The sequence below is a fragment of the Oncorhynchus kisutch genome, linkage group LG1, assembly GCF_002021735.2.
Source record: "Oncorhynchus kisutch isolate 150728-3 linkage group LG1, Okis_V2, whole genome shotgun sequence".
Lineage (NCBI taxonomy): Eukaryota > Metazoa > Chordata > Actinopteri > Salmoniformes > Salmonidae > Oncorhynchus > Oncorhynchus kisutch.
Genome location: NC_034174.2, coordinates 47,586,624 through 47,647,571, shown reverse-complemented (window position 1 = coordinate 47,647,571; position 60,948 = coordinate 47,586,624). Strand labels below are relative to the sequence as shown.

Below are 60,948 nucleotides of genomic sequence, written 5' to 3'. Positions count from 1 at the left end.
TGGTACTCATGGTCATCAGTTGAAGTCAGGTGTAATGAGTGTTGACAGTATGGTTCATAGTTATGTTATTAGTAGCTTTAAGTAAGCACTCTAATTAAGTGATAATGCCAGAGAAGCCGGTGTTTAGAGGATAAACTATATTGGCATGGGTGTTGTTAGACCCGAGATGAAGTGGATTAATTTATTCATACTATTTCATCCTTCCACAAGATATAGTCTAGGGTTGCTAGAGACGCGACCCAGTCGTTTAAGTCTTTTTGTTCTGTATCTATGGACGCGACCCAGTCGTTCATTCGAAATGTTCAATTGCCATACTGGCTAGCAATGTTCGTATCCCTTGCTTGCTATCTAGCCAACTACGGCTAACTTACAGTCAGGTAAAGAAGTGCAGCCAGAATAACAGCCAAATTAGCTGCATTTGCATTTGTTTAAGCTGTTTTCTAGTGACATTTATTTGGATACACCCATAACAATGTGCTAATGAGGCGCAATTTCGCCTGGCATAGAACATGTGCTCACTCATTAGGACACGGTTGTTCTGAGGAGCTAGCCAACACAGCTACAGTAACATAATCACTTCAAACTGAAGCTGGAAAGACGGCAAATTAGCTTTGTTTCTTTTTACCTTTTTTGAAATGACCGTTTTTTTGTATATGTCCATAAAAATGATGCCAGCTGATTCATGATTTAGACTAGCTGAGAAACACTGCCTGCCTGCCTGTCTCGTCCCGACTCCCAACACGTTCATTACTATGGGAGAGCAGAATATCAAATTTGAATAATGAAACAATGTTGAAAATGTCGGAGAGACAGACAGCAAGGTTTACACAAATCTCTGCTGTTGAAAATGAAATGTTAGTCTAAAATAAATGTGAGATAATGTCTAGATGCTTTTAATAATGGTTGGGCTGAGGACTGATATTCAATTTGAGGTCACCATTCCTCTCTCCCCAGCACATCTGGTGTTTGGGTCAAAGATAAGATGTGTCCTTAGTGTCATGAACTAAAACAGGCTGTAAGATACAGTGGAACATTTGGAACAGAGGTATAAATAATTGAACAACAGCAAAGGACCTTGTGAAGATGCTGGAGGAAACAGGTACAAAAGTATCTATATCCACAGTAAAATGAGTCCTATATCGACATAACCTGAAAGGCCGCTCAGCAAGGAAGAAGCCACTGCTCCAAAACCGCCATAAAAAAGCCAGACTACAGTTTGCAACTGAACACGGTGACAAGGATTGTATATTTTTTGAGAAATATCCTCTGGTCTGTGAAACAAAAATAGAACTGTTTGGCCATACTGACCATTATCTTTGGAGGAAAAAGGGGGAGGCTTGCAAGCCGAAGAACACTATCCCAACCGTGAAGCACGGGGGTGGCAGCATCATGTTGTGCTTTGGGTGCTTTACTGCAGGAGTGACTGGTGTACTTCACAAAATAGATGGCATCATGAGGCAAGACAATTATGTGGATATATTGAAGCAGCAACTCAAGACATCAGTCAGGAAGTTAAAGCTTGGTCACAAATGGGTCTTCCAAATGGACAATGACCCCAAGCATACTTCCAAAGTTGTGACAAAATGGCTTAAGGACAACAAAGTCAAGGTATTGGAGTAGCCATCACAAAGCCATGACCTCAATCCTATAGAACATTTGTGAGCAGAACTGAAAAAGCATGTGCGAGCAAGGAGGCCTACAAACCTGACTCGGTTACACCAGCTCTGTCAGGAGGAATGGGCCAAAATTCACCCAACGTATTGTGGGAAGCTTGTGGAAGGCTACCCAAAACATTTGACCCAAGTTAAAACATTTAAAGGCAATGCTACCAAATAGTGATTGAGTGTATGTAAACTTCTGACCCACTGAGAATGTGATGAAAGAAATAAAAGCTGAAATAAATAATTCTCTCTACTATTATTCTGACATTTCATATTCTTATAATAAAGTAGTGATCCTAACTGACCTAACACAGGGATTTTTTACTAGGATTACATTTTCCGGAATTGTGAAAAACTGAGTTTAAATGTATTTGGCTAAGGTGAATGTAACCTTCCGACTTCAACTGTACCTACACTCACAACCCACCCGTCTATACTTATGAATATGTGTCAGTGCTGTTAATACCGTGTCTGTTTTATTGTGTGTAGTTTTCTTATTTGGTTTTAGCAGGATCTTCACGGGTGAGAAAGGATTCACCTTAAAGGACAGGCAAATACAATTTTCTAAAGTATCTATTGTCTGAATTTTGGATTCACAGATTTAAGTTCTCCTGATGAGAAATGTACTGAAAAACATTGTAAATCTGGTACAGAGAATGTTTGAAATGTTTTTATGTAATGAGTCAGAAGTACAAGGAAAGAAAACAGAAAGAACAGACTCACTTAATCGTATTGAATGACCCTTGAACTGACTTTCTGGTGAGACCTGATCACCCTCAATAGAAGGGCCAGAGGCATTGGGTGAAGTTTGAATGTTATATGGAATGCTGACATTTTTGAAGGAGTGTATTGCTGTTGTTGTTTGTTTGTTTGTTTTTGTTTCAACACAAATCTCACCAGATTGGGCCTGCTGTATTGTCAAGACATTCCTCTGAGTTTTGGCCCTGTAACTCTGCGGTAAGATCGGCAAATAATATAGGGAAGTATAAGTCCATTTGCAAGATCCCACTGGGCATAAACTGGTTGAATCAATGTTGTTTCCACGTCATTTCAATGAAATAGACTAGTGGGGGTTGGGCGTGCAGGCGGCTGGGATGTCCTTGTCCCATCGTGCCCTAGCGACTCCTTGTGGCGGGCCGGGCGCATGCACGCTGACTTCGGTTGCCAGCTGTACGGTGTTTCCTCTGACACATTGGTGCAGCTGGCTTCTGGGTGAAGCGAACAGTGTGTCAACAATCAGTGCGGCTGACCGGCATCGTGTTTCGGAGGACGCATGGCTCTCGACCTTCGCTTCCATACGGGAGATAACCTGGCATCTAAAGCACATTTCCTGCATTTTTACACAATCCGATATGCCGTCTCTATTTAGAACAAAAATTAAGCAAAAATGCTCACAACCATCATTCTAGGTAAGAGATCATTACTAAATATGTTTAAGAGATTAATATGACTGAACTAGATCAAAGGTAATTCAATAATAAACATAAACAATAGCCTAACAAATGAACAACCCTTGAAAAATATGAAGACTTTTGATTGTCTTTAAGACATCCTCTGTATCAAATTTCAGCCAGACTGACCAGCCAGCCAGAGCCCAACCCCCACCAGTCTAGTCAATGACTCAACAAAGAGCTGCAGTTAGTTTCAGAGTGGGTGGCAAGGAATAAGTTAATTTTAAGCTATTAGCTAAATATTTCTAAAACTAAAAACATTATATTTGGAACAAAACACTTATTAAACCCTAAACCTCAACGAAGTTTTGTAATAAATCATGTGGAAATTGAGCAAGTTGAGATGACTAAACTTCTTGGAGTAACCCTAGATTGTAAACTGTCATGGTCAAAACATATTGATGCAATAGTAGCTAAGATAGGGAGAAGTCTGTCTATAATAAAGCGATGTTCTGCCTTCTTAACAACACTATCAACAAGGCAGGCCCTACAGGCCCTAGTTTTGTCGCACCTTGACTACTGTTCAGTCGTGTGTTCAGGTTCCACAAAAAAGGACTTAGGAAAATTGCAATAGGCTCAGAACAGGGCAGCACGGCTGGCCCTTGGATGTACACAATATTAATGATATTAATATTATGCATGTCAATCTCTCCTGGCTGAAAGTGGAGGAGAGATTGTCTTCATCGCTACTTTATTTATGAGAGGTTATTTATCACATGTTGAATGCCCGCACTGTCTGACTAAAGTACTGGCACACAGCTCGGGCCCCCATGCATACCCCACAAGATATGCCACAAGAGGTCTCTTCACAGTCCCCAAGTCCAGAACAGACCATGGGAGGCACACAGTACTACATAAAGACATGACTACATGGAACTCTATGACTACATGGAACTCCATGACTACATGGAACTCTATTCCACATCAAGTAACTCACGCCAGCAGTAAAATTTGACTTAAAAAAAACAGATTAAAAAACACCTTATGGAACAGCGGGGACTGTGAAGCATAACAAACATTGGCACAGACACATGCATACACACACACACACACACACACGCACTTTTCATACACATGGATTTAGTACTGAAGATATGTGGTAGGGGGAGAGGATGAGCCTGAGGGCAAAATATGTGTTATGAAATCTGTGAATTTATTGTAATGTTTTTAAAATTGTATAAACTGCCTTAATTTTGCTGGACCCCAGGAAGAGTAGTTGCTGCTTTGGCAGCATTTATGGGGATCCATAATAAATACAAATACAACTCTCTCCCAACACAATTTCCTCCCAGTTCACACCTTTAAATCGTTTAATTCCCAAGGGAACAATTTGGAAACAAAAATGGAAGTAATGTAGTAACCAAAAAAGTGTTAAACAAATCAAAATATATTTTAGATTTTAGATTCTTCAAAGTAGCCACTCGCAAAACATCCGTCTCAACGTCAACAGTGAAGAGGCGACTCCGGGATGCTGGCCTTCTAGGCAGAGTTGTAAAGAAAAAGCCATATCTCAGACTGGCCAATAAAAACAAAAGATTAAGATGGACAAAAGAACACAGACACTGGACAGAGGAACTCTGAAGGCCAGCATCCCGGAGTCGCCTCTTCACTGTTGACGTTGAGACTGATGTTTTGCGGGTACTATTAAATGAAGCTGCTTGTTAAGGACTTATGAGGCATCTGTTTCTCAAACTAGACACTCTAATGTACTTGTCCTCCTGCTCAATTGTGCACCGGGGCCTCCCACCCCTATTCTGGTTAGAGCAAGCTTGCGCTGTTCTGTGAAGGGAGTAGTACACAGCGTTGTACGAGATCTTTAGATTCTTGGCAATTTTTTTGCATGAATAGCCTTAATTTCTGACAACTGATGAGTTTCAAAATAAAGTTATTTGTTTCTGGCCATTTTGAGCCTGTAATCGAACCCACAAATGCTGATGCTCCAGATACTCAACTAGTCTAAAGAAGGCCAGTTTTATTGCTTCTTTAACCAGGACAACAGTTTTCAGCTGTGCTAACATCATTGCAAAAGGGTTTTCTAATGATCAACATTAACAATGTCTACACTGTATTTCTGATCAATTGTTTGTTATTTTAATGGACAGAAATGTGCTTTTCTTTCAAAAACAAGGACATTTCTAAGTGACCCCAGACTGAACGGTAGTGTATATAGAATGATTGATTATATTTAACTTCCTTGTTTGAAGCCGAACCTAAATCGTCCCTGCTTACTGTGTAGATTCTCATCCGACTTCCTGACCGGCACTGTCAACTGTGAGACGTTATATTGACAGGTGTGTGCCTTTCCAAATCATTTCAATCAATTGACATTACCACAGGTGGACTCCAATCAAGTTGTAGAAACATCTCAAGGATGATCAATGAAAACAGGATACACTTGAGCTCAATTTCGAGTCTCATAGCGAAGGGTCTGAATACTTATGTAAATAAGGTATTTCTGTTTAATATTTAATTGATTTGCAAAAAATTCAAATAAACTGTTTTCACTTTGTTATTATGGAGTATTGTGTATAAAGTGATGAAAAAACAATTTTTAATCAATTTTAGAATAAGGCTGTATCATAACAAAATGTTAAAGTGAAAGGGTTTGAACACTTTCCGAATGCAGTGTATTGTTTCTGCAATGAATTATAGATGCCAAATGAACGGCCACAGATAGAACAAAAAAAACGGTGTTGTTTAGAAGGAGTGCATGGGCGAATTTAATTATTGCACACGCGCATTTCACAGAGTAGGCGTTCCCTAACAGAAATATGCTAATAAATGCTAGAACGCGCCAATAGGAGCTTGTTTGCTTCCATTGGAAACGACATGCTAAGGTCTATCTTGGGTTCATCATAAAAACTCTTGGAACGGCTCTTTCACCGATTCGGTTCCCGACGTTCTCCAAAAGGATCTGTACAAAAATAACAGTTTTTTAATTACATCTTTATTTAACCAAGTAGGCCAGTTGAGAACAAGTTCTTTTTTCATTTACAACTGCATCCTGGCCAAGATAAAGCAAAGCAGTGCGACACAAACAACAACACAGAGTTACACATGGAATAAACAAACGTACAGTCAATAACACAATAGAAAGTCTATACACAGTGTGTGCAAATGAGGTAAGAATAGGGAGGTAAGGCAATAAATAGGCCATAGTTGCAAAATAATGACAATTTAGCAATTAAACAATGGAGTGATAGATGTGTAGAAGATGAATGTGCAAGTAGAGATACTGTGGTGCAAATAACAATACGGGGATGCGGTAGTTGGGTCATCTATTTACAGATAGGCTATGTACAGGTGCAATGATCTGTAAGCTGCTCTGACAGCTGATGCTTAAAGTTAGTGAGCGAGATATGAGTCTCCAGCTTCAGTGATTTTTGCAATTAGTTCCAGTCATTGGCAGCAGAGAACTGTAAGGAAAGGCGTCCAAAGGGGGAATTGGCTTTGGGTGTGACCAGTGAAATATACCTGCTGGAGCGCATGCTATGGTGACCATGGAGCTGAGATAAGGCGGGGCTTTACCTAGCAAAGACTTATAGATGACCTGTAGCCAGTGGGTTTGGCGATGAATATGAAGCGAGTGCCAGCCAACGAGAGTATACAGGTCGCAGTAGTGGGTAGTATATGGGGCTTTGTTGACAAAACGGATGGCACTGTGATAGACTGCATCCAATTTGCTGAGTAGAGTGTTGGAGGCTATTTTTAAATGACATCTCCGAAGTCAAGGATCAGTAGGATAGTCAGTTTTACGAGGGTATGTTTGGCAGCATGAGTAAAGGATGCTTTGTTGTGAAATAATTTTGGATTGGAGATGCTTAACGTGAGTCTGGAAGGAGAGTTTTCAGTCTAACCAGACACCTAGGTAGTTGTTCACATATTCTAAGTCAGAACCATCCAGAGTAGGGATGCTAGACGGGCGAGCAGGTGCGGGCAGTGATTGGTTGAAGAGCATGCATTTAGTTTTACTTGCATTGAAGAGCAGTTAGAGGTCACAGAAAGAGAGTTGTATGGCGTTGAAGGTTGTCTGGAGGTTAGTTAACACAGTATCCAAAGAAGGGCCAGAAGTATACAGAATGGTGTCGTCTGGTTAGAGGTGGATCAGAGAATCACCAGCAGCAAGAGCGACATCCTTGATTTATACAGAGAAAATAGTCGGCCCGAGAATTGAACCCTGTGGCACTCCCATAGAGACCGCCAGGGGTCCGGACAAGAGGCCCTCCGATTTGACACACTGAACTCTGTCTGAGAAGTAGTTGGTGAACCAGGCGAGGCAGTCATTTAAGAAACCAAGGCTGTTGAGTCTGCCAATAAGAATGAGGTGATTGACAGAGTCCAAAGCCTTGGCCAGGTCGATGAATACGGCTGCACAGTATTGTCTTTTATCGATGGCAGTTATGATATCGTTTAGGACCTTGAGCGTGGCTGAGGTGCACCCATTACCAGCTCGGAAACTTGATTGCATAGGGGAGAAGGTAGGGTGGAATTCGAAATGGTCGGTGATCTGTTTGTTAACTTGGCTTTCGAAGACCATAGAAAGGCAGGGTAGAATAGATATAGGTCTGTAAGAAGAGCCGGATGACCGCGTTAGCTTTCCAATCTTTGGGGATATCAGATGATATGAAAGAAAGGTTGAACAGGCTAGTAATAGGGGTTGCAACAATTGCGGCGGATCATTTTAGAAAGAGAGGGTCCAGATTGTCTAGCCCTACTGATTTTTATGGGTCCAGATTTTGCAGCTCTTTCAGAACATCAGCTATCTGGATTTGGGTGAAGGAGAAATGGGGGAGGCTTGGGAAAGTTGCTGTGGGGAGTGCAGAGCTGTTGACCGGGGTAGGGGTAGCCAGGTGGAAAGCATCGCCAGCTGTTGAAAAATGCTTATTGAAATTCTCAATTATCGTGGATTTATCAGTGGTGACAGTGTTTACTAGCCTCAGTGCAGTAGGCAGCTGGGAGGAGGTGCTCTTATTCTCCATGGACTTTACAATATCCCAGAACTTTTGGGAGTTTGTGCTACAGGATGCACATTTCTGTTTGAAAAAGCTAGCTTTTGCTTTTCGAACTGCCTGTGTATATTGAACTTCCCTGAAAAGTTGCATATCGCGGGGGCTATTCGATGCTAATGCAGTACGCCACAGGATGTTTTTGTGCTGGTCAAGAGCAGTCAGGTCTGGAGTGAACCAAGTTTGTTTGAGAACGACCCATCAACTAGTGGGGGATAGAAGAAGGATGCCAGATTGGCACACACTGAACAAATCTGATCCCCCAAAAAGTGGATATTTGTCAAATCCGTCATGTTTGATGTGTTGTAAAAGGCCCACAGTGTGAAAATGTATTGAGGTTGACATCCATACAAGCATTATACTCAGAATTTGTTACCTCAACATAGTGTGAAATACGCATATAAATATTTGCCTAAATGTAGGAACATTTTGCTAGGGTGCAATGAGGAGATTTGGGATCTTTCCCCCACACATTTCCTTGGCATTTTCATTTTTGGGCTCAAGTTCCATTGACCTCTTCACCCATCTATGACAATTTTAAGATTAGTTCATGCTTTTAAAACTACATTACATTTCAAATTTGTGGTAAAGAAGTCAATCAAACTGGAATGGAATTGCCATGGAAACGTGTGGGGGAAAGATGTGAGTATCCTCATTGCCCCCCAGAAAAATTTGCCTACATTTATTTAGGCTATTTTATATGCATTTCATATAAAATCAACCCCAACACATGTTCATGTCATCGTTACCAATCAACTGCATTACAGTTAAAAACTACTTTGACTACCACCGCCGATTTCGGGACGCTAACTATGCAAACCAGTTTAGAATTGGGTTAGAATTTAGCAGTCCCTTCTTCAAAACCTTAAAAAGGACAACTTCTACATGTTAAGTAACCACATTGTGGGCCTGTTACAATACATACATCATGACGGATTTGACGACTTTGTTAGATCAGATTTGTTGAATGTGCGGCAATCTGGTCAATGCCTTCTATTTACTCTTTTACCGCATCTATGATCACTGAGGGGAGCTACAATCAAGTTCTGTCTCGTGCAGTCCAACCCTCGCAGGCCCAAGAGCCTGTGTAGGGAGCTATGGCGTTTTTGAATGATAATGAATTAGATGTTTTTATGCTTTTTGTTGTTGTATGTGTGGATTCATGTTTTTCCCTTCTCCATAATGAATGTACTTTTTTTTCTTCACCCCGTCCAGTTGGGGGCGGCAATACATCAATAATTGTGGTGCACCATAACATCTCAGAGAAGAAGATCATCTGCGACTCCTCCAGAAAATGAACTGTTAGATGGATTATATTAATATTTCTCTGCTGTGATTTCTAATTATTGAAATGGAGGAGACAAAGGAAGGTTTAACATGTAAAGGGGTCGCTGAAAGGCTGACACTCGGCATCACCAGAGTACTTGGTAAGCATTCATTTTCGCTGGCTAGCTAGCGTTTGATTTAGCAAGCCTGTTGTGGTTGCTGCTAGGCTAGCTAGCTCGCTAGAAGCCTGTTTGGGACGTCCTGTTAGGATTTATTTATTCTTCATTGCATTACAGTTGTGGCTAACATTAATTGTCATTATGCTGTATAATATTTTGGTGTCACAGAGAGTATGCCCGGGGTGATGGACGTGCGTTTTGTGGAGAGGGAGCCTGCAGAGAAGCGATGCCTGCTGTCATGGGAACAGGTAAAAACACAGGCTGGCTGCATTTCAATACTAAAATTGCTCCTTCTCTCCATCACGTCAGTGTAGGACAGGTGAAGGAAAGGAGGGAGAGAGGTTCTTATCCCGGTTTGGGAGGGAATTCTGTGTCAACCCATTTGAATTCAATCATTTTTTGATAGCAACAGAACTTTCCATACATATTTGCCCATGGAAGAAGTGGTCAGAAAGTGACTTAATGGACCCAGCCCAAAGGCCGGCAGATGACGATATCGAGTTGTCATTTTACATTCAAATGCATTGTATGCAGCCTGCAAAACATTAGTATCCCTCGTGGACCGGTATGTACCTAAAACATTATCCATTCAGGCTGCATAGGCTTTGATTTCCTCAGATGGATACTTTGGAATTATACCAATGGGAAGTCTATGGCTAACTATAATGGTCGTTAGCATTTGCCAAACCACCTCTGACGAATGCCTTCATACTGGACATAGGCATATAAAGGTATCCACGATTTCATCTGACTCTGGGCAAGTAAATAAATTGCCTCATTGCCAAAATCCCTTTAACTCTGTAATGGTGAGAATGTGGGAAATAATTGGAAAATATGCATACTTTCCTTATGGAACACCATTTTCCACCACCATGCTATAGTGGCTAAATGCTCATCCCGGATGTGGTCTTTCATTTTCAGGCAATCAAGTTGCAGCAGCAGGCCTGCCAACCTTTGAACATACTGTAGCTTGGAGTGAGATTGTGAATGTCATTGGCTCCACCCCAAGTCCGTGTTCTGACCAAATCAATTAAACAGATAATACAATCCCCTGAACACAAGATTACATAGTTCAAATCTGCCCCTACACCCAACCCAAATGATCTTTCAATGTATCCCCCCTAGAATCAGTTACACAGTTGGGTTCACAATCTGTCTGGGCAAAGATATTGTTCATAATTAGACAAATCAGGTCACCCTACCAAAATTACATGCTAATAAGGCTGACCTAAGAGGCAGAACTCATGGTCTGATAGTTTCAACCTGATTGGCTAAACGTGATACACAACATCCGGGATTAGCATTTAGCTGAAAATGGTGTTTCATAAGGAAAGTACGCATTTTCGGTCTTCTCACCATTAAATAAAGTTGAGGAGGAAATCGAAGCCTATGCAGCCTGAATGGAGAATGTTGGTTCCAGTGGTTCGAATGAATGTTGGAACCGGTGGTTTGTCTGAGGTGAAGAAGCCGGATGTGTCGGTCCTGGGCTTGCATGGTTACACGTGGTCTGCGGTTGTGAGGCCTAATGGACATACTGCCAAATTCTCTAAAACAATGTTGGCGGTGGCTTATGGTAAAGGAATTAACATTAAATTCTATGGCAACAGCTCTGGTGGACATTCCTGCAGTTAGCATGCCAATTGCACGTTCCCTCAACTTGAGACATCTGTGGTATTGTACTGTGTGACAACTGCACATTTTAGAGTGGCCTTTTATTGTCCCCAGCACAAGGTGCACCTGTGTAATGATCATGCTGTTTAATCAGCTTCTTGATATGCCAAAATTGTCAGGTGGATGGATTATCTTGGCAAAGGAGAAATACTAACAGGGATGTAAACAATTTTGCGCTAAAAATGTTAGCACAATAATATTTTTGTTTATGTGGAATAATTCTGGGATCTTTTATTTCAGCTCATGAAACATGGGACAAACACTACATGTTGTGTATTATATTTTTGTTCAGTATATTTGGTCACCTCTTGAAGAGCATATCAATCAGAACAACAAAAAGTATTATTCCATGCAAATCAATTGCGCAAATGTAGCTCTATCATCGGAGTTACAGAAAGTAACTGCATGCTTTTCATGATCAGTAAACACCAATTGATTTTGTAATTTCTCAATATTGGTCACTATTATTTGGATATTTGAGTGATATAAAAGTGAACTATACCTGACAAGTATGGGTGGTTTAGGTTTAATTTTCCATCCATTGTGGGCTGTGCCTGTCAAGCAGCAGAAGGGGGCATTTGCCGATGAATTGTTAGCCGATAGCCTAATGTTTACTTTGCATGCTATCGGTAGAAACTTTGTACAGGTGGTTAAACATAGCGGTAAGCAGACCTAATGTACTTTTCTCCAACCAACGTAGGCCTACCTAGTGAAGTTATTGAACTATATGTAACAGTATAATTTTAGACCGTCCCCTCGCCCATACCCGGGCGCGAACCAGGGACCCTCTGCACACATCAACAACTGACACCCACGAAGCATCGTTACCCATCGCTCCACAAAAGCCGCGGCCCTTGCAGAGCAAGGGGAACTACTACTTCAAGGTCTCAGAGCAAGTGACGTCACCGATTGACACGCTATTTAGCGCGCACCACCGCTAACTAAGCTAGCCGTTTCACATCCGTTACATATATCCCCTATTCAACATTGCTTTTAAGAGTGTAGTGTTTTATCACAGTTGCTGCTGACAGACATGAAACAGTGATTTGATGGGCCACGTTTCGTATTATGTTACGAATTTCCAAATGCACTATATGTTATGACTTTGCCAAACGTATTATATGTTACAAATTCGAGCTAGGTGACTAACGATAGCTAGCTGGCTAACATTACCTAGGTTAGGGGTTATCATCAAGATTACGTTTAGGAGTTAGGTTAAAGGGTTAGGGGAAGGTTTAGAGCTAGGATAAGGGTTAGCTAACGTACAAAGTAGTTGCAAAGTAGATAAAAAGTAATACATTGTTGAAAAGTTGCTAAACTGCCAAAGACCAGACTGAAGCTACAACATATGCCGAATTTTTTTTTTTTGAGTTCACGCACTTTTTAAAAATGTAAGTGTTTTTTCTTACGAAATTCTAAAATAATTTTACAATGCTGTTTTGTAAGCCCTTAAATTATATAAATCTCAACCATTTATATTTTCCAGTGATGAGATGTCTCATGGTAGGGTATGCAAAATGGGTCAAATTTGAGCAGTTCCAAATAGTCACATTTTTGATCACTTCTACAATGGGCAAATATGTATGGAATGTTTTGTTCAAATCAACAGGGGTGCTGTGAAAAAGTGATTCAATTTAAATAGATTTACCCTTCTGTGTTAACATTTTTTGTGCGGTTTACAGAAAAATACCTGTGTTCTGCCCGAGGACCTCCGAGACTTTTATCTCACAACGGATGGTTTCACCCTTACCTGGAGTGCCAAACTCGAGAGTAGGTAACCCCGACAGTGACACATTCAGCCCCAAACATCCATAGAAGAACAGACAACTGAACACTATCTGTTCTTCTCTCTGTGACACTCTTTCCTATATTGTACCAGATGAATCTGTGCCTTTAGGATGCATGGTGCTCAACGGTGTGGCCAACCTGCGTCCTCTTTGCCAGTCATCGTCAGTGTTCTCCCTTCCCAACGCACCCTCACTGGCTGACCTGGACTGGGACGAAGAACAAGTTGAAGGTGACACCACCTCATTCAGCTACTTAGGGGATTCTTTAGTTTCAGCCTCCAATGTTATTGTATACTCAATCTTCTACCGATGGGTTCCTTGTCGAAATGTTGGACATATTGCAGAATACGGGGGCATTGAAGCAAATGTTCCATAAATTGCTACGTAATGTATAGATAGGCCTATCTAGTTAACATAGGACACACACAGACAATTCACACATTCTGTTTTCCTCAGAGTCAGAGTGTGGGCTGGTGGAGCCCCATTTTGATTCCAGGAGCCGTATCTTTGAGCTGGACCCCTGCAGTGGGAATGGCAAAGTCTGCCTGGTCTACAAAGACTGCACAGAAGGTACTTTCCCATTTACCCATGTGATATGCCACATGCAATGTGTGTGTAAAATATCATGAAAGAATAAGAGAGGAAGACAATTTCCGTTTGCCATATTTTACACCAGACTTTATGAAAGTTATAAAGTTAAATTTGATTTTGACTGGTTAATATTCATGGGAATGTGCCCATAATTATTTCATCCCCCTTGCTCTCTGTCCCATGGCTGTTTTGATTCCAGGTGTGGTGGCCCAGAAGTGTGAGGTGTGGTTCCTGGATCGCTCTCTGTACTGGCACTACCTAACACCCAGCTTCACCGCCTACTACCGCCTGATGATCACCAACTTAGGCCTGCCAGAGTGGCAGAACGCCTTCACCCCCTACGGCCCCAGTCCCCAGGCCAAGGTAATACACCGTTACCCCCTAGAAGGAGCGAGGCTGGGGTTATGGGATTTTGTTGGAATTGGGACAAAATTTAAGAGAATACATTGGGTGTCTAAGAGCACTTGAAAATAGTGACCATTGTTCTTATGTATTGCATGTAGATGTAATTGTAACACATCTACAATGATATGTATTAGAGGCCTACTACCATGTATGTAAGGAAAAACTAAATCAGCACAGCCAAAAAGGTGATCCATTACATACAAGGTAAACACAGATTGTATTGTTTCTTTCAATGTACAATATATAGTCATGTCAAACATAACAGACCCCAGTTAGGCTATGTATCATCACTTTCTGGCCACATCAGCTAAAACAAATAAGTCAGGGCCTAGAACTAAAGTGTTTTGACTGAGGTATGTTGTATGTTGACCCCCAAGCTCTGACCCAATGGAGGGGTCATTAAGTGCATTTGTTTCATTGCCCTGCCCTACCTTGACTAGGTCTCACAAAAAAATATTAGTATTTTAGTCATTTAAGTGTATCCTAAAATGAGTTATACTGTAGTAAGCAACTTATAAATGTGTAGCTATACTTTTTGATTATAAAACTTAACAATAAGGTTTGTTATATATGTTTAAAACAAGTCCGTCTCATGAAAGAGATTTCTCTGAGCACGCAAACCTAAATAAGTACAGTTTAACAGTAGGATATAATGCCATGAGTTTTTGTTCGGTTAGTTAGTTTACCCATTGTGTTTGTGTCATCTATATCTCCCCAACAGCAGTGGGCGTCTCTCTACCAGCCCCTGAGTTTCCACTGTGAGCCCAGTATGGCCGACCTCACCGGAGATCCGCCTGTCAACAAGCTGGACCCCAGCAAAGCCTTCCGGGGCAAAGCAAAGCTGCCCGCCCCGAAGAAGAAACAGTCGGCCCAGGGAGGGATGGGGGGCACTGCCAAGGGGCAGGGGAGTTCGGGGAGGCATAGTGGGGGCAGGCGATAAGGAAACTTCCCCTCCCCCACCCCCCAAAAAATACATATTCAATGGGCTATGGCAGTGTTTCCCCTGCATTTGTTTCTTGAGTGGGGTGAAAATGGCCCGGAAGCAACATATCTGGCTGCTACCATTCAGAATATTGAAGCTAACGATTATGTGGTAGCTAATGGGGCTACAGCGCTTGGCTTCTCAAGTAAGTAATGGCAGGGAAACGGTAGCTATGTATTATACCACTATAAATGCTTCTTCTCCTGTGTGTGTGTGTGTGTGTGAGACATGTTTTTTCTAGCAATGCTGCTATTCCCTGTGAAGCCTTGTAGGCCATCCTGTTGATCCTATTTATTTCCCTTTTGTGTCTATGGCTGTATGTATTTCCTATTAAAGGCAGATGAGAATCGTTTCGGTTAAACCTGTGTTATTGTCGATGGCCATTTTAATGAGTCCAGATTTCCTCCAGTGTCCTCAGATGTGCTGCATTGTGCTTTGAAACCGAAACGAGTAATGAGCACCAATTACATTCTTGACATAGTCTCTTGCATTTTGTCATCAGTTTCAAGGCTCCATAGTTCTATTGGTTGAGGGGTAAGCTGATCCTAGACTTGTACCTACAGGCAACTTCTATATGCAGCTTTGACTTCTGTTAGAGGTGGTCTCATTCATCCTTAGCCTGGGAGCCAAACTGAATTCATGCTCTGTTTCACAGTTGTTTCACTTTCACAATTCATTCTGTCACTTGGACTTGGACCGTCGAGAAAGTAACCAGTCCAGTCAGTGTCCTCTCAGAACAACATCCCCGATGTTTCTGTTCCATTGGATCCTCCTCCAGGTACTTTGGGTGTAGCAAGTGTGCGCACACATAGCTGGGGTGCCTCACACACACACCTCTGGGCTGAGGTTTTTCTGCATATCCAGAGGCGCAGCCTCCTCCTCTGCCTCGTCCTCTATCTCCCTCCTGTGTTCACAGGGGGAAGGGTGGTGCAATTCCACAAAGACCTTGTAGATGGAAGCCCCTGTGACTCCTCCCACCATGGGGGCAAGTACAGGTACCCACCACCAGCCGTTACCTGCCCTGCACAACAGAGAGAGAGAGACAACAGTCTGGAGATTGTTTTTGACTGACTTTGACCACTGTAACCAAACAAAAATAGCTTTGGAGTTTTGTCCTATTTAATTGTATGCTGTATTATTTGGCAGCCCTTGATCAGAATTCAATCTATTGTCATTTCAAGCAGGTGCTCCCGTAACAGGCCTATCAGAATTCCTGATTGACAAGTTTTCCTGATTATCACAGTGGGCTTGTTTGACATTTCAGCTGACATTGAAGGTGACTGTAGACTGACTGATCTACAGATTATCATAAATAAAACATTTTTATTTGTAGATCAGTCAGTCACTTTTTACCCAAAATGCGTCACGTCAGTTGCAATGTTGAACAATCCCAAAATCATTTGAACCATATGAGAGGGACTTATTTTTTGTTGCTACCAAAATTGGAACGTAACTGGCCAGTGAGATCCAATTAGATGCCATAAGAGGGTGAGATCAAATCAGATGCCAAACGGGCACAGCTCTTTTCCTGTTATCTTCGGAACAAGAGGACAGAACAGTACAAAGAAACATCAAAAATAAGTGACTGGCTAGGACAGAGGAAATAATGCAGATTGGCATGGGAAACCAGACTGTCCACTCCAAAATACCTCTACTGCCCTGTAATTGACCCCTGAACCACTGAACATTCTACCAACACCACCATCAACACCTGGCTAAACTCTGAACGCAAAATGTGTGAATGTTGCTAATCCAAAACACCAAGGCAATCTTAGTCCTGCCAGTTTGTTGATATACAGTACCTTAAGAAAGTATTCTCACACCCCTGCTTTTTCCACATTTTGTGTTACAAAGTGATATTAAAATTGATTTAATTGTCTTTTTTTTGGTCAAATGTCTACAGAGAATTCTAATATTTGTTAAATGTTTTATGACAAATAAAACATATATTGATTAGATAGCATTCAACCTATAAATGTTACAATCACCTTTGGCTGTGAGTCTTTGTGTTAAGTCTTTAAGAGCTTTGTACACCTGGATTGTACAATATTAGCCTATAATTATTTTCAAACTTCTTCAAGCTTTGTCAATTTGGTTGTTGTTCATTGCTAGAGAATAATTTTCAGGTCTTGCCATAGATTTTCAAGTAGATTTAAGTCAAAACTGTAACTCTGCCCCTCAGGAACATTCACCGTCTTCTTGGTAAGCAACTCCAGTGTAGATTTGGCCTTGTGTTTTAGGTTATTGTCTTGCTGATATGTGAATTCATCTCCTAGTGTCAGATGGAGAGCAGACTGAACCAGGTTTTCCTCTAGGATTTTGCCTGTGCTTACAGTGGCTCAATTCTGTTTCTTTTGTATCCTGTAAAACCTTCCAGTCTTTAACGATTACAAGCATACCCATAACATGATGCAACCACCACTATGCTTGAAAATATGGTACTCAGTAATATGTTGTATTGGATTTGAACCAAACATAATGCTTTGTATTCAGGCCAAAATGTGAATTGCTTTGCCAATTAATGAATTAGTATCACTATAGAATAATATATTTTTTTGCCCTTTCGTCAATTGTTTTTGCAGTATTACTTTAGTGCCTTTATGCAAACAGGATGCTAGTTTTGGAATATTTTATTCTGTAGAGGCTTCCTTTTCATGCTGTCAATCAGGTTAGTATTGTGGTATAACTACAATGTTGTTGTTCCATCCACAGTCTCCTCTTATCACGGCCATTAAACTCTGTAACAGTTTAAAGTCACCATTTAAAAAAAAAAATTTTTTAACCTTTATTTTACTAGGCAAGTCAGAGCGGTGACCCCTGAGCGGTGACCTTCCTCTCCGGCAACTGAGTTAGGAAGGACACCTGTATCTTTTTAGTGACTGGGTGTATTGATATACTTTGGATGGTGTAATTAATAACTCCACCATGCTCAAAGGGATATTCAATGTGTGCTTTTTTCTATGCATCTACCAATAGGTGCCCTTCTTTGCGGGGCATTGGAAAACCTGCTTTGTCTTTGTGGTTGAATATGTGTTAGAAATTCACTGCTCGACTGAGGGACCTTACAGAAAATTGTATGTGTGGGCTAAAGACACAAGGTAGTCATTCAAAAATAATGTTAAACACTATTATTGCACACAGAGTGAGTCCATGCAACGTATTCATGTTTGTGACTTGTTAAGCACATCTTTACTCCTGAACTTATTTAGGTGTGAATACTTTCTGAAGGCAGTGTAAGATAAAAAGCCCTTGCAAGACTAGCAGGCAAGGTTGGGGTCAATTCACTTTTCAATCCACTCAGTTCTGAAAATGGCCAATTCACATTTGAATTCATAAATTGAATATCAAATAACTAATTCACTGAACCAAAACTGAGAACTGAATTGACCACCACCAGGTCTTACTCCCCTCCAGTCTTACCGGAACACCTCTGGCCCCCAGCCTGCTATAGCGGTGAAGATTCGAGGTCCCAGGTCGCGGCTAGGGTTGATAGCGTATCCACTGTTGCTCCCCAGAGAGACTCCTATGAGCAGTACCAACAGGCCCACAGCGATGGGCTCACCCCCCGATGGAGCAGGCTGGTTCCTTTGGTCAGACAGGGCCATCAGGCACAGCAACAACATGGCCGTGCCGATCACCTGGAACACACACAGCGAGAAAGCGGACATTAGGTTAATATGTCTACTGTCTGCGAGAGTAAAACAACCATGATTGACACTATGGGACCAAATCAGACTTAGGAAATGTATGCCTTTTTTAAGCGTTCTGATTTAAGCACTTCTCAGTAGTTGGTATTCAGACTTACCATAATCATGAGCATAACATGGTTTGCGGGTGTGGCTCTCTTGCACACACTGAATACATTTGATTCGATCCAACAAAAAACACACCTACTGGGTTGGCCAATTTGATCAGAGTTTTTCTTCAATATGTTTTTCTGTTCATCTTAAGCAATCCATCTAAATAACGTGTACCTTTAATTTGAATATAATCGGCACAACATTACAATGCAGCCTATGAAAAATGCTTTCAGAATGGATATCAATGAAAGATAGCCATCAAAAAATGCATATTTATCTCTGTTCAGAACCCATGTGTAGATTTCAAAACACTGATATTTCACAGTATGTATGTTTAGGGGAGTTTTCAGGAACCCTAGGCTACTTCATAGAAAATTTTGGAGAACAGAACTGTTTTGATTAATAGTGAACATATAATTGTAATAGGGAGAATAGTGTACAATAGTATACCCTGGCTCATTGCCCGCACTGACCATGGAACTTAAGGTTACCTAATGCAGGGTTCTCAAAGTGGGGTACGCGGACGAGGTAGGCTACTGCAGGGGGTCCGTGACCAGATCTTAAAATACTGTTTTAAAACATAGTTAATTTTTCTAAAAACAACAGATTAAACACATTTTGTCCAAAGGATCAGTGGAACAAGTTAGATGGTGTAATACAATGTAATATTATTCAAAATACAATTTATGTTCTTAACTCTGGGAAACATAGGTCAAACATTATTATTATTGTTTTTACATTTTTTTTATTTTTTTACATGAAATGCATTGTAATTTAAACTTTATAACTGAACATTTTTATTTCTGCCTCATGGCAAAATGTGTAGAATTGCAGAAAATTTGCTTGAAAATGGCAGGCCTTTAAAATGTTCCTGTCGGACTTAGTTCATCCAGCCATGCACTGCCAAAGTCATAGTAACACTCCTTGTATGCTATTGTTATCTTACTGATGTTGTGTTCTCAAAACAAATCAAAATGTTTGTCACATGCGCTTTGTAGTAACGGGCGGTGCATTTGCCATACCAAGCGTGTAACGGTTCTCTTTTGGTGAAGGAGAGTCGGACCAAAATGCGGCGTGTAGATTGCGATCCATGTTTAATCAACAAACGTAAAACACGAATCAATACAAAAAACTACAAAAACAACAAACGTAACGAAAACCGAAACAGCCCTATCTGGTGAAAACACAGAGACAGGAACAATCACCCACAAACACACAGGCTACCTAAATATGGTTCCCAATCAGAGACAATGACTAACACCTGCCTCTGATTGAGAACCATATCAGGCCAGACATAGAAATAGACAAACTAGACATGAAACATAGAATGCCCACTCAGCTCACACCCCAATACATACACACCACATACAAAAACCCATGCCATACCCTGGCCTGACCAAATAAATGAAGATAAACACAAAATACTTCGACCAGGGCGTGACAAAGCGGTGATGTAGCCAGTCAAGATGCACTCAATGGTGCAGCTGTAGAACCTTTTGAGGATCCGAGGGTCAATACCAAATCTTTTAAGCCTCCTGAGGGGGATGAGATGCTGCCTGCCGTGCCCTCTTCACGACTTTGCGGGTGTGTGGATCATGTTAGGTCCTTAGTGATGTGGACGCCAAGGAACTTGAAGCTCTCCACCCGCTCCACAACAGCCCTGTCGATGTGGATGTGCTCTCCCCTCTTTCTCCTACAGTCCACGATCAATCCACATTTTGCTCACATCGGCCACGGAGAGCGGGATCACATAGCCATCTGGGAAAAACAGGAGCTTTCACGCAAAGCACAATGTTATATTCCTCGAAGCGAGCATAAAAGGCATTTAGCTTGTCTGGGAGTTCTGCGTCGCTGGACAACTCATTGCTGGGTTTATTTTTGTAATCCTTTATCGTCTGCAAGCCCTGCTACATACGATGAGAGACGGTGCTAGTAGAATAGGATTCCACCCTTTTCCTATATTGTCCTTTTACATCTTTGATGTCTTGTCGGGGTTCGTAGCGGGATTTCTTGATTGCTTCCATGAACGTGTCCTGTTCCTTGTAAGCGATAGCTCTAGCCTTTAGCCCAGTGTGGATATTGCCTGGAATCCATAGTTTTCCCAGTCTGTACTAGCAAAACAGTCTTGTAACCTCACATCTGCTTCATCTGACCACTTCTGTATTGAGCGCATCACTGGTTCTTCCTGTTTGAGCTTTTGCTTGTAAACAGGAGAATTGAGTCATGGTCAGATTTGTCGAGGGTGGTACAAGGGAGGGCCTTGTATGCATTTCTGTGGGTAAAATAAAAGTGGTCTAGAGGTAGGACGGTTTTATGTCTCCACAAATTAAAATTTCCCCCCACCAAAAATGCTGCCTCTGGGTGAGCGGTCTCTTGTTTGTTTATGGCCCCATACAGTTTGTTGAATGCCAGAGTGGTGTTTGCTTGGGGCGGGATGTAGACAGCCGTGATAATTAAGGATGAGAACTCTCCTGCTAGATGACAGGGTTTGCAGCTTACCATTAGGTATTCTATATCAGGTGAACAAAAGCTAGAGATATCCTTCACACTTGAAGCAGCACACCAGTTGTTATATATGAAAAAAGACACTCCACCTCCTTTCGACTTCTCCGAAGGCGCGGTACGATCCTGCCGCTGCATGGATAATCCACTGAGTACTACATGCATAGCGTCATCAGCCGGCCACGTTTCAGTACTCAACGTCAACGAAACAAAAGATGATCGTGGACTTCAGCAAAAGCAGAGGGAGCACCCCCTTATCCACATCGACGGGACAGTAGTGGAGAAGGTGGAAAGTTTTAAGTTCCTTGGTGTACACATCATGGACAAATTGAAATGGTCCACCCACACAGACAGCGTGGTGAAGAAGGCGCAACAGCGCCTCTTCAACCTCAGGAGGCTGAAACAATTTGTCTTGTCATCATAAACACCCAAAACTTTTACAGATGCACAATCGAGAGCCTGGTACGGCAACTGCTCCGCCCACAACGGGAAGGCTCTCCAGAGGGTAGTGAGTTCTGCACAACACATCACCGGGGGAAAACTACCTGCCCTCCAGGACACCTACACCACCCGATGTCACAGGAAGGCCAAAAAGATCATCAAGGACAACAACCACCCGAGCCACTGCCTGTTCACCTGCTATCATCTAGAAGGAGAGGTCAGTACAGGTGCATCAAAGCTGGGACAGAGAGACTGAAAAACAGCTTCTATCTCAAGGTCATCAGATTGTAAAACACTAACAATCACTAACAATGAGTGGCTGCCACCAACATACTGACTCAAATCTCTATCTACTTTAAAAATACAAAATTGGATGTAATAAATGTATCTGTTGTGCACTTGAGTGAGGACCCAAAAGCGATTTAACAAAAACAGAGTCCTTTAATGTAAAAACACAGGGAAGACATAGATCCTCTTCAGATGTAGAAAATGGCAAAATAGACAACCCTCAGAGAGGGCGACAAATGAAACAGAAAGTCCTTCTGATATTTACTAAAGAGTCCCCTTCTTAGCAGCAGAGGAGAATAGCTGGGTTGCGGCGACAGACTGCTGGTCTCTCTGGGTAGGCGCGGGTCGTAGCGGACAGAGGTACCTGATCACACGTAGCATCAGAAGAACAGGCAGATTCCAACAGGATGGGACAAGGGTGAAGCAAACAAGACGATAGTTTGGTTCTGGCATGAGAAACTCAAACGAGAATCTGACAAGGAAAGAAGCAGGAACAGAGAGAGAAATAGAGACCTAATCAGAGGGAAAAAGGGAACAGGTGGGAAAAGGGTGAACGAGGTAGTTAGAGGAGATGAGGAACAGCTGGAGGAGGAGAGAAAGAGAAGGTAGCCTAATACGACCAGCAGAGGGAGACAGAGTGAAGAGAAAGAACAGGAACAAGACATAATATGACAAGACATGACAGTACCCCCCCACTCACCGAGCGCCTCCTGGCGCACTCGAGGAGGAAACCTGGCGTCAACGGAGGAAATCATCGATCAGCGAACGGTCCAGCACGTCCCGAGAGGGAACCCAACTCCTTTCCTCAGGACCGTACCCCTCCCAATCTACTAGGTACTGATGACCACGGCCCCGAGGACGCATGTCCAAAATCTTACGGACCCTGTAGATAGGTGCGCCCTCGACAAGGATGGGGGGGGGGGGAGACGAGCGGGGGCGCGAAGAACGGGCTTAACACAGGAGACATGGAAGACCGGGTGGACGCGACGAAGATATCGCGGGAGAAGAAGTCGCACTGCGACAGGATTAATGATCTGAGAAATACGGAACGGACCAATGAACCGCGGGGTCAACTTGCGAGAAGCTGTCTTAAGGGGAAGGTTTTGAGTGGAGAGCCATACTCTCTGACCGCGACAATATCTAGGACTCTTAGTTCTACGCTTATTAGCGGCTCTCACAGTCTGCGCCCTATAACGGCAAAGTGCAGACCTGACCCTCTTCCAAGTGCGCTCACAACGTTGGACAAAAGCCTGAGCGGAGCGGACGCAGGACTCGGCGAGCTGAGACGAGAACAGCGGAGGCTGGTACCCGAGGCTACTCTGAAAAGGAGATAGACCGGTCGCAGACGAAGGAAGCGAGTTGTGGGCGTATTCTGCCCAGGGGAGCTGTTCTGACCAAGACGCAGGGTTACGAAAAGAAAGACTGCGTAAGATGCGACCAATAGTCTGATTGGCCCGTTCTGCTTGACCGTTAGACTGAGGGTGAAAGCCGGAAGAGAGACTGACGGAAGCTCCAATCAATCGGCAAAACTCCCTCCAAAATTGAGACGTGAATTGCGGACCCCTGTCCGAAACGACGTCTGACGGAAGGCCATGAATTCTGAAAACATTCTCGATGATGATTTGTGCCGTTTCTTTAGCAGAAGGGAGCTTAGCGAGGGGAATAAAATGAGCCGCCTTAGAGAACCTATCGACAACCGTAAGAATAACAGTCTTCCCCGCTGACGAAGGCAGTCCGGTGATAAAATCTAAGGCGATGTGAGACCACGGTCGAGAGGGAATGGGAAGCGGTCTAAGACGGCCGGCAGGAGGGGAGTTACCGGACTTAGTCTGCACGCAGACCGAACAAGCAGCCATGAAACGACGCGTGTCACGCTCCCGAGTGGGCCACCAAAAACGCTGGCGAATGGAAGCAAGCGGCTAACTTGGCAGAGTGAGCCCACTGAAGAACGGCCAGACGAGTAGGAACGGGAACGAAAAGAAGGTTCCTAGGACAAGCGCGCGGCGACGGAGTGTGAGTGAGTGCTTGCTTTACCTGCCTCTCAATTCCCCAGACAGTCAACCCGACAACACGCCCCTCAGGGAGAATCCCCTCGGGGTCGGTGGAGACTACTGAAGAACTGAAGAGACGAGATAAAGCATCAGGCTTGGTGTTCTTAGAGCCCGGACGATAAGAAATTACGAACTCGAAACGAGCGAAAAACAGCGCCCAACGAGCCTGACGCGCATTAAGTCGTTTGGCAGAACGGATGTACTCAAGGTTCCTATGGTCAGTCCAAACGACAAAAGGAACGGTCGCCCCCTCCAACCACTGTCGCCATTCGCCTAGGGCTAAGCGGATGGCGAGCAGTTCGCGGTTTCCCACATCATAGTTACGTTCCGACGGCGACAGGCGATGAGAAAAATACGCGCAAGGGTGGACCTTGTCGTCAGAGAGGGAGCGCTGAGAAAGAATGGCTCCCACGCCCACCTCTGACGCGTCAACCTCGACAACGAACTGTCTAGAGACGTCAGGTGTAACAAGGATAGGTGCGGATGTAAAGCGATTCTTGAGAAGATCAAAAGCTCCCTGGGCGGAATCGGACCACTTAAAGCACGTCTTGACAGAAGTAAGGGCTGTGAGGGAAGCTGCCACCTGACCGAAATTACGGATGAAACGACGATAGAAATTCGCGAAGCCGAGAAAGCGCTGCAGCTCGACGCGTGACTTAGGAACGGGCCAATCAATGACAGCTTGGACCTTAGCGGGATCCATCTTAATGCCTTCAGCGGAAATAACAGAACCGAGAAATGTGACGGAGGAGGCATGAAAAGTGCACTTCTCAGCCTTCACATAAAGACAATTCTCTAAAAGGCGCTGGAGGACACGTCGAACGTGCTGAACATGAATCTGGAGTGACGGTGAAAAAAATCAGGATATCGTCAAGGTAGACGAAAACAAAGATGTTCAGCATGTCTCTCAGGACGTCATTTACTAATGCCTGAAAGACAGCTGGAGCGTTTGCGAGGCCGAAAGGAAGAACCCGGTATTCAAAGTGCCCTAACGGAGTGTTAAACGCCGTTTTCCACTCGTCCCCCTCCCTGACGCGCACGAGATGGTAAGCGTTACGAAGGTCCAACTTAGTGAAAAACCTGGCTCCCTGCAGGATCTCGAAGGCTGAAGACATAAGAGGAAGCGGATAACGATTCTTAACTGTTATGTCATTCAGCCCTCGATAATCTATGCAGGGGCGCAGGGACCCGTCCTTCTTCTTAACAAAAAAACCCCCCGCTCCGGCGGGAGAGGAGGAGGGGACTATGGTACCGGCGTCGAGAGCTACAGACAAATAATCTTCGAGAGCCTTATGTTCGGGAGCCGACAGAGAGTATAGTCTACCCCGGGGGGGGGGGGGGTGGTTCCTGGAAGGAGATCAATACTACAATCATACGACCGGTGCGGAGGAAGAGAGGTGGCCCTGGACCGACTGAACACCGTGCGCAGATCGTGATATTCCTCCGGCACCCTCGTCAAATCACCAGGCTCCTCCTGTGAAGAAGAGACAGAGGAAACAGGAGGGATAGCAGACATTAAACATTTCACATGACAAGAGACGTTCCAGGAGAGGATAGAATTACTAGACCAATTAATAGAAGGATTATGACAAACTAGCCAGGGATGACCCAAAACAACAGGTGTAAAAGGTGAACGAAAAATTTAAAAAGAAATGGTTTCGCTATGATTACCAGAGACAGTGAGGGTTAAAGGTAGCGTTTCACGCTGAATCCCGGGGAGAGGACTCCCATCCAGAGCGAACAAGGCCGTGGGCTCCTTTAACTGTCTGAGAGGAATGTCATGTTCCCGAGCCCAGGTCTCGTCCATAAAGCAGCCCTCCGCCCCAGAGTCTATCAAGGCGCTGCAGGAAGCTGACGAACCGGTCCAGCGTAGATGGGCCGACAAGGTAGTGCAGGATCTTGAAGGAGAGACCAGAGTAGTAAGCGCTCACCAGTAGCCCTCCTCTTACTGATGAGCTCTGGCTTTTACTGGACATGAAGTGACAAAATGACCAGCGGAACCGCAATAGAGACAGAGGCGGTTGGTGATTCTCCGTTCTCTCTCCTTAGTCGAGATGCGGATACCCCCCAGCTGCATAGGCTCAGCACCCGAGCCGGCGGAGGAAGATGGTAGTGATGCGGAGAGGGGGGGCAACGGAGAACACGAGCTCCTTTCCCCGAGCTCGGTGACGAAGATCAACCCGTCGCTCTATGCGAATAGCGAGTTCAATCAAGGAATCCACGCTGGAGGGAACCTCCCGGGAGAGAATCTCATCCTTTACCTCAGCGCGGAGACCCTCCAGAAAACGAGCGAGCAAAGCTGGCTCGTTCCAGTCACTGGAGGCAGCAAGAGTGCGAAACTCAATAGAGTAATCTGTTATGGATCGATTACCTTGACATAGGGAAGCCAGGACCCTGGAAGCTTCCTCCCCAAAAACAGAACGATCAAAAACCCGTATCATCTCCTCCTTAAAGTCCTGATACTGGTTAGTACACTCAGCCCTCACCTCCCAGATAGCCGTGCCCCACTCACGAGCCCGTCCAGTAAGGAGAGATATGACATAGGCGATACGAGCTGTGCTCCTGGAGTAAGTGTTGGGCTGGAGAGAAAACACAATATCACACTGGGTGAGGAACGAGCGGCATTCAGTGGCCTCCCCAGAGTAACACGGCGGGTTATTGATTCTGGGCTCCGGAGATTCGGAAGCCCTGGAAGTGGCCGGTGGATCGAGGCGGAGATGGTGAACCTGTCTTGTGAGGTCGGAGACTTGGGCGGTCAGGGTCTCAACGGCATGTCGAGCAACAGACAATTCCTGCTCGTGTCTGCCTAGCATCGCTCCCTGGATCTCGACGGCTGAGTGGAAAGGATCCGAAATCGCTGGGTCCATTCTTGGTCAGATTCTTCTGTTGTGCACTTGAGTGAGGACCCAAAAGCGATTTAACAAAAACAGAGTCCTTTAATGTAAAAACACAGGGAAGACATAGATCCTCTTCAGATGTAGAAAATGGCAAATTAGACAACCCTCAGAGAGGGCGACAAATGAAACAGAAAGTCCTTCTGATATTTACTAAAGAGTCCCCTTCTTAGCAGCAGAGGAGAATAGCTGGGTTGCGGCGACAGACTGCTGGTCTCTCTGGGTAGGCGCGGGTCGTAGCGGACAGAGGTACCTGATCACACGTAGCATCAGAAGAACAGGCAGATTCCAACAGGATGGGACAAGGGTGAAGCAAACAAGACGATAGTTTGGTTCTGGCATGAGAAACTCAAACGAGAATCTGACAAGGAAAGAAGCAGGAACAGAGAGAGAAATAGAGACCTAATCAGAGGGAAAAAGGGAACAGGTGGGAAAAGGGTGAACGAGGTAGTTAGAGGAGATGAGGAACAGCTGGAGGAGGAGAGAAAGAGAAGGTAGCCTAATACGACCAGCAGAGGGAGACAGAGTGAAGAGAAAGAACAGGAACAAGACATAATATGACAAGACATGACAGTATCACTAGTCACATAAAACAATGCCACTTTATATAATGTTTACATACCTTACATTACTCATCTCATATGTATATACTGTACTCTATACCATCTACTGCATCTTGCTTATGCCGCTCGGCCCTTACCCATCCATATATTTATATGTACGGTACATATTCTTATTCATTCCTTTACACTTGTGTGTAAAAGGTAGTTGTTGTGAAATTGTTAGATGACTTGTTAGATATTACTGCATGGTATTACGCAGCAGTGTTCATGGCAACTGAAACCTTGTTTTCCGGGCTCTGACACATCAAACAAGGTTGTCGAGTGGAGAGCTACAGTATGAAGGGCACTTGGGGGGGAAAGTGGGCTGTCTCCATCCTCCCTGTGTTTAGACACAAAACAATGTGTTGTAGCACGGGGGAAAGTGTTCTGACAAAATAGACATGCTCCTCTTGCAATTTACGTCGGGTGAAAAGTCTTTAGCCCGAGAGGGGGAAGGGCCGGACACCATATGAGCTGTGCTCTGCTCCCCTTTGCCACTGTGGAAGGACCCCTAGGACGGTCTCCCCCTCAGGGGAATCGTTGGGGTGTGACCTCAAAGCGGCTGCTGCGTAGGAACGTCTGACCCAGTTTCGTCTGCCTCTAGTCTAAACACTTACTTGTGGGTTAGCAGTCTGCTGGGCCTGGTGCCCCTGGCGGAGGAGTACTGGCCTCTTCCTGCTGAGGAGGCACGCTGGCTCATGGCTGTGGAGGTTGGACCGGGGTGGGACCCGGGTTGGCAGGGCAGGCAGAAGCTGGAAGCTTCTCCTTCTGCTCTGTACAGTTCCAGTCAATAGGGCCAAACAGTTCCTTTGGCTCAATCGGAGCATCCAGGAAGTCTGCCGTCTCCCCCGTGAGGCTGGACAGGTTCAGCCGCAGGACTCTATCCTCCACCACTGCGAGGCGAATGACACGCCCACAGCCTTGGATAGCACCCGTGGAGGCACGGAGTTTGAGGTCTGAGACGACACAGATCTCTTCCCTGAGCAATGGGTTGGGCTCGTTCTTGTTCAGTTTTTGATATACCATCAGTAGAGTGGTGACGTTCAGTGTCCTAATCTTGAGCTTGGCTGCAGCCCGTTTACACACATCCACGAGCCCATACCCCAGGGTAGGAGAGGGGACATCTCTGCCCAGTGTGGGTCTGGGAGCCAGGGAGTCCTCCTCCCCCTCTTCTTCTCCATCACGGAGGAGACGAAGGATGTTGTCTTCATCCTCATCTATGATCAAGTCATCTTCCCCTAATGCTAGGTCGTCAAACCGTATATCCGGGGGGAGATTGTCCATAAACTCAGCCCTGTCAACCTCAGTACATACAGGACTGGGTAGGGGTTGTTGAGTTGCCTCTTCACCAAAAATGCTGGGAGGAAGATGAGCATGAGGCGGCAGCCTGTCGCACTCGACGCTTGAGGATAGCCTTCGGCAACTCCTAGCAATACACGCAGGACTCAGGAATAGCGAGCCTTGTCTGGGCATGCTCCAGTCCTGGAGAGTTGAAATATAGGGTGTGGGTATGAGAGCCCCACATGGGCATGGGTGTAGGTCAGCAGGTTTGCTGGTCTCGTCCTGTGGAGGGGTAGACACCCAGGCTATGTGTGTGCTGGTCGACGCTGTAGCTGTCCTGTCGTTGGCTAGCTAGAGTTCACCTCGTGGGTTAGTAACCTAGCTAAAGCCAGCACGCTGTTAGCTGAAGAGAATGTGTGTTCTTCGTTAGCTATCAAAAATGATATTTTCTCTTTCCACCAGGTAGGAATAAGCAAAGCGAAGCAGGTAGTTTAGTTACAGCTAGCCGTGTGGCGCTAGCTGAACCAGAGACTGAGAGTAGTTTTCACTGTGATGTCAGTCCTCTCGATGATAAGCTGCTGTCCTACGCTCGGCGATGGATTCTTTGACGGTCCACCTGTGGACAGGTTAGCAGGAAAGTAGAGGTCCAAGTTGAGGAGAGTAGAGGATATTACTGAGGGGAGTAGAGGAGAGTAGAAGAGAGTAGAGGATATTACTGAGGAGAGTAGAGGATCTTAATAGAATCTGTGAGGAAGATGAAAGAAGTGAAGATGGGAGCAGACTATAGCCCCTTGTATAGGAAGTCTATGACAGACCTTGTGTGATTGGATCTTCATAGACTCTGCCCCTTCCTATACTCCGCCCCTAACGAGACGTTACCCAAAGTGAGAGACCAAACAAGTAATTGTAATAGAACTGTGTGATGACATGGCCAAGTATTGCGCCATGCGTCAGGTTCAAACTATTAAGACTTGGTCTGTCACTCCATAAGGATTTAATTAGCCTACATGTTTAAAAAAATATAGACCATTATTAAACATGATCAACTATTACTAGAGATCCTCAGCAACAACCACACGGACGTGACAGCGTCTACAGAGGAAGCATATGAAGGCAAACAAAACAATGCAATTCAATTGAGGGATGTAATGTAATGAAATGAAGGAAACTAACATTAAATCGGCAGTTAAATATGTGTGGTTATTACTGACATTTGATAACATGATAGAAATAGTAGGAACCAGAGAAGGTTGAGGCATATAATTCAAACGTTCGAGTGCCCAAAGGTTCAATTTGGCGTCACTACCATTGTGCATCGTCATCACATGCTCCAGGCTGCAGTAGCCTACCCATTTGGCTTGCATCTCCAAGCTTCATAACTGCAAGTTATAAAGGCCATACAATTAAAATGATGCTTAAGGTCACAGCATGTTGTACTTCGCAGTGGGAAAAGGGCAGAAATTCTTGTCATGCTTTTAGTTTCCTTCTATGTCTCGTTTCATTCTCCAGCGATCCGAGGGAAAAATCATCTTCTTTTTTTTTAAACCATCTTCTCCAAACAGATTGCTCATTTACCTAGCTCGTATCAATTGCTCTTATCAATTTCTAAATTACAGTGCATGAAGAAAAGGGGTTATTTATATCTGGAAAAAAAACAATTAAGTATGAGTTTCCACTTGGAACGAACAGGTTCGCTCGACCTTATCCATGGTTTCCTCAAGCGCAAATGTGGTGGAATTTTGAGCGAATTAAATCAAGGTCAGAATACAGATATCTGTAGACACACCTCTACCACACCTCCATTTCTGTGATCTCCACCCCAAACATGTAGCTGGCTGGCACATGCGTTTCCCCACGCTCAAGTTCAAGGTCAGACTACGCATTGAGAGAAAAGTGCATAAAAAGGAAATGAAGTTCCATTTACGTGCACAAAACTCGGGTCTGAATTCCCCCCTATGTGCCTAATACCTGGACGACACACAATTAACACACATACACACACACACACACACACACACTTGGTGAGAAAAGGGAGAGAAAGCTTGAGTTGTCCTCCGTCAGTGGGAGATGAACGTCCACAGTAAAATGTAGATCAGGGTAAACTGGCTTGACAAACCAATTCAACAGGTGTCTTTATGGAGTAAAATGGGGTTGAATGACCCGTTTCATGCTTACCTGGTCTAAGAATCCAGCATGAAGCGAGAGGTAGGGTGCTGGGTAGGTAGCAAAGATCCCAGCTGTAGCCTTAGGGCCAGACACAGTCAGATTCCCTCCACAGTAGTGGTATATGGCGTCTGGAAATACAGTGACAAAGCAAGTTTCACAGCATTGCACAGCGCCTCATAACCATATTCAACCAACACACTACTACTATCTGTAGGTTAGTAGTGTTAAGGTTGGGAAATGTACATGTATCTCAAACAATAACATTGAAACAAACATTTCCGACCCTCATAGTGACGTTTAATGCACACAAGCGCTTCCTTGTACTGGCTGTATGATTTCCCAAAGTGAACTGGTCATTGTCTTCTATGTTGTCACTCTGTCTTTACCATAGTAAAGGGAGTATATGGTCCCAGCAGCCAAGAAGGAGCCTATCAGCTGACAGAGGATATAGACGGGAAGCATCCTCCAACCCAAACGACCAAAGAGACACATGGAGAATGATACAGCTGCGTTCATATGGGCCCCTAGGAGGTAGAGGAAGAGAGAGAGAGGGAAGTATTTTCCTTTTGCACTTAAATGTGCTGTTATAAGAGGCACCATACATGAAAACGATTTCAACCTTTACCCATGTCAAAATGAGTGGTGTTGTGTTATGTACCTGAGACCCTCCCGCCAATATGCACTCCCATAGCCACGCCCAGGCCGAAGCCCAGGTTGACACTAAGGTACTCTCCGAACGCACCCCGTCCAGTCACGACCTGTGCCACAGAGCCCAAGCCAAACACCTTGAATATAAACACAACATGAACACAACCTGTCAAAAACAGACGTCCACAGAGGCAGTGGGAGAATTGATTACAATAATTTATTACAGCTGTGAATACATCCAAGCTGGTTTGTGGGTCTACGTAATGTATTCCTTCTGGTGCATTTGGATTCACTTAACTCAATTAAACAAATAATTACTGTTAAAGTAAAAACAACAAGCTTTGTCACAAGTTTCAATTCCCTCATTAGGAAATGTGATTGAGAACTAGATTTGGGTCTTGAATGCTTCTTTGATGTGAGTGTCTCTTGCAGAGGCGTCATGCCCATAGGGGGCACAAGAGCACATTCCCCCTCAGATTGGTCCAGTTTGATATTTTTCTGATGTAAAATGAATTATTAAACTTCAACATAATTATTTATAAAAAAATAGATCTGTCAGCGGTATTTTGTGGAGGGGCACACTGACTGAACCAGGCAAAGAGTACCCCCATTCTCCCTAGTAAGTGTTTTCTTCCAAGGTGTACCATGGAGCAAAGACACAGCATTTGATTTGATTTTAGCTGCCGATGATGGGCAGGAGTCACAGGAGGCATGTTTGTAAATGAATTTGATCAAGCTATGTCACCTATTGTTTATTTTTTATTAATAAATTAAAAAAAAAAAAAATTATTTTTATGTAATACAAGACACCTAGCCATTTTATGGAGTTGGTTTGAGTTAGCCAGCTAGAGAGAGTCCCAATCTCCCAACCTCATAACTAGCAACCAAGTCATTTCAGGCTACCAATCAACTTAGGGTAGCTTGTCTAACTACGGTATCTTAGCTGGCATGCTGCGGGCAAAGTTGCTAGACTTTAGGAAAGTGTACAATTACTTAATGTACCCAATAAGAATCACATTCCGTTCAACCTTTTATCCAGATTTTAGGGGGATGCAGACAGCTCAAGAGGTATGCAGAAAATATTTGGTTTAAATTTAATCTGCCATCTTATGATATTATCATGACATCTGTGTGTTAATTATTATTCCATGATATGTGCCTGTATTGACGTGTGGTCCCATGTACTGTGTTGTAATTTGGATGTGACATTTTAGGCATGTTATTGCAGTATATTTAGATGTGTAATTTACAACAGTCAGAATGACACCATCATTAAAATGACAGTTGAACAGGTACATACATTTTTTACAGTGGAGAGGAGGTGAATGAGCCAATTGTAAACTGGGGATGATTAGGTGACTGTATGAGGGCCAGATTGGAAATTTAGCCAGGACACCAGGGTTAACTCTTACTATAAATGCAATGGGATCTTTAGTGACCACAGAGAGTCAGGACACCCGTTTAATGTCCCATCCGAAAAACAGAACCCTACAAAGGGCAATGTCCCCAATCACTGCCCTGGGGCATTGGGATATTATTTCTAGAGCAGAGGAAAGGGTGCCTCCTACTGGCCCTTCAACACCACTTCCAGTAGCATCTGGTCTCCCATTCAGGGACTGACCAGGACCAACTCTGCTTAGCTTCAGAACAAGCCAGCAGTGGGATGCAGGGTGGTATGCTGCTGGAAAAGATGTATCCTTGGATAACCTATGGAGAAAAATATACAATTTTTTTTTTTTTACATAGAATTAGGCAGAATGATTATGGCTCTAGATTCCTGGAAAACCCTTTTTCAGGTGTTTGAAAAATGCATAATTCTCCAACATCCGACCTCCATCCTCACGTACTTCGTTTGTACTTTGTCACTCTGCAAAAACAGCACACAGTTACAGTACTCCCCCTTCTAAATAACTTGAAATGGTCTAACCAGGTCTTGTATCTGGACGTAGCCTAGACTAGCTAACAAGCCAGCTAACTTATTTTTTGCCAATCAGCTTCAGCCAGCCGGTGTGCGACCGTGGCAAAGTGTGTTTGACTTTGGATAGCTATTTAGGGACCGTCAATAAATTATACAATGTAAATGTGACAATATTTTAATGTTGCTCATCTTTGAGCTGTATTTGTATCTGAATTTCTACAAATAATAGTTGTTTGAAGTTTTTAAGTCACTGAAATTTGGAGCTATTGACATTTAAAATCACTGTCCCATCTACATTGTGTAATTTACTGATGTTCCCTAACTAGCCCTCATAGGGATATCGAATGTCAAACCAAATTGACCATGGGCATTACGATGGGGTCAGGTGCAGCTGCGCTCCAAATTTATGATTATTTGTGTGCTGCCAGTTTTGGGTGTGTTTTTTATTTATTTATTTTATTTAACCTTTATTTAACCAGGTAGGCAAGTTGAGAACAAGTTCTCATTTACAATTGCGACCTGGCCAAGATAAAGCAAAGCAGTTCGACAGATAAAACGACACAGAGTTACACATGGAGTAAAAACAAACATACAGTCAATAATGCAGTATAAACAAGTCTATATACAATGTGAGCAAATGAGGTGAGAAGGGAGGTAAAGGCAAAAAAGGCCATGATGGCAAAGTAAATACAATATAGCAAGTAAAATACTGGAATGGTAGTTTTGCAATGGAAGAATGTGCAAAGTAGAAATAAAAAATAATGGGGTGCAAAGGAGCAAAATAAATAAATAAATTAAAATTAAATACAGTTGGGGAAGAGGTAGTTGTTTGGGGTAAATTATAGGTGGGCTATGTACAGGTGCAGTAATCTGTGAGCTGCTCTGACAGTTGGTGCTTAAAGCTAGTGAGGGAGATAAGTGTTTCCAGTTTCAGAGATTTTTGTAGTGTGGGCAGGACTGAAATAATGCCAACCCAAGGAAAACTGTTATAGTACCCTTGATTCCGTGACATACTCCCCCCCCCCCCCCTAATTATCTCACAAATCTCTGTTTTGGATGAGACTGACTTTATGACCAAAATTATCCTATTTACACTTTGTAGTCAATTTTCACACTAGAACAAAAAAAGCAATGGCTGTTTTCTACTAGGCCGTTTTCTACTAGAGAAGTTGTTTATTGCCTTCAGTTGCTCTTTAAGACATTTAAGGTAATTATCACGTCTTGTCCTATAAACCTGTCAACTAATTTTGAGTGATGTACTTAATTAGTTATAGAAATAGAAATATAATCAGTTTAGGCCTTAGGGGGATGGGATTATTGTATGAATATTGTATCATATGTAGGTTAATAAGGTGATGACCTACTTCCAACCCACACGCATGCCCCAAGGTCACTCTTTTGGATCAACCCTCCAAAAATACTTTAACTGGTTACTAGTAAATTAGTTTTTGAAACCAAATATATGATTCAATGTCAACTGTTTAATTGGATTATTACCAAACCTATATTTCAAGTTGCAAACTATTTATTTGAACACTCATAAACCTAATAAATAACTCATATGAATTAATATTTCATCTAAACAATCTTGTTTCAAGTTCACTTTTTAATTTGGAATTACCTATAACATTTTCAACAATTGGGTTACAAGCAATTAAATAATTCCCTGTAAATCAAGATATTAAGTTGGTTGAAAATAATGTTTCCACATTTAGTAGCCACAATATTTATTTAACCTTTATTTAACTAGGCAAGTCAGTTAAGAACAAATTCTTATTTTCAATGACGGCCTAGGAACAGTGGGTTAACTGCCTGTTCAGGGGCAGAACGACAGATTTGTACCATGTCATAATATCATAATCAAGCATTGTGTACAGTAACATAGAAACCATATCAGGCTCTTTTATATGAAATATAATTATGCCAGCATGATTACAGATGCTATTGGTGAAAAAACGACTACAAAGACCAGATTAACTGGAATGACATTCACTCTCACTGGTGTGCAAAAAGAACCAACTGAAAGCCACGACCCAAACAAGCCACGCCTCCAACTCTTCTGATAGGCTGCTTCCGCTACATTTGCCCCAATGCTATTCAATGTGCAAGCGCATGAGGTGTTGAAAGCAGTTTAGAACCTTTCAATCAATTTAAAAAATCACATTGATCTGTCAAATGTGTTATTTGATTTCAGACAAATTTAATAGAAAGTGTCATTTTCAATCATTCCAATCAGTAAAAGCACTTAAGATTAACAACAAGCATCGTCCCATTTTTTGTGTAGGTAAGTCACAAAGGAAAGGGAAAGCTCCTTATACAATTACTGTATAGTAGTAAAGACATTATCACACTACTACCACGTGTGTGTCTTCTGTCTGTGTCCTAAGCTCTAAGAATAGGATTCGTTTTCAGGCATGTGACAAACAGGCAGCGTGTGTGTGTGTGTGTGTGTGTGTGTGTGTGTGTGTGTGTGTGTGTGTGTGTGTGTGTGTGTGTGTGTGTGTGTGTGTGTGTGTGTGTGTGTGTGTGTGTGTGTGTGTGTGTGTGTGAGAGAGAGAGAGAGAGAGAGAGAGAGCGTGCATGCGGCCAACTGGCCAGCCGTGTTATCACAGGGTCAAGCGCATGACAGTGACAACCAATGCCACATGATAAGCATCTACATGGGGAGCGTATTGCAACATGCAATTTGTATGAATATTTCGAAGCAGAATCACAATTGAGTGGAAATCTATCAATGAATATAGACACTAGTAGTAATACGAGTAGTAATAAACTAGTAATAATAAATACCTTTAAATACAACATTTTATTTATTCATTTATAATTCTTGCACTTTTGGAAATATGCAACAACCAAAACATATTACATGGAAATGTAAAATGTAAAATGCAAATAAGCAAGGGAGTAAGGGTGAGGCCGGACTGACGCTTGGATACGAAATTAGAACGGATACATTTTGCTCCTTGTGTGTGTGTGTGTGAAGTGTGTGACGTAAAGCGCCTCCTCTTTTCTAATTGGCTAAGCAGATGGTTACGTATTGTGAAAATACGTTAACGGTCAGCATCAACGTACAACTCCCATTGAGAAAGCATTGGAAATCACGGATACGGATCAAATCAAGGGGCCAGTCCGGCCTTGACCTTAAGAAGTGAGAGGTTGATGTTGTCCTCTAACCCTTTCTCTTTTTTTTTCTCTCTCTATCTTTCTCTTACCATCATGACATAGGTGCTGAGGGCTTCTGCGAGTCCCACCCGAACACGTTCATTTATCACCCAGATCTTGGAGGGTTTTCTACTTCTTCCATGCTCTTGAACGCTCCCCTGCTCCATCGCATGCATCTTATTTCCACAGAGTCACACTCAAGTTTGCAGTCCTTTGTAGGTTGTCAAGGTATCCGGAAGAGTTTGGGCTACGACCCTCAAAATCGCAATCGACACACAGCCTTGTTTATATCTCTTTCTCTTCCCACTTCCCTTTCTCTCGCTTCCTTTTGGCTTGTATTTTATGGCCTCTCCCCTCCCCTCCCACACCCTCTTTCCTCCCCACACAGACACACAAACACACAGTCACACACACTCCCTAAAATGGACCTATGTCTGGGAGGGGTGTATGCTTAAGGGGAGGGGTAGAAAAACAGGGTGGCTTGTCACAGAAAAATCTTCCAACTCAAATGTGCTGAATACAACAGCTGTCGACTTTACCGTAATACTGCATGTTTACTTAGGAGCCCTATCCCAACGATGCAGAGTAAAAAAAATATATATATTTATATATATATTTAAAAGAGGAATGAAAATACACAACAATTAAGCTACCAGATCAATGAGGTAGATATGTACTTGAAGGCATGGCATAGATAATAACAAGAGTAAAAAAGGAACAGAGTAGCAGCAGCATTTTTTGATGAGTGTGATAGTATGTGTGTGTGTGAGAGAGTGTCAGTGTGGTGAGTGTGTGGGTGGAGTCTTATGAGTGTGCATAGGGTCAAACAAGGTCAATGAAGATCAACTGGGTAACCATTTTGATGAACTATTTAGCAGTCTTGTGGATAGACGCTGCCACGAATCCTGTTGGGCCGAGACCCAATGCTCCGGTACCACTTGCCGGACGGTAACGGGGAGAACAGTCTATAGCTTGGGTGGTTGAAGTCTTTGGCAATTTTTCAGGCCTTCCTCTGACACCGCCTGATAGAGGACATAGAGGTCCTGTAAGGTGATGTATTAGGCCGTCAGCACCACCCTCTGTGGCGCATTGCGGTCAAGGTCGGTGCAGTTGCCATACCAAGCGGTGATGCAGCCAGTCAAGATGCTCTCAATGGTGCAGATGTAGAACTTTTTGAGGATCCATTACAAATCTTTTCAGCCTCCTGAAGGGGAGGTGTTGCCGTGACCTCTTCACGACTGTGTGGGTTGGCCCGTCAGGAAGTCCAGGATCCTGTTGCAGAGGGAGGTGTTCAGTCCAAGGGTCCCAAACTTGGTGATGAGCTTGGAGGGGACTATGGTGTTCAATGCTGAGCTGTAGTCATTGAACAGCATTCTCACATAGCTAGTCCTCTCAGGTGGGAGAGAGCAGTGTGAAGTGCAATTAAGATTGTGTCATCTGTGGATCTGTTGAGTGTGTCTAGTGTGTCTGGGATGATGGCATTGTTAGGTTCTAAGTAACAGGGTAAAAACTGACAGACAACTATGAAAAGCTCAAAACAAGTTTATTCACCCAAAGGGTCAGACAGCTGAGCAGACAAAGACATGTTCACACGAGCACTGGTATTGAACCCTTCCTCCTATGCTGAGTCTCCTCCTTACACATCTGAACAGCCATTACACCTCTGTTGCTAGACAGAACTTTAGTGATATTGTCAAGGGTGTGCGCAACTGGTTCACTGAAGTCAGGTGCAGGAGAGCAGAGATGAGTGAACAGGCACACTTTATTTGGCAGAAGGAAAACAGTCAGACGCAACTGCGTAACTGCACTCCCTCCAAAGGCAAAAGTGAATAGCACACTCGTCACACAAATAATGTACAGCATACAATACAACGGGTTCCAATCAAGACCCGGCGAAAAACCAGCATGAAGCGTCATACATGACACGTAACGAACAATTACACACACAGACATGGGGGGGACCAGAGGATAATATACACGTAGAGTGATGAGGGGATGTAAAAACAGGTGTGCGGAAAAACAAGACAAAACAAATGGAAAATGAAAGGTGGAGCGGCGATGGCTAGAAGATCGGTGACGTCGGCTGCCGAGGGCCGCCCCGAACATGGAGAGTAGCCGACTTCGGCGGGAGTCGTGACAGATATCTGTTCTTCCTCACTTCATCTGACCTGAACTTGGGAATACAATGTCGGATATTTTGTTTATTTATACAACAGATTAATGTGTTATCACTGTGCTTCATCTAATAGCAGAAGCAAATGGCCTGGATTGCAGTTGAGATTACATTGAAAAGTACATGGTGCAAGTGGTCATTGCCGTATGAGATTCTGCACAGATTATTATAGCAATTGATCTCCACAGACCTGTGACGACCTACAGTACACATGCTACCTTGAACGCTTAATAGGATTACATAAGAAGACATTTATAGTTACAGTAACCTGAAAATGGGCTATTGATGGGTTACTCATTTTAAGGTTAATGCTGATATTGTGATATTGAATTGTGTTTGGGTTGTCAATGCAACCAAATATCAACATTAGTTCCATCTGTGCCAATGACTTACTCTGACTTTAATTCCAGTTTTTCTACAAATTAATAATTGATTCACGTCTCCATCTCAACCAGATAAAGAATAGGACTGAATCATATCAAATCAAACTATTTTTAACTTCAATGTTTTAAATCAACCAGAGCTCGGCCTGTTGTATTATCTATTTTTAATTGAATTATGGGTTGAATTGAAACAATAGTCTCCCAATTAAGTGTAATTTCTCCCAACTGATTATGCTGACTGACACTTTATGATTTATTGTGAGAAGAAAAACTTGAATTATACAACTAGACTCAGCACCGGATTAACAACCCCACCCGGGGGAAGTCAGGGTCTCAATTTCCTGCAATTTAGAAATGTTGTTGAGTTTCAGCAGTTTATTCTCTTGTTATGTCAGTCACTGACACTCACTCAATTTGCCATGTCAGCTAACAATTTTTAGATTATAATGTTAATCTAGCCAGCTCTCTAAACTTGTAGTTATCATGGCTGAATACCGACCGGGCATGCAGGACATGTGCCCAGGGGCCTGTGAAGTAATTATCTGTGAAACATTACTAATGCTTGTGTACTAAAATATCCTTCTTTAAGCCTGGGCATTGGGCTTGAGATTGATAAAGAAACTAAATCATATAAGATTTCTGGGCGAAAGGTTCATGCTTGTGTGTATGTGTGTAGGGGTAGGACCATACATCATCTGGGCCGACAGTCAAAGGTGCATGCTTGCCCAACTTGGGGGAACTGTTGAGCTAGAGGAAGTACGTCTGGAGTGACTTCCTGTCACTTAGGCACCTATTGTCCTCCCTCAGTTGCGACAGAATGAGACAACCTTTTCATTGTAGCCTGTACCCCGTAACCCAGTTTCGTCTCTCACCACATACACATACATAAGGTCACGTGTTTTCCTGATGCTTGTATAAGACAGCTTGACTATATAAGGCTTCCGGACTCTCACTCCATTCACTTTGTGTGTGGTGTGACCAGCTCCCTTATTGCAAGAAGTTTATTAATAAAATGTATACCTTGATTGATTATTGACCTTGCCTCTCCTCATTATTACATTTGAATTAAAGGTAGAATTTCCACCACAGGCCTGGATATCCAGGGGCCCCCCATTGATGTTTTTAGTCACTCATATCATTAACATGTCATCATAGCAAAATGTGTAGAATTGCAGAAAATTTGCTTTTAAACTGAAGAGAAAAAATCTCTGCCTTTTGGCAAAATGTTTCGAATTGCAGAACACTTGCTTTAAAACGGCAGGATTTTCTCTACACCTCATGGCAAAATGTGTAGAATTGCAAGAATTAACTTTAAAATGTACCTTTTTATCCCCAACATCAAGAGGGGGGCCACTAAAGTGTTTTACCCGCAAGGTGGGGGGCAAAAGGATAGGACTGGCCTTGAATCAATTACCCAACCAAGGTAGGTCCCCCCAGTAACCCAAATGTGCACCCTACCTCCTCTTCTACTCTAATGATGATCACAGCTGCAGTAGGCTACAGATCAGACCACAGGCTGCTGTGGTTGGCAGCTGCAGTAATAATAAATATATAAATAAAATAAATATTTTATAAATAAACATATAAAAATACTATACTACCAGTCAAAAGTTGACACACCTACTCCTTCAAGGGTTTTTCTTTATTTGTACTATTTTCTACATTGTATAATAATAGTGAAGACATCCAAACAATGAAATAACACTTATGGAATCATGTAGTAACCAAAAAAGTGTTAAACAAATCTAAATATATTTAAGATTCTATATCATGTTTCAGGGAAGACCCAGATGCAGACAGTGTCCTAAGTAATAACAGTTTATTGCTAGTACAGGGGAAGGCAAAATGACAGGTCAAGGGCAGGCAGAGGTTAGTAATCCAGATAGGGTGCAAAAGGTCCAGAACGACAGGCAGTCTCAGGGTCAGAGCAGGCAGGGGTCAAAAATCCAGTGTGGCATGGCAAGGTACAGAACGGCAGGGAGGATCAGGGTAGGCAGAATGGTCAAAACTAGAAAACAGAAACTAGAACAGACAGGAGCAAGTGCAAAATGATGGTAGGTTTCACAACACAAAACAAACTGGCAACAGACAACACAGAAATAAATACACTGTGGATAATGGGGAATATTTGCGACACCTTGAGGGGGGTGGAGACACTGTGCTATCTAACCTCCAAACAAGCTTCAATGCCATACAACACTCCTTCCGTGGCCTCCAACTGCTCTTAAACGCTAGTAAAACCAAATGCATGCTTTTCAACCGGTCGCTGCCTGCACCCGCATGCCCGACTAGCATCACCACCCTGGATGGTTCCGACCTAGAATATGTGGACGTCTATAAGTACCTAGGTGTCTGGCTAGACTGCAAACTCTCCTTCCAGACTCATATCAAACATCTCCAATCGAAAATCAAATCAAGAGTCAGCTTTCTATTCCGCAACAAAGCCTCCTTCACTCACGCCGCCAAGCTTACCCTAGTAAAACTGACTATCCTACCGATCCTCGACTTCGGCGATGTCATCTACAAAATGGCTTCCAACACTCTACTCAGCAAACTGGATGCAGTCTATCACAGTGCCATCCGTTTCGTCACTAAAGCACCTTATACCACCCACCACTGCGACTTGTATGCTCTAGTCGGCTGGCCCTCGCTACATATTCATCGCCAGACCCACTGGCTCCAGGTCATCTACAAGTCCATGCTAGGTAAAGCTCCGCCTTATCTCAGCTCACTGGTCACGATGGCAACACCCATCCGTAGCACGCGCTCCAGCAGGTGTATCTCACTGATCATCCCTAAAGCCAACACCTCATTTGGCCACCTTTCGTTCCAGTACTCTGCTGCCTGTGACTGGAACGAATTGCAAAAATCGCTGAAGTTGGAGACTTTTATCTCCCTCACCAACTTCAAACATCAGCTATCTGAGCAGCTAACCGATCGCTGCAGCTGTACATAGTCTATTGGTAAATAGCCCACCCTTTTTCACCTACCTCATCCCCATACTGTTTTTATTTATTTACTTTTCTGCTCTTTTGCACACCAATATCTCTACCTGTACATGACCATCTGATCATTCATCACTCCAGTGTTAATCTGCAAAATTGTAATTATTTGCCTACCTCCTCATGCCTTTTGCACATATTGTATATAGACTCCCCCTTTGGTTTCTACTGTGTTATTGACTTGTTAATTGTTTACTCCATGTGTAACTCTTTGTTGTCTGCTCACACTGCTATGCTTTATCTTGGCCAGGTCGCAGTTGCAAATGAGAACTTGTTCTCAACTAGCCTACCTAGTTAAATAAAGGTGAAATAAAAATAATTAAAAAAAACAAAGACAGGTGAAACAGATCAAGGTGTGACACTTTTCCTTGATGACAGCTTTGCACACTCTTGGCATTCTCTCAACCAGCTCATGAGGTAGTCATCTGGAATGCATTTCAATTAACAGGTGTGCCTTGTTAAAAGTTAATTAATGGAATTTATTTCCTTAATGCGCTTGAGCCAATCAGTTAAGTTGTGATAAGGTAGGGGTGGTATACAGAAGATAGCCCTACTTGGTAAAGTACCAAGTTCCTATTATGGCAAGAACAACTCAAATAAGCAAAGAGAAACGACAGTCCATCATTACTTTAAGACACAAGGGACAGTCAATCAAGAACATTTAAAGAACTTTGAAAGTTTCTTCAAGTGCAGTCGCAAAAACCATTGTGCGCCAATGATGAAACTGGCTCTCATGAGGACCGCCACAGGAAAGGGAGACACAGAGTTAACTCTGCTGCAAAGGATAAATTCATTAGAGCTAACTGCACCTCAGATTGCAGCCCAAATAAATGCTTTGCGTAGTTCAAGTAACAGAATCATTTCAACATCAACTGTTCGGAGGCTGCGTGAATCAGGCCTTCATGGTTGAATTTCCTGAAGAAAACACTTCTAAAGGATACCAATAAGAAGAGGACACTTGCTTGGGCCAAGAAATACGAGCAATGGGATTTAGACCGGTGGAAATCTGTCCATTGGTCTGATGAGTCCAATTTGAGATGTTTTGTGTCTTTGCGAGACGCTGTCACGACTTCCGCCGAAGTCGGTCCCTCTCCTTGTTTGGGCGGCGTTTGGCGGTCGACGTCACTGGCCATCGCCGATCCACTTTCAATTTTCCATTTGTTCTCACATGTCTTGCGGTTACATTTGCTTCTCCCTGGCGGCTGGCTGTGATTCGCTGCAGACCCTTTCTCTTTTGCACACCAGTATCTCTTCCTGCACATGACCATCTGATCATTTATCACTCCAGTGTTAATCTGCTAAATTGTAGTTATTCGCCTACCTCCTCATGCCTTTTGCACAGAATGCATATAGACTTTTTTTAAATAAAAAAAATAAAAAATTCTACTGTGCTATTGACTTGTTCTGACTCTTCTTCCGAAGAGGAGAGGCGAAAAGGATCAGAGGACCAATATGCGGCTTGGTAAGTGTCTATTGTTCTTTTAATACGTAAATGTACACATGAACAACTGAATACAAAAACAAGAACCGTGAAAACCCCAAACAGTCCTATCTGGTGCAAACACAGAGACAGGAACAATCACCCACAAACACACAGTGAAACCCAGGCTACCTAAGTATGATTCTCAATCAGAGACAATTAATGACACCTGCCTCTGATTGAGAACCACACTAGGCCGAAACATAGAAATACCCAAATCATAGAAAAACAAACATAGACTGCCCACCCCAAGTCACGCCCTGACCATACTAAATAATGACAAAACAAAGGAAATTAAAGGTCAGAACGTGACATATGCTTTATCTTGGCCAGGTCGCAGTTGTTAATGAGAACTTGTTCTCAACTAGCCTACCTGGTTAAATAAAGGTGAAAAAAAGATATATATATAAAACACAGGAGTATTATTTTTGAGGCTGTCACATAGCTGAAAAGAGAGAACAGTAACTTATTAGTTTAGGTTCATGTTTTGTCTACTGATACCACATTCAAAGGGTTCCAGGATCAGAGCATCAACTGGTGCATTGACAATGGCCAGGGTAGAGATGATGGCATCCTTTGACTCAAGAAACCGCTTCAACATATAAAATTGTTGAATTCCACCTTGTAGAGCAGTCTTGTTTAGGCCTCAGCTCAGGCATCCCCATCTGGTGTTGTGTAGACTTTTGTTTTTTAGCACCTACTGTGCTCCTGTGGAAGTATTCCACAGCTGCTTTCACTTCGTCCACAGTGGGCTTCATCACCTTCAGAGCATCTCTTACAATCAGGTTGATTGTGTGGGCAAGATTGGGATGATGGGTCAATTTAAAAATGTTCATGGCTTTGGTTATGTTAACTGCATTGTCGCTAACACAACAGACCACTTTCCATCTACTTGCCATTCTCTGGCCACTCTCAACAGTTCCTCTGCCAAGTTCTCTGAGGTGTGTCTGTCGCTGAACTCAAAGCAGTCCAGAAGACAGCTAGGCATCGAAAAATCTTCAATGAAGTGACATGTAACCGACATGTAAGAAGTGGTTACCCTTGATGTCCAGCAGTCAGTGGTAAGGCAAACTGCAGTAGCTTTTTGGACTCTCTCCCGCACGGTAGCATCTGTGCTCTCGTACTGTTGTGGAATAAGTTATTTTGGAAGGGCTCCACCACTACCACTAGGAGTCAAGCTAGTTTCTCGAAGCTCTGCTTCAGCTAGCTTCACAGTTGGGTACACAGTTCGCCTATGCCGGTGTAGGTTGTGCGTAGAATTGGCAAATTCTACACTGTGCTCTAACATTGTCTACATTATTAAAATGCATCCAAATGTTACTGTGCTTCTGACTAATTTTCCAGCTGTTGTTTTCACAGCTGTCCTTCCTCTCTCTTCTCGGCTGCTAAGTGTGTGATTGTGAGTGAGTTGGCACGGCCCTCCCTCACGCATGTTTGCTTCAATGGTTGACAATGCTTCTCTGATTGACAGGAACAACAGATGAGGCTGTTAGTCTGAGCAGACAGTCGGAATGAATGTGTGATCTTAAGCATTTAGTTCTATATTATTTTATTTCTTTATTCGTTCTTTGAATGAGTTAATTCTATTAATTTAAATATTTTGATTACTCATATCTTAATTGTTTTACAAATAGATTCGGCTTTTCTGATATGCGAGCCAGCTTCCAACGTTCACCTACAAGAGCCGGCTCTTAGAGCAGACTCGTTCGTGAATGACCCATCACTACACCCCAGCTGCCCAAACCCTCCCCGCTGGGCCAATTGTGCGCTGCACCATGGGTCTCCCGGTCGTGGCCGGCTGCGACAGAGCCTGGACTGGAATCCAGAATCTCTAGTGGCAATACATTTTCTGACTGAATGTGATGTTCTGAGGTTTCTTATGACCTATTTTAACATAATAAATCTAACTTAGCAATTTATTATTTACTATCAAATATTTCTACAATTGAAATATAAACAGTCAGAATGACCATCATGGCCATTCTAGTAGTTATGGAATTCCGGTGCTCTGAGTGTTTAATCAATTTGTCACTGGCCTACACACAATAACTCATAAGTGTAACTTTGTTTTTTGACATATTTACAAATGAACTAAAAAGCTGAAATGTCTTGAGTCAATAAGTTTTCAACCCCTTTGTTATGGCAAGGCTAAATTAGTTCAGGAGCAAAAATGTGCTTAATAAGACACATAATAAGTTATATGGACAATAATAGTGTTTTACATTATTTTTTAATGACTACCTCATCTCTGTACCCCACACATACAATTATTTGTAAGGTCCACAAACACAGATTCAACCACAAAGACCAGGGAGGTTTTCCAATGCTTCGCAAAGGAGGGCACCTATTGATATGTAAACATTTTAAAGCAGAGATTGAATATCTCTTTGAGTGTGTTCACGTTATTATTTACACTTTGGATGGTGTATCAATACACCCAGTCACTACAAAGATACAGGCATCCTTCCTAAATCAGTTGCCGGAGAGGAAGGAAACCGCTCAGGGATTTCACCATGAGACCAATGCTGACTTTAAAACAGTTCGAGTTTAATGGCTGTGATAGGAGAAAACTGAGGATGGATCAAGAACATTGTAGTTACTTGACAGAGTGAAAAGAAACAACCTACAGTATAAATTTTTTTCCAAAACATGCTTCCTGTTTGCTACAAAGCACTGAAGTAATACTGCAACAAATGTGGTAAAGCAATTCACTTTTTGTCCTGAAAACAAAGTGTTATGTTTGGGGCAAATCCAATACCACTCTCCATATATTCAAGCATAGTGGTGGCTGTATCATGTTATGGGTATGCTTGTAATTGTTAAGGAATGGGGAGTTTTTCAGGATAATAAAGAAACTAAATGGAACTAAGCACAGGCAAAATCCTAGAGGAAAACCTGGTTCAGTCTGCTTTCCACCAGACATTGGGAGATGAATTCACCTTTCAGCAGGATAATAACCTAAAACACAAGGCCAAATCTTCACTGCAGTTGCTTACCAAGAAGACAGTGAATGCTCCTGAGTGGGCAAGTTACAGTTTTGACTTAAATCTGCTTGAAAATCTATGGCAAGATTTTAAAATGGTTGTCCAGCATTGATGAACATCCAATTTGACAGAGCTTGATGCATTTGGAAAAGAATAATGGCCAAATATTGTAGAATCCAGGTGTGCAAAGCTCTTGAGATATACCCAGATAGACTCACAGCTGTAATCGCTGCCAAATGTGATTCTAACATGCTGACCACAGCACTCGTGTTCTGTGCGCAAGCGTAGCAAAATAAATGTACACATACATGTTATTCAATAATTTCAACAAGAACTTGGTTCTATTTTTTACACTTGACCCGCCTCTCCCATCTCCTCATTGGTTTTTAGGAGCATATACTCACGTGGGTGATTGAAAGATGATTTGAGGTCCACACTCCAGTCCAGTTGGTGGTGGTAATGCACCTTAAAGTTGGTTGCCGACCGCCATATAAAGTCCACAGAAGAAGAAGACTGAAGAAGAGAGATTACTAGAAACTAACTAGGTTTCTCCTTTCTTCCCATGATTTAGTGTGACTCAACATGGGTCAAAATTCTAGAAAGATCCAGAAAATAAGGACCTTGTGCATTACAGGTAAAATAACAACACAATGTTTATATCCCAGGACAAATTAGCTAGCAACAGCAAGACAGCTAGCCAAATGGCCATGAATGTTTAATGTGTTTCAACCTGTCCCCAAATGAATATAGTTGGTTCAGAGTTAATTTTGATATTTCAACCTGTGTATCCTATCACGTCTGATGTGGATGGACAAAATCAACATACGCACAATTTTTACACTATGGTTAGAATTGTGATTGAAAAAAATGCTTATTGTCATGTTATGACTAGTATGCATCAAATAACTATTTGCATCAGAAAAAGGAACCCTCAAATGCACGCACAACTACTTCTAGGTCTCAGAGCGAGTGATTAGCGCGCACCACCGCTAACTAGCTAGCCATTTCACATCGGTCACACTCAGCCCCATTTGGACCTTTTCTGCAGCAACCAGTGATCCGGGTCAACAGCATCAATGTAACAGTATAGTCCCTCTCCTCGCCCCAACCTGGGCTTGAACCGGGACCCTCTGCACACATCAGCCACAGTCACTCACAAAGCATCGTTACCCATCGCGCCACAAAAGCCACAGCCCTTGCAGAGCAAAGGGAACAACTACTTCTAGGTGTCAGAGCGAGTGTCGTCACCGACTGAAACACTATTAGTGCGCACACCACCGCTAACTAGCTAGCCATTTCACATCGGCCACACAAAGGTGGCCAGCTCTTACTTCATACTTCAGGTCCCTTGGGGAGACCTGTCCTGTGGCACTGAAGAGTATTTTTGAGTATGAAGAAAAAATGGAAGTTGCTGAGATTTATCTGTGCATTTTCCTCAACTTGGGGTGTGTCTTTGACCAACTCGTAAAAAAGCTGGAGGAAACAACACTCTGCATCACAGATGTTTACAAGGAAGTCCAAAAATTCTAAATGAATGGAAACAGGACAGCTTTTTTTTGATACCAGATCAAGCAGCTGATGGACAAACAATTGATCCACACAGCAACAGGACTTTGAAGTTCTATGACACTGTGATTACATACATTGACAAGAGGTTTGATTTCTCACCAGAAAATGTAATGTTGAAACTGAAACAGATCGACCTCTATGAGGAGCTCTCCTTCACTGACCTGGAGCAGGTGATGGTTGCCCTCAAAATGACAGAGACAGTCAGTATGGACCAACTCTATGAAGAGGTTTGTGATTGCTGGGAGGAAATACAGAAAGACAGACAGGATACCACAAAATCCACCAGTGAGCAGTGGGTGGCAGTTTTCCAAAACCTAGGGAAAGCCAACTTGATCAACATGTTCAGGATTGTCTCATTTGTCCTCAGGCTCAAATGCCTTTGTAGAGAGGATTTTCTCTCTGATGACCATTAAATGGTCAGACTCAAGAAACAGATGCAGCACAGAGCTGATCAAAAATGAACTTCAGCGGCCTCCTGGGTGGCGCAGTGGTTAAGCTGTACCACCAGAGACTCTGGGTTCACGCCCAGGCTCTGTCGCAACCGGCCGCGACCAGGAGGTCCATGGGGCGACACACAATTGGCCTAGCGTCGTCCGGGTTAGGGAGGGCTTGACCAGTAGGGATATAGAGAGAAAGATGGCGATGTCATCAATAGTAAATGTTTTTTAAATTATTTATTTAACTTAAAATTTACCTGGAAATTAAGTCAAGTTAAGCAGAAAAGCTACACACAAAAATGATACAACAATAATGTCACATGAAATTAATGTTACAGCAATATCAGTAAAACAAAGTATAGTTTAAAATCAGTTTGTCATCTAAAGATTTCAGTGAAGGATGCTAGTTTATATAACACAAGTGTACACTGTTGGGTGGTGATGTTAAAATGTAGCATATGCACAGCAGTGCTTACTTTATTTTAAAGATTTTCTTGACACACTAAAATGCATACTCACTCAAAATACATTTCTCACAGAGCCCCAGAAAACATATTTAGGCCAATTTATTCCAATCTTAAACTGCAGGGCTCCCTGTTAATACTCGTTCTATTTTTGATTTGCATGTTGTTGGAGGTTCCAGAGGTAGTCGTTGGCGAAGTTCATAATCTGAGTCATGGCGTTCAGTATCAGGATATCCATGTTGTTATCCATCTTCCCCTCCTCGTGGTAGTTCTTCACCGGCAGGATGCAGTTCATGGGAAGGCCTAGCTCATTACTGCAGATCTGCATCTGAAAAACGTTGGAGAGAAAAAGGGCTGGATCAGTTTTGCTTGAGTGATGATCATTGAATCATGTCAGCACAACCAAGATTTAATGGCCGACTACATTGCAGACATTGCGTCAACCGATGGTTGCATGCCACGTCATCAACTGTGCAGTTGAGCATCAGATTGCCTCATCAAATTATATAGTTAGCTGACATGTTAAACACTTGTCGAGGCAATGTGAAATTTGATCAGGTTTGAGGTCATGTGATTTACCTTCTCTTTGATCGCCTTGCTGTAGAAGATTCTCTTCACATCCTTGTTCACCAGCTCACAAGCCTTGTCTGGCATGGTCATGACAACAACTTGAGGAATTTCTGCAATAGAAATGAATATTTAATGAATAGAAGGACTAGCATAAGTAACACTATCATGTAATAGTGAAAAGTCAAGAGCTACAGCTGAAAGGTGACAACTGATAGCCAGCCATAGTTGTAGTCTATTGAGAAACAGAGGTTAAAGAGCTTACTTACTTAGTCTGCTGGCTTCTGCCCTGATGTTCTTCATCTTGGCTATGACATCCTCTGACATGCGAGAGATTTTGTCCGCTGACACAATACTCACCAGGCAGTGAGTTTTGTCACTTAAGCTGGGATTCTGAATGAATTCCTTTTTTTGGTCCGATAATGGGTGGAAAGGATTGAACTGACCAAGAAAATATAAGATTTGTTAGTGTGTGTGTGTGTGTGTGTTTGTGTGTGTGTGTGTGTTTGACTTTTACATTACCTCATAGCCCTCTGGTAGATGGCCCTTCAGAGCATTGATGATGTCATCAGGGTGCAGCCCGTTTTTTTGTGTTTCCAGACCCATGACATCATTGAATGCAAAGGGAAGACGTTTTTCACCAGAACGGCCTTGAATGTAGTGTGTGTCATACTGAAAATAAATGTTTTATTTAATAACATTTGTATGGAAAGGTTAAATACCCTCACACTCAGAAACATGAAAAGCATCCCAAACTGAGGCTCAGAATCAACAAATATATACACTGAGTGTCCAAAACATTAGGAACACCTGATCTTTCAACCAAACTCTACCTACAGTACATATATATATTACCTCACTTACCTCAATGCCAAGAGTGTGCAAAGCTGACATCAAGGCAAAGGGTGGCTACTTTGAAGAATCTCAAAAATAAAATATATTTTGATTTGTTTAACACTTTTTGGTTACTACATGATTCCATACGTGTTATTTCATCATTTTGATGACTTCATTATTCTACAATGTAGAAAATAGTAAAAATAAAGAAAAACCCTTGAACGAGTAGGTGTGTCCAAACTTTTGACTGGTACTGTAAGTATTCAGACCCTTTACTCAGACCCTTTATATAAAATTGATTTAGGGCACAATGCCCCAAAACGTGCAAAAAGGTGCATAAAGTAAAAATGCAAGACCAACGTTTCGGTTTTTAACTATACTATATAACTATACAGTAGAATACATATTATAAACTGGGTGGTTCGAGCCCTGAATACTGATTGGCTGACAGCTGTGGTATATCAGACCGTATACCACGGGTATGACAAAACATTTATTTTTACTGTTCTAATTATGTTGCTAACCAGTTTATAATAGCATTAAGGCACCTCGGGGGTTAGTGATATATGGCCCTTATACCACGGATAAGTGCTGTGTCCAGGCACTCCACAATGCGTTGCGCATAAGAACAGCCCTGAGCCATGGTATATTGATCATTTACCATACCTCCTTCGGCCTTATTGCTTAAATATAGCATTTCTACTGTGTATATTTCTACTTTTTATTCTACTGTGTAGTTACATCCTTTGCATTTATCTAGGCTCGATTATGTGATGTTATCAACTCATTTGTCACGACTCCGACCGAAGGACACTCCCCTTCCCGTTCGGGTGGTGCTCGGCGGTCGTAGTCGCCGGCCTACTAGCTGCTACTGATTATTTCCTCCCCCTCCTTATGTGTTGATTGTGTGCACCTGTTTTGAGTTAGGTAGTAAGGCTTTATTAGCCCGCAGGGTTCCTTGTGCGGGATTAATTATTGTGATCGTCTGTTTGGTGTACTTGTGTGCACGTCTATGGGTTTTGTGTTTTCCCATTTTGTGGGTTTTCCCTGGACAGTTTAAGTCCCCCTGTTTGGGGCATTTGTTTGTTAAGTACGCCCTGTGTTTTTGTGAGGGTTGGCTTATGTTCAGCGTTTCTCAGTGCATTAAAATAGCACTCCCCTGAACTCTCTGCTTCCTGCGCCTGACTCCTCACCCACTACACTCAGACCGTTACATCATATCTGTTTTCTTTATAGCCAGATTTGTGTGCTTTCATTTGCCTTGTCCATTTCCTTTATACACCTTTTCATATAAAAATGTGTAAATGATATACATTTGTCTCCATTTTTTATTTGAAGTTTCCAACTGTCTGAGTGTATTTATACTTTCCATGGTCCTAATTTTGCAAACCTACGCCCCTGTGATCCGTTTTGCATTTAAAACAGCGCAGACAACCTCTCTTTGTTCCTGTAAGTCCCTCTTCATGTCTCTGCCTATTTGTGGCTCATGAAATACTGTGTCTTAGTGTACCAGGATATATTAGGTAGCCATATTCCATGCCTGCATTGTGTCTGTGTTAAATGTATTAGGCACTGCAGCTTACTGTCATGGTGAAGCTTAAGCCAGAGGCAGCAGCTACCAGGGCACCACTTGTTGTCCGATTTTGGAAGACATTGTTGACTGAGTTGATGAAGCTGGACTTTCCTGCACCGACTGGTCCATATAGCAGGCATCTGAGCTGACCCACGTCAGGATCACTCAGTTTAAAGCTCCTCAGATCATCCACCATACGGTCTCTCTCTACTTTACTGTGAGAGACAATGAAGAGCACCTGTTACTTCTTGTTTTGTTTACCTGGCCATTGTTTCCAAATGCTAACCTTTTCCCATTTGTGGCACAGATTCAATGCAAAACAGTTGCCATAGACTCCTTATATATACATATACATATACAGCGAAATTGCATCAAGATAACGCCAGGACTTAATTGATTTAAGATGGTGAGAAACTGATATCTGCAATTTAGCATAGCACTGTCACGACTTCCTCCGAAGTTGGCTCTCCTGCCTATTCGGGCGGTACTCGGCGGTCGTTGTCACCGTCCTACTAGCCACTACCGATCCCTTTTTCGTTTGTCTGTTGGTTTTGTCTTATTAGGTTCACCTGTGTGTAGTTTAGTTTAATTAACGTCTTTATATGTAGTAGGTTGTCCCGCCCTTGTTTTGTGCGGGATTGTTTTTGTATTCAGTTGCGCCACCTTTTTGGTTATTTGCTTCCTGTTTATAAGTTTGAGGTGGTGGGACGGATGCGCCATCGTCCGTGAGGAGATGGCGCAAAGTACATCTGGACCGTCGGTTCCGGGGATTGGACTGGCCAACACGGTGCGCTTTTCTTGGCGGGGAAAAGAGATGGAGCCTTGGGGGAGAGAAACCATCGGGAGGAACATCCTAATGGGGCACCTAAAATTGAAGGTTAAAGATGTTCTATGCCTTCAGGGGAATCCAATGGAGAAGGGGTTTGATGTAGTCCTATATTTGGAAGAAAAACACAATGAGATTATGAAGACGGTGACGGAAGGGAAAGAAGAAGGTCCCCTGTGTCATTACACGGTGACCATCCTGGCAAGAAACATGTAACCGTAACCATGTACAATCCGCACGTGAAGGACGAAGAAGTGAGGGCCTTTCTGGGGAGGTACATGGACAATGTCTCCTCAGCGAGGTACCTCAGGGACTCCCTGGGTTTCTGGAATGGGAAGAGAGGCTTCCAGGCATTACTCAGGGAGTCCCCGAAGAGTGTGGATGGCTACCTCCATCCTCCGGCAATATTCTCCCTGGGGGCTGACAGGGGAACCCTATACTATGCACGTCAGCCCCCGTTCTGCAGGCGTTGTATGGCCTACGGCCATACCCTGGCCTCGTGCAGTAACAAGAAATGTCATTTTTGTGGGTCGGAAGAGCACGAGGCCAGGGAGTGTGACGAGCCCAAGGCTTGCCAAGGGTGTGGCTCCAGAGAACACCTGTGGCGTGATTGCCCGGATCGTCACAGGTCATACGCGTCTGCAGCTGGGGGGGGGGAGCGGGGGGAGGAAAGAAAGGACGCGTGCGGATTGTACGGATGGCACAGGGGAAAAAGGCAAGAGAAGAGGATGGAAAGAAGGAAGAAATGAGAAGAAAGAGGCGGGAAGAAGGAAAGAGTGGAAAAGAAGAGAAGGAAAAGAAGGCAGAAGAACGTAAAGGAGCGGTGAAGGGGACAGTGGTGCGAGAAGGAGTGGAAGAGGGAACGGGGACAGTGACAGGGACAGTGACGGAGAAGGAGGGAGGAGTGGAGGTGGGAGGGGAGGGGGTGGGAGGGGCGGAGATGGGGGGAAGGAGTGGGGGGACAGCCTGCCAGGCTTCCTCGAGGTCGAAATGAGGGATTTGGTGTTAGCGGGGATGGCGGGGATGGGACGTTGTGTCTCCCCGCTACCTCCTTCACCAAAGAAGAAAGGGATGAAGAGGGGGAGCTTTGCAGGAAGTGAGAGGGAGGGGGGTGTGGAGGGGGGGGAGGGGGGGGGGCTAAGAGAGTGGCGGGGGGGGGGGGGGTAATTTGTCCTTCCGGTTTGCCTCAGCCCCTTGCATTTTAGTGGATGACTCCAGTGAGGGGTCGGTGGGCTGTTTGCTAGAGGGATCCCAACTCCTGTTTGAGGAGATGGGGTCCCCTACATGCAGCCCCGAGGCAAACAGGGAGGGGGGGATGGTGGGTGGGGAGGGAGGGAGGGAGGGAGGACCCAACACACTGCCTGGGTCATGGGTTGGGATGGAGGACGGGGGGGCGTCAGGAGAGGAGAGGACGTCCCCGCCGGTGGAGATGGACCAGGGGAGCATCGGGTGAGTCTCCTGTTTTTTTTTGTTTTTTGGGGGTTTATTTGTTGTTAATAATTAAATGAATAGTTCTGTTTCTTTTTTTAGTCTAAATGTTAGGGGGTTAAGGAATAATGTTAAAAGGAGGGCGTTTTTTTGTTATTTAGAGGGTGTGGGGTTTGATTTCTGTTTTTTACAGGAGGTTCACCTGAGGGATGGTGGGGATGTGTGTAGATTTAAGAGGGAGTGGGATAAGGGGGAATCTTTTTGGGGCATAGGAGGGGTGCACTCAACAGGAGTAGGGATTTTGTGTGGGCATAGAGAGGTTAAAATAGAGAACACTTTTGTAATAATGCAGGGTAGAGTTTTGGGGATAGATGTTAAGTTTAGAGAAGCTAGATATAGGTTAATTGGGGTGTATGGGCCACAGGTGGCGGCAGACAGGAGGGAGATGGTGGACTGTCTGGCGCCCCTGTGTGTTACAAACAGGCACTTGGTGATAGGAGGAGACTTTAATATAGATTTAGGGGTAGGCGGTGATAGCAGTGCAGGTGCCATCTCTGGGCTAATGGCTTGCCATGGTCTGGTTGATGGTGGCCTGCACACTACTCCGGCAATGGTCGGTCCTACATGGCGCAACTCCAGGGGGGTTGCACGGAGGCTCGACTACATTTTTGTATCCAGGTCTTTGGGTCAGTTGTCTGGGCGGCTGTTGCCTGTTTTCTTCACGGATCACGACGGGGTGTTCCTGCAGGTAGGGTCACCAGTCTGCCTCTTCGGTAGGGGGTACTGGAAGTTAGATCGGGATATACTGGAGGAGCAGGCTTTCGTTGACGCATTTTTTTGTTTCTTTCGGAGGCTTGACGGCCTCCGGTCCATGTGCGAGGGGGTGTTAGAGTGGTGGGATTTAGTTAAGGTGAGGATTAGGGCTTTTATAATAGGATATTGTAGAAGGAAAAAAAGGGAGGAAAGGAGGGAGGTGGATCGTATCCAAAGGTTAATTGAACTCGAGTACGAGGCAGGCAACCTCGGCGGGTCGATTGACTGGGAGAGATTCGCAGCCCTAAAGGCGCAGCTCAGGGAGCTGCAGGAGCAGAAGGCTCGAGCTTTCCTGGAGCGTGCGCATAGTGGCTTTCTAGAACATAATGAGACTTGTTCCGCTATGTTCTTTAAGTCTGTTAGGGCCAGGCAGAGTAGGAAGGTAATGCATGGAGTTAGGGAAGAAAATGGTAGTATAGTAAGTAAACCAGAGGAAATGTCAGGGTGACAACTGATCATTTCCAAGGTTTATTTAAGGAAAGGGAAATAGATGTAGAGCAGGGAAACGTGTTTTTAGAACACTTGTCCCGGGGGTTGCCAGAGGACATTAGAGACGTGATGGAGGCCCAGATCTCACTAGAAGAGGTTGAGAGCGCTCTTAGGAGGATGGGAAAAGGGAAGGTGCCTGGGATGGATGGGCTGCCGGCTGAGTTTTACCTCAAGTTTTGGGGTATACTTGGACCAGTGGTTCTCAAAGTCTTGAAGGCCATCCTTGAGACGGGGGTCCCGGGGGGATCAATGGCTGTTGGTGTGCTGTCACTTCTTTATAAGAAGGGGGAAGCAACTGACCTTGGCAACTGGCGGCCATTGACCATGCTGTGCGTAGATTACAAGATTCTTGCAAAGGTTTTAGCAGACCGGTTGCGCACAGCCCTTCCCTACGTCGTCCACGAGGATCAGACGTGCGGGGTAGAGGGCCGCTCTATAAGATGGAACCTACAGTTGATCAGGGATTCCATCGCTTGGGTTGAAGATAGAGGGCTGCCTTTAATGGTAGCAGCGCTAGATCAGGCGAAAGCTTTTGATCGCGTGAATAGATATTTTCTATTCAGGGTGTTAGGTAGATTAGGATTTGGGGAGAAGTTTATAGGATGGATCCGTACTTTATATGTCGGAGCGGGGTGTCGAGTTAGTGTAAATAGTCACTTAGGTGACGTTTTTGACCTCTCGTCTGGGGTCAGGCAGGGATGCCCACTCTCGGCTCTCCTCTTCGTTCTGTACATGGAGCCTCTGGGGGCTGCCATTAGGGCAGACACAGGGGTGGAAGGCTTGTTGATCCCTGGAAGGGGTGGGCTGTGTGTTAAGATGACGCAGTACGCCGACGACACTTCCTTGCTGTTGTGCAAGGACTCGTGCATGACAAGGTCCCTTGCCATCTTTGGGGATTTCACCCGAGCGTCGGGAGCAGTTCTGAACCATGCAAAGTCTTCCGTCAAGTTTTTCGGAAGATGGCGCGGTAGAACGGATGTGCCTGGGGGGTTCTCTCTGTGAAGGGGCCCTGAGGATTCTCGGGGTTCATTTTGAGACCTCCGGCTCAGTGACACTAAACTGGAACATGCGTATCGCAGTGGTACAGAGGAAGCTAGCAATGTGGAAGGCTAGGTATTTGTCTTTTATGGGCAAAGTCCTGGTCCTAAAGGTGGATGTGTTGCCGTCTCTTTTGTATTTGGCATATATCTACCCATGGCAGGTGGCAGGTGCGAGTGGGTCGCCAGTGCACGCATGATCTGTCCCATCGGGGAGGGAGGTAGGGGGGTACCACATTTCCCCCTCAAGCTGGACTCAATTTTTGTTTCTTTCTTGTTAGCGGAGCTTGCTCAGCCAGTGATACACCCGTCCGGTTACCTCCTGCGGGTGTTCTTCTCGTATCAGGCGAGAAGCGTAATGGTGTGGTCTAACACGGGTCCTCGGGCGGAACAGCTGCCGTGGCACTTTGGTCATGCGGCCAAGTGGCTGCGTGCGCACCCCGAGGTTGAAGTTGCCCGAGTAGGTTTAGACCACAGGCACCTTTACGAGGAGGTCAGGCAGGCAGGGAGTCCTGCGCCCGTAGCGGGCATCTCGTCAGTGGTCTGGGAGGGAGTGCAGGCGCGGGGCCTGGACAACGGGCTCAAGGACCTGAATTGGTTGAGCCTTCATAAGCGTTTGCCGGTACTTTCCATCTTGTACCGGTATAGTTTGGTGCGATCCCCCACCTGTCCAAGATCTGCTTGTGGCAGGGAGGAGACTGTGCGCCATGCCTTCTGGGACTGTGCCTTTGCCGGACTAGTATGGGCTAGGGCACAGGTGATGCTAGGTGTGGTTAGGAGTGATTTTGTTTTGACATGGGCTAGGCTAGAGAGAGGCGTAGGGAGAGCAAAGGGAACGGATAGGGACAGGTTTCTGCTCTGGCTTCTCATGAGTCTCTTTAAAAAGGGACTGTGGGAAGCCAGGAAGAATTTAGTCAAGACAGGGAGAGATTGGGGGGTGGAAGGGATAGTGAGAAGTGTGGAAGGTGATTTGAGGGGGAGGATGAAGAGGGAGGAGAGGAAGTGGGGGAAGCATGCGGCACGGGAGAGGTGGAAAGGGGTTTAGGGCTGGGAGTGTTAGAGTGAGTTTGGTAAGGGGATAGATTAGGGAAGGGGAGATAGGGAAAGGGTTAGGTATTGGTTAGGTATGACGGGGAGGGACGATGCTCCCCTGAGGTTTGTTTTTGTTTGATGTTTTTGTAAATAGAATTTTATTAAGAATGAATGAGAATTATGATTTTGTAATAGTATGAATGGTATTGATTGTAATAAATTATTTTAACCACTTGTGTTTTATTCTCCGGTCTATTTTGATCCTGCGTTGGATTATTCACCCTGTGTGTTGGGTTGACCGTGTTTTTTGTGCGCCGGAGAATAAACTGTTCGATTCACTGAAACCTGCTCTCTGCGCCTGATTCCAACCACCTTGATAAAACGTGACAAGCACACTATTCACACAACACAACCCTTGATAGTGCATCGGTCTAAGGCACTGCATCTTAGTGCACGAGGCATCACTACAGACCCTGGTTTGATTCCAGGCTGTATCACAACCGGCTGTGATTGGGAGTCGCAATTGTAGGCCGCAATTGTAAATAAGAATTTGTTCTTAACTGACTTGACTAGTTAAATAAAATGTTAAAAATAAAATAAAATAAAAACATGAGTTTTACTTTCTTTCATCCTCCATATTTGGTCAATCGGTACAGTACTTACCTCCAATGTGTTTCCCTCCATTCTTTGTCAAATTCTGTGTGACACACATAGAACACATCTAGATTAAAATCACTAAACTATTGTTTTCCACATTCCAGTACCCACCATCTCTTACTTTCAAATGTTGATTACAATGACACATAGATATAATGGAAACTTACTCATTAATTAACTAAGCAAGTCAGTTAAGAACAAGTTCTTATTTACAATAACCCACTGCTCCCCAGTAGGCCGTCAGCTCCCTTGCTCAGGGGCAGAATGACAGTTTTTTACCTTGTCAGGTCGAGGTTTCGATCCAGCAACCTTTCAGTTACTGGCCCAACACTCTAACCACTAAACTACCTGCCACCCCTACAGGGCATGTACTATATAAGTAAAGCCTTGGGGCTGTGGTCAATGCATGCGATAAAACAGTGTCTGCAGTTTCCCAGAAAAAAGTAAAAAGAATTGGGACTGATGCACTGTGCTTGAACAGAATTTGCACTCATACCTGATATTCACTATCAGGTGTTGACTGTATTTTACAGGTATGTCATCTCTTACCTTTCTTTGGTGGGGGTGTTGGTGTCGGTGCTGGCGTTGATTCTCCTCCACCCATGTTTGCTTTTCTAAGAGGGAATGTAACAGGGTTGGGGTCAATTCCAAATTCATTAGAATTTCAACAATCTTTCAAGTTATTCAATTGGAATTAGACTGTTTGGACTTGAAATGTTGTACAATTCCAATTCAGTAGAATTGAATTAAATTGGAATTCAGTATTTTTACATTTCCCAGTTAATGTAATGTATCAAACATTGACTACAGGATTTGTTTTAAATACTTTCAACTTGTATTTTTATAGTTCCAGTATAGGTAGGCTGTTGGATTAGTCACATGATCAGCCTTAAAGCCTGATGGAATTGAATTTGTATTTGTGGAATTGTTGTGACCTAATATAGAATTGGGAATTGAATTCTAACATTGGAATGGAGAGGAATGGAGAGGAATTTAATTATTTCTGAATTTAAAGACTGACCTGGAATTTGAATTGAATTAAATAGAATTTACAGAGATTTAATTAGTGGAATTAGAAGCTCAGTGCAGTCAACTTTATTGTGCTGTGTTTTATGTATATATACACTATGAGGTTGGAATAATACGGTGCAATTGTGAAAAGTATGATAATGTCCTAGTGGAATGCCAATTGAAATTTCAGCCTGTTTTGGTGGGATGAAGTATTGGCCTGCCCTAGTGACATCCCCAGGCGGGGGACCTTTTAAATGAGTTAGTAGGCCAATAACAAAGAGCGTTCCAAACCTCTCTGCCAATAACAGATAGTTTCACCTCCCCACTCAGACAGTCCTATCAACATTTTAGCTTGAGACATTTTAATTGAAAACAATCATAGAAAGGTACTTAATTGTTAGCCAGAAATGATTTGACTGTGAGATACAAACAGCTGCATTGGACCTTTTAACTCAACCCTGGAACATAAAAATACTATTTGGGTTGAATAGTATGTCATGTCTGCACTGCAGCTATTAGGGCTGGGTGGATACCAGTATTACAATATTTTTTCCACGGCAAAAAATGAAAATACGAGGCAGACCAAACTCTTTGGTCCTTTAAATACCTGCTGTATGTAAGATAGTGTGCTATAGTTTGAAAAATAAATAGCAACATAAATTATGTTTGTTTCCAACATTAGGGCTGGTTTCCTAAAGAAGTTTAATCCAAAGCATATTAATGCCCATGATTTTGGAATTAAATGTTTGACGAGTAGGTGTCCACAAAGATCGAAACTGTTGCAAATGATGCTAAATGCAGTAATACAATCAGTACATGTACAACATGTGGAACTGTCCTTTAACTGCACTCAAATTGATGTCTATTGTTTTTAAACTCTTTTTGAAGATGAGAAAAGAGGACAGTTCAGCCTAGTAAAGAATTCTCCTTATGAGATGGTGGAGAAGATAGCTTCAGACAAAGCAAAGACAGGTGGAAGTTACAATTCAATGTGTTTCAGTAAACATTTATTTTTGTATAATTATTGTATAGTTTAATGTATGTCTAGGAAACTGCCCCATAATGTAGAAGATGTATAGGAACAATAGAAGACAAGGTTACATATTTCCTTTGTGCACAAATTATAGACAGCTTCTACAAACATTGCAGTATAGCAATGATTTATATTGCTTGTTATATTTGATTTTTCCTTTTGCAATGCAAATATTGTACTGTATATCGATCAGGTCCTCTACCAATTTTTCCTATCATCAGAATAAATGGTTTATAAAAGATATAAAAATGTATAAAAAAAAGTGAATAGACTTACCTTGTTGGTACTAGGTTCCTCCTGAGGCTGAGACTGATGTTGTTCTGAAAAAAGGATTTCACCAGCATCTATTTATACTTGCACAATTGAAAGTGAAATTCAGGTGAGGAGGACTGTCTAGCTCT

General features: G+C 43.4%; 3 protein-coding genes across 4 annotated transcripts in view; 1 reads left to right on the top strand and 2 right to left on the bottom strand.

Annotated features, from left to right (window-relative positions):
• Positions 1–9,349: 9,349 nt before the first annotated feature.
• On the top strand, positions 9,350–16,878 carry tpgs2 (tubulin polyglutamylase complex subunit 2). The gene is made up of 7 exons (XM_020485059.2): positions 9,350–9,545; positions 9,732–9,811; positions 12,917–13,004; positions 13,114–13,251; positions 13,478–13,591; positions 13,812–13,975; positions 14,739–16,878. Exons 1-7 carry the CDS (start codon positions 9,470–9,472, stop codon positions 14,955–14,957), a joined length of 879 nt encoding a protein of 292 aa, XP_020340648.1. The 5' UTR covers positions 9,350–9,469; the 3' UTR covers positions 14,958–16,878.
• On the bottom strand, positions 13,672–37,156 carry aqp7 (aquaporin 7). The gene is made up of 6 exons (XM_020485035.2): positions 36,803–37,156; positions 31,683–31,809; positions 31,411–31,548; positions 31,034–31,152; positions 18,420–18,637; positions 13,672–16,020 (listed from the first exon to the last, which is right to left on the bottom strand). Exons 1-6 carry the CDS (start codon positions 36,926–36,928, stop codon positions 15,822–15,824), a joined length of 927 nt encoding a protein of 308 aa, XP_020340624.1. The 5' UTR covers positions 36,929–37,156; the 3' UTR covers positions 13,672–15,821.
• Positions 37,157–49,002: 11,846 nt separating this feature from the next.
• LOC109892496 (interferon-induced protein 44-like) overlaps positions 49,003–60,948 on the bottom strand; it is a 15,759-nt gene continuing 3,813 nt past the window's right edge. Inside the window, exons 2-9 of one of the 2 annotated variants that reach the window (XM_031825878.1) lie at positions 60,824–60,867; positions 59,053–59,117; positions 58,510–58,543; positions 52,232–52,436; positions 50,334–50,483; positions 50,081–50,252; positions 49,824–49,924; positions 49,003–49,572 (exon numbers count right to left, since the gene is read on the bottom strand). In XM_031825878.1, coding sequence (XP_031681738.1) covers positions 49,390–49,572; positions 49,824–49,924; positions 50,081–50,252; positions 50,334–50,483; positions 52,232–52,436; positions 58,510–58,543; positions 59,053–59,107 — 900 coding nt within the window. In that variant the 5' untranslated portion in view covers positions 59,108–59,117; positions 60,824–60,867 and the 3' untranslated portion in view covers positions 49,003–49,389. The remainder of the gene's footprint in view (positions 49,573–49,823; positions 49,925–50,080; positions 50,253–50,333; positions 50,484–52,231; positions 52,437–58,509; positions 58,544–59,052; positions 59,118–60,823; positions 60,868–60,948) is intronic. The other variant, XM_020485072.2, reaches the window with a different exon arrangement.

What these genes read in the sequence shown, in the direction of transcription:
- tpgs2 (XM_020485059.2), top strand. Translation starts at nt 9,470, where the DNA reads ATGGAGGAGACAAAGGAAGGTTTAACATGTAAAGGGGTCGCTGAAAGG. An exon ending in GCCTGCTGTCATGGGAACAG is followed by an intron (nt 9,812 to 12,916) that starts GTAAAAACACAG and finishes TGCGGTTTACAG; the next exon opens with AAAAATACCTGTGTTCTGCC. An exon ending in GGACGAAGAACAAGTTGAAG is followed by an intron (nt 13,252 to 13,477) that starts GTGACACCACCT and finishes TGTTTTCCTCAG; the next exon opens with AGTCAGAGTGTGGGCTGGTG.
- aqp7 (XM_020485035.2), bottom strand. Translation starts at nt 36,928, where the DNA reads ATGCATGCGATGGAGCAGGGGAGCGTTCAAGAGCATGGAAGAAGTAGA. An exon ending in CATATACTCCCTTTACTATG is followed by an intron (nt 31,153 to 31,410) that starts GTAAAGACAGAG and finishes CTGTATTTCCAG; the next exon opens with ACGCCATATACCACTACTGT. An exon ending in TGGGGGCCAGAGGTGTTCCG is followed by an intron (nt 16,021 to 18,419) that starts GTAAGACTGGAG and finishes TCTGTTGTGCAG; the next exon opens with GGCAGGTAACGGCTGGTGGT.